The sequence below is a fragment of the Oreochromis aureus genome, linkage group 5, assembly GCF_013358895.1.
Source record: "Oreochromis aureus strain Israel breed Guangdong linkage group 5, ZZ_aureus, whole genome shotgun sequence".
In the NCBI taxonomy this organism is placed as follows: domain Eukaryota; kingdom Metazoa; phylum Chordata; class Actinopteri; order Cichliformes; family Cichlidae; genus Oreochromis; species Oreochromis aureus.
In genome coordinates, this window is record NC_052946.1 from 32505179 (window position 1) to 32568803 (window position 63625).

The 63625-nt window shown below is 36.3% G+C and overlaps 2 protein-coding genes across 4 annotated transcripts; both read left to right on the forward strand.

Moving 5' to 3' along the window:
* Window positions 1-8244: 8244 nt before the first annotated feature.
* On the forward strand, window positions 8245-32842 carry igfn1.1 (immunoglobulin like and fibronectin type III domain containing 1, tandem duplicate 1). 3 transcript variants are annotated; one of them, XM_039612150.1, is made up of 24 exons: window positions 8248-8407; window positions 12313-12403; window positions 17960-18079; window positions 18920-19062; window positions 19173-19272; window positions 19417-19461; window positions 21143-21176; window positions 21264-21447; window positions 21599-21712; window positions 21802-21970; window positions 22232-22504; window positions 22727-23845; window positions 26475-26599; window positions 27060-27201; window positions 27396-27689; window positions 27788-28084; window positions 29000-29179; window positions 29287-29415; window positions 29503-29811; window positions 30307-30392; window positions 30491-30683; window positions 30776-31072; window positions 31553-31879; window positions 32186-32842. In XM_039612150.1, exons 2-24 carry the CDS (start codon window positions 12355-12357, stop codon window positions 32188-32190), a joined length of 4734 nt encoding a protein of 1577 aa, XP_039468084.1. In that variant the 5' UTR covers window positions 8248-8407; window positions 12313-12354; the 3' UTR covers window positions 32191-32842. The 3 variants fall into 3 exon arrangements, with proteins under 3 accessions (XP_039468086.1, XP_039468084.1, XP_039468085.1); XM_039612151.1 differs by lacking the exon at window positions 8248-8407 and adding an exon at window positions 16886-16986; XM_039612152.1 differs by lacking the exon at window positions 32186-32842 and having other exon boundaries at window positions 8245-8407; window positions 30776-31071; window positions 31551-31788.
* An 8483-nt stretch (window positions 32843-41325) lies between these two features.
* On the forward strand, window positions 41326-56004 carry igfn1.4 (immunoglobulin like and fibronectin type III domain containing 1, tandem duplicate 4). Its single transcript, XM_039612153.1, has 25 exons — window positions 41326-41471; window positions 45022-45084; window positions 46137-46259; window positions 46620-46759; window positions 47037-47136; window positions 47348-47429; window positions 47505-47697; window positions 47878-47991; window positions 48362-48530; window positions 48623-48895; window positions 49059-49280; window positions 49480-49542; window positions 49856-49906; window positions 49991-50050; window positions 51194-51309; window positions 51527-51668; window positions 51760-52053; window positions 52170-52472; window positions 52730-52909; window positions 53010-53138; window positions 53248-53327; window positions 53513-53705; window positions 53878-54174; window positions 55303-55629; window positions 55720-56004. Exons 2-25 carry the CDS (start codon window positions 45039-45041, stop codon window positions 55722-55724), a joined length of 3702 nt encoding a protein of 1233 aa, XP_039468087.1. The 5' UTR covers window positions 41326-41471; window positions 45022-45038; the 3' UTR covers window positions 55725-56004.
* The last annotated feature ends 7621 nt before the right edge of the window (window positions 56005-63625 follow it).

Sequence of the window (63625 nt, forward strand, 5' to 3'; positions counted from 1 at the left end):
AAGAGAATCGATAAAGAATCAAATCGTTAAACAGAATCGAAAATGGAATCGGAATCGTTAAAATCTTATCAATACCCATCCCTATGGAGGATGAATGCTAACTTTTTTCCACTTGATAAAAGTTAATGTGAGTGCTCTTGAGGGCTAGGGACAAATGCAATCGCATGATAGGATGCTGTAAACAGACCAAACTTCAGTCAGGAGAACAACTGAGATAATCCATCCACAATACGAGGTTAGTCATTGATATACTGACACATGGGAATAGAGCAGCTGCGAGAGAATCCAACATTAATGAATCAATGGTACGGAAGTGGAGGAAGCAAGAAGAATGGGTTGAGTAAAGTTTGACTTATTTGTTTTGTTTCACTTAATGCGCCTCATAATTCGGTCCGCCTTATGGTTCGAAAAATACGGTACTTCCCAGCGATGTAATATACTTCCCATTGGTGTAATATAATATAATGCTATTTTTTTGGTCCTAGGTTTTCAAGTGTTGGAAATATTACTATGAAATGTAGCAAAAATGTGTAATTTTGGTAATTTTGCTAAAACTATCACAGGTGTTTACAGGTAATCATGACAATTAAACAAGTTATATTTTTACTTCCAAACAAAGAAGAATGGGAAATAAGGTTTATTTAACAAAAAGTGAGTTGTTTATTTAGGCTGAGAGAAAAAAAAAAAAACAATACAACAAAACAAAAGGCAAAAGTAGACTCAGACTTTACTAAACTGGGAAGCACTAAAAGCATGGAGATGAACGGAAGTGATATTCTGGCGAGGGTCAAAGGGGAACAGACACAATTTATACACATGAGGGTGATTAGGGAAAGTGGAGACACCTGGGAACACAGGGGGGACAAATCAGGCATACCGAGACAGCGGAAGCGAAACTGAACACAATGCACAAGAGTTGAGGGACTGTCTAAATAAAACAGGAAGTAACACACACACCAAGACTAAGACAAGGACATGCAGACTTGACACTAAGACGGGGGTAAACAAACATGGAAACAATTGACAGACTAGGGGAGACAAAGGAAACACAGGGAGAAGAACATGGAGACAGAGCAGAGATGGAACAGGGACGAGCGACAGAGAGGGCGAGAGACATGACAGTCAGGGAACAAATTCAGAGACCAGAAAAGAGAGTTGGACTATAAACTGATAACCATGAAGTAACTTAAAACTAAACTAGAGACCTCTAATAATATAGCAGGGAAATTATCAGGGATTACAAAACTCAAAACAATTTCAGTAGTTTGGTAAAGCTCCAAAACACAAAAGGTCCAAAACACAGAACACTGGGTCAACAACCCAACCCCCCTACCATGACATGAGGTATGATTAAGCAGCATCAGTCTGAGGCTACTACCACAAGTCAGTATATAAACACTGTAATGTGCAGATATTGTCATTTTATTGCTAACAGGTTATCACATTGTTTTGCTTTATAGACCTACATTTCTTTCTACATTATCCCCCAGTTTCTGGCACATTGTTACACCATTAGATTAAATGCCAATGTAATATTACTCAACTATAGCCATTGTTGATAGAGGAAGGTTACTTGGGCATTATTTGGATATTACTTTGGTAATCCAGTGGTAATAACTTGCTGTTCCATGTTATTACCTTCTTGCTTCAACATTATTACCCCTTTAAAAAGTGCTACCAATGGGCTTTTTGGTCTGTCCCTTCTTCTGTTCTCCACTTGTTCTGTTTCCTCAAACTTTTTATAGCTCTGCTTCACACCATGCTGTGATATGCCAACTTTTCAGCTAATTGCTCTTTGCTAACCCCTTTGTTGTTGCAAAATTACTATTTTATGACTGTCAAACTGTGTTATCTTTGGCATTTTTCATAGATTAAACAAAAGAAATTGGAACAAATTATGCATTTTTGGGACACCCTGCCAGTAAGAATGTGCCTAACAATACAATTCAAAACTGGTTCTTTCCCAAGTTGTCTGTTATGTTTGCTGTGAAAGACCTTCAGAAAGCCCAGAGAATTACTGCTCAAGGCGATTTTGAAAAAAATTACAAGAACATCTGGCTTTGGAAACAAAATACAGAGAAATGAGGGATAGTTACATACTTGTGCACTGTAGTTGCAGTAAAAACGCTTCTTATGTAATAAGTTATTCAACTGTTAGAGGTTCTTATAAAGCCAACATAAAGATAGGCCATATTAAGAATTGTAGCACACAGGAAATCCTTTCATGTTTCTTGTCTTCTGTTTGTGCAAAATTCTACATTTCACAGTATCTTCTTCAATGTGGAATGAATGTGTTACAAAAATGAAAGACAATGCCCTATTTAGGGACATTTAACCTTTGACTACAATCTGTAACATGAAGCACATAATGTAAAGTGCATTGGTATCAAACTGCTGATCAATATCCTTACTATTTTTCAGAGTTAGTATCTGCACAGTGGAGTGTTTGCATCACTGACTCAACTAATGCTACCCTAAAAGGATACTGGGTGGGGGCAGTAAATGAGTATCGCCAAGTTTGCAGTATCCTAACTAGTATCATCAAGTGTCCTGGTATGCACTAGCAACAGGTGGCACCTTTATGAGTGCCAAAAGTGTTGCATGACAGAAACGGCTATGGGTTTATTACCACGACCAAAAGGGAGAGACGGGCAAGGATAGAGGGAACAGGATTTGAAAGTTGGTGGATGAGATAGTGACCAAGCAAATAAATAAATGTTTTTAATGTTGTAAAGAACAGATTGTTCCTTGACTGCAAATAGAGACATGTCAGTTATCCCAAACCTTTCTTCAGCAGCCAAGACACATGATGAACAGAGAATTCCAGAGAGGTCACACTAACCTCGACCCCTACCTAACTCTGTCATGCTAAAGGAGCCTCTGATCATGCCAGATGACCTCAAAGAATTTTAGTTCTAAGAGGCTGTGGCTTACTCAGTCCAAATCAATGAGCATGACATCCATCCAAGTTGCATAAAGAAGGACATATATGAATAAATTAAATAACTACATATAACTACACTCCAAGAGGTTTGGTTTTATGTTTTCTGATTAACAAGGTCATACTGACTTGATTACAAATACAAATATGGTATGCAATCCTGATATCACAGACCAATGCCAGATCAATCTATACTCTCACTGAGACTAGATACACTTTGCTATTACTGGGTTGTAACCAAACCAATTCCATTCTTGTAGTAGAAATCAAGCATCATCAGACAAGGAAACATAATTCCAATCTTCTATTGTATAGTTATATTGAGTGATGTAAAATGTTCTCATGTTTCTCCTGACAGCGATGGTACCCAGTGTGGTCTTACACAGCGGTAGCCCATCCCCATCAAGGTTCAGCGTGTCTATTCAGAGATGCTCTTCTCTTCTTCTTGGTTGTAAAGAGTGTTTACAAGAAATTTTTACCTATAAAACTGCCGCTGACTGGATATTTTCTATTTTGTGCAGAAAAATCAGAAGATCAGCAGTTTCTCAAATACTCAGACTGCCCTGTCTGGAACCATCATCAATGACACATTCAGAGTCACTTAAATCATCTTTCATCCCCATTCTGCTGAACTTCAGCAGGTAGTCTTGAATACGTCTGGCTGATTTGATATTTGTGTTAATTAGGAGTATAATACACTGGGATCTAATACAAGATCAAAAATTACATTAGCTTTAAACACAATGTACAAGCTGTGTCAATAATGTATTCCTTTAAGAAACATGTAATACATAATTGCCACAGCCCGACTTACGCACACCTAATTCATATCTAATTGGATTACATTAAACTTTATGTTTAATCACACATCCTTGTGAAAACTACTTGAACTCACTGTGCTTTCCTGACAGATTGACATCAGCTCGCAACTCGAAACGGTGACATGCCATATGTGCCCATTTCCCATTCATGCTAAATTGTCAATTAACATGTATGAAAACAGAATCATCTCTCTATGTCTATGTCTGCTCAACCATCTGTTAACTGGACTATACTAGAGCCATACAACTGCACCTACCTCTGTCCTCATAGATTTAACAATTTACACAGTTACAAGGATGATACAAAAATTTACAGCTCTAATAACAGAACCAGATTACAGTGATTAAACAATACAAGGCTGAGTACTCAGGTATCAAAATTGCATACAAAACCTTTACCACTAATTTACTGAGTGTACGCATCTCACTGGCAGTCAAGTAGAGGTAATGCTATGTACTGTGCAGACCTCAAGTTCTCTGGATGCGATGAGGAGTTTGCTGAGAGCAGATGCCTGGTCAATGTCTCTTAGTATATTTTCAGTAAAGTAACCCTTTGAAAGTATACTTCAACCAAAATTGAGTTTTCCATGCTGTTGAGTCTGTGACGGGGACAAGATGAGCACCACTTTAGGGTTGGGAAAGTGTAAAAGGCAAGATTTCAATTATTTTGGATTTAAAGTAAGACGTTTAGCTTCTTCTTCCTCTTCTCTGGTTGAACGTGTAAGTGGTTTGAAGTGAGGCTAAATCTTAATACATTTCTCAACACAAACTTGTGTGATCATTTGATTTAAAGTTGTAAATACATACATCTCACTTTTTCAATGTATTCAACTGTGCCAAAAATTGAGAATCAAAATGACATATACAAAGTTATATTCACACAGTAAGAGCACAAAACTGGACAAAACCAGAAAAGCCTTTCATGTTTACAAGTGCTCTCACAACAAAAGGTATTAATGTTTTTTGATTCATACACTACATGCTGCTGTGGCCACAGTCCTAAGCTTGGTGTATCCACACAGCAAAGCTGGCAGGGCATTGAATCTGACACAGGGAGAGACCTCATCAGCCACTTACCTCTTTCAAGAATTGGGGCCATCACCTTTCCCGATCGCACCTTTTCCTGGTGCACTCCCTGTAGTTCCAAAACATTCCGTCGCTATTAAAATTATCCACATAAAACTAGCCACATGAAGGATAGTTGTTGACCCACACTGCTTACTGCACTGCTTACTGGGAAAAACCTTTGAAGTCTGTCTATTGCAATTCACAAAAACATGCAAGCTAACAAACCAATGAATGATTCAAAAGACAAATCAACGACAAAAAATGGATCAACACTGATTTATTTGTTTACAGGATAAAATGTAAAAAATTAAAAGGAGGATAAAATGTTGCATGCAAGAAGAGATTCAAAGGAAGGACAGGAATATCAAAGAATAGGTAGATATGTTTGGTAAGTACGGAGTGTGAATTATCAGACAGACCGTTAGAAACAGATGCACACTGCTGTAAAGCACTAGTTTGCAGGCACATCACCAATACCAATAATAAAATCATACTGCAGCTCTGAGTTTCTTATTCTTTCTTTCATTTTTTCTGATGTAAAATTCCCCCTTTGTGGCACCATCCATTCCATTGCAGTTTAGCACAGAGACACCTTCAGTTGTCTAAATCACACTGCTGCATCATAATGGCTTGTGATAGATTTATACAATGGATTATTTGACACGTGAATCAGCACAGTTAATTTTATTCTTCATCTCTTTGACTGAAAGCATTTTTGTAATTCTTTCATTTAAAGTGTCAAGATGAGAAATGTTCATATTAAAAGAAGCTGATTCAAGTTTCTTATTGATGCCTGACTATTGTTTAAAAACAGGCTTTAATGGGAAAATGTAAATATATCCTTTAACACAGAAACATGATGATGTTGTTGATGCATTTATGAAATATAGACATTTCAGCCATTATTCATATGAACTGACCTGAATGAATGAATTAATTAAAAGATTTCTACATTTATGTTATGCCTGCAATGGAATTCATAGGTCACTTGCAAAGCATGGCCTATACAACACTGGGAAAAACTAAATACATTTATTTATTTATGTCCCCCTTGCTTTCTTTTTGACACTTTTGAGAAAAAAAAAAACACTGTAAACACAATTTATATAATCATATATTCTCCTTCTGAATATTTTCAAAAGCTACTGAAGTTTTATATAATGTAGAATAATTTAAATCTAATATATGACCTGGGGGGCATCCTTTCATTTAATATGGATTCAATAAAAAGTTTTGGTAGGCACTGTATAGCGATGTGTTTTACTTGGAGTTAAAAAAAAAGTTGTTAAAAAAGTCCAATTTAATTAACTAAAACCAATCCAGTACGTTTGATCTCTATACCAACCAGCCACAACATTAAAACCAGCAGCCTCACACTGTGTAGCTCCCCTTTGTGCTGACAAAACAGCTCTGAACCACTGAGGCATGAACTCCAAAAGACCTCTTAAGGTGTCCTTGTGCCACAAAAGCTAGCACTGGCACTGAAACAGAGTCATAAAACTGCAGGGCCCAAAGTTGGAATCACTGATATTAATACATATGAGAAGATGCACTCCGAGAAATTCCCAGGTGATTCAAAGTCGCAGCAGGCTGCTAATGTCTGATGTTCTTTTGTCGTGACTTTCTTTCTCAGGGAATTATCCTATCCGGTGTAATATAACAGTAAATAATTTTTTGTTCTCTAACTTGTCAAAATAGTTTCAAAGGAACAGAAGGCAAAAGTGGCTCCATAACAGCATTGACACCACATCTGTTGAATGTCATAGTGTCATATTCCTCAAATCAATTCAGAACATTTTTTGCAATGTTGCACGGTGCATAATTTGTTTTCTGAAAGAGCCTACTGCTATCAACTAATACTGTTTTTGCTGGCTGACAGCATCCAAAAACAGCATGAGGCAGCTTTTGTGGTCTTCATCAGACCTTTCCAATCTCGACCTGACCCAGTGACATGTCTAACCTCAGCCAATAAATTATGCCGGGGGTATCATTTTTCCATGTGAGTGAATGCATAAACCTCTTAAGTATCTGATGCAAATGTATGTATGTTTATGATTGTATGTAGAATATGTAGAAACAAGTAAGGTGCTGCTCGCTCTCTCTATGACAAATTAAATCCTCATGCAGGATTATTCTGTAGTGGAATTATTTTCTGGAATAAGTTTTCACTTATTTTTACAATGAACTATATATTTTCTTAAGCATTAAGAAAAAAAAAAAAGCAGTTAAATAGTGGTGGGCCTATATATTAGGATATTTTGCCTGGAGACCTTTAGTTATTTTTAGGTAAAGTTTACTGTCAAGACAGGAAGCTTAAGGAAATATTGTCATGTGTTACATTTTTTTGGCGTAACTACTTTTGACAATTAGAATTTTTTTAATCATTAAATTCATTATGGTATTAGTATGTATGTATTTCCAGTAAGGATGTTTTTGTTGCGGTTACTAACACTCGTCAACACCCATGAGCAAGTTTCCGATGCTCATGAGGAAAGACTTTCAACAGCTGCCTGGTGATTGGCAGAACACCCAATGGGAGGGGACAATATGACACACCTACAATACACATCATCTCTTTATTTAATCCTCTGTGGACAGTGTCTGGCAACTTCTAGAGCAAATCTTAAAATAATACCACAACTCTAAACATGACATACAGTCTGCAATATCCTAGTGTGTATTAAAAGACATGATACAAAAGCATTTATAGCTGCAGCCTTTAAACTTGGCCTAAATAGGAAAGATAAAAAACAACAACACATTAATGGCAAACCTGTTGTTAGATATTACATGATGATGCTTATCAACTCTAATATGCCAATCTGCTATGAAGATTTTGAAAACAACCCTCTCTGGATATCATACTTTACCCATTTAAGATGATCATCAATACATATTTCTACTCCAGTTGTCACATCAATATTAGCCATTTAGCTACTCCCTATTTTGTTAATAAAAGTTGACAGGGTGATAATTATTATGTCCCAGCAGTCAAAAATGGATTGCTTCTGATGAATGTCAAAGTTAGGTAATGAAGTTATAATGCACTGGATGACAGGACATCATCTCTGCACTGAAAATGTGTAGTTTTGTTTAATGTTTTGCAATGTCCCTTTCCAGGTGATATTTGGGTTTAGTTTATAATTAAATTGTGTTGAATGGTATGACGATTCATTTTATGTCCATCATTTTATATGCTGGTTGTATAAACACACATTTTAGAGAGAGACAGAAAGAGAGGGAAAGATCCAGGCTTCAAAACAAAACAAAACAAAACAAAACTGGATTAACAAAAAAAATGTTCTTTAATAGGAGTTCAACCTGCTGCCACCCCCCCACCCCTTCACATTACCTCCCTGCTTCACCACCCACTCAACCTCCAATGTCTTTGGGGTCACGACTAATACAAAAAAGCCTAAACAGCTTTTGGCAGTCACTGGGTCCGGGCAGTAGAGGAGCATTGAGCTCAGACTTGCACACTGCTGGAAGGATCTATTACACTGAAAAAATTAGGAGAAGGCACAGTGTGACCAGACTGCTGTCTGAAAGGGAAGAGTGCTAAGAGGACTGAGAGCAGGTAGGTGGCCCTCAAAAATGAAGGCTGGATAAGTAAATGTAGAAATGAATTGCAAAAGCCTATTCTCTGTGAGTCTGCAGCTGGGAGCGCAATCTGAATAAATACAATGTCTACCATCACTGTTTATATCAGAAAGATGTCAGTACTTTGTGAACAGGTGCTTAAGGTTGCAATAAAAAAGCTAAAGTGTAAATGCATGAGACATGAAGAGATGTTTCTATTTTCCTATCCAAAGACTGAGCTTGAAGTTTAAAAGTGCACATAAGTCACGAATGTGGTATCTGATTTCAGTTTCTAAAATTACAGTGCATGCAGGGTTTGCTACCATATTAATAATTCAGATATACATTAAAACTTACAGGACAGGATTTAATTACAAAGAGGGCAGAATTGGTGTTGCTGCATGAAATCGCTTAAGCAAGGCATGTAGGCTTCTCAGTTTGAATTTCACAGCTTTAAATCTGGGAAGCTCATCATAGCAGTATGGTCAGAGCTGTGAGGTTGTTGGGTGATGACTAACTTTAGAAGGAGGTATCAAATCAATATATGACCTAAGATTCAAGAAGCTGCATGGAGGGAGTGGGTTGTATTTTGGCAGAGAACTGGATTTCTTTTTACATTAAGTGAATTCACAGGGCTACAGTTCACAATGTACAAATCTTCCTAACACTGAGCACATACAGTGCATCTCTCTTGCATTTAAAGATTGAAAAAACACAACAAAATGCTGTATTCAGTGCAGTTAGTAGCTTAAATAGACAAAGACCAGCACACTCATTACAACATACACATTACATGTAGGCTAAGTATTTCTTACATGTTTTGAATAGCATTTATCAACCGAACATATAAACAAATCCACTGGGAGGCTCAAATAGCACCATTAACACTAGGACACTAAAAGACGTGTCATCAGACTCAGTTTTGTGTTAGAAAGTGACTTCAGCTGTGCATCTTGTGCACTCAGCTGCAATCAGTGACGTGTAGAAAAATGCAGTGAAGGACATTTGAGAAGCTACCAGATGCCATTTCAAGAATATGTAGTCAGCGGTGCAGTCATCTGCAGTAGGTGTCACATGCGCTCCTACGTATTGGGTGTAGTCTAGTTGTCTGCTGTTTCTCAAGTTTCTCAAGAGTCTTCTTTACAAATTTCTATATGTTTAAGACTCCATTTCATGTTGGTAACATAGAAAGAGATCATTTCAGTATTGTAAGCAAAAGAAATACATCGATTTCATTACATAATAAAAAAACAATCATCATAAATATATCAGTGCTATTTTTTCCACTTTTAATTAAAATGAGGAACATAATAATGAATAAGTATAGTAGTGAAGTGTACAGGAAAACATATGCGGCAACAACAACCAATACTTTTCTGTAGCAGTGGCCCAGCATTTCAGATAGTCCATCTCTAATTTCAGCCATGGCGGCTTGTTATCTTGCCTGCAGTGACAGCCAGCCTGCCTACATACTGGTTATATGTAATGATTTTTTGAAGCATGTTTTTTTTCTTTTGTTTATTTTTTTTAAGTAACAACATTTAATGAAATGCAGCCTGCAGCACAAATCCGTGAATCTCTGGGACAGTGACTAAGACAGATTTATTCTGGAATGCATTGAGAATAAAAAAATGTCTAGAATATCCCCTCCCCCACAAGTCAAAATAAAAAAAAAAACAGATGTAAGCAGCAGCCAAACAGTAAATGATAAGAGCTAGCACAGCAACAACTATTCAGTGGAAGAGAAGATGAGAGCGTTGCCTTTTAATGAAAAGAACCTTTTGCCAAGATGTCTCCTTTTGCATGCTGTTTTCCCTTTACCATATGTGTTGTGCAGTTCAATCTCAAGACAGACCAAGTGCCAAGATCACTGCTGGAGCCCAGAACCTTTTTAACATATGCTAGAGCATGTGCACAACTATAAATAAAACAGTTATTTGCGGAGATGTTAATGTGGAGATTATTTGACATCCAAATTGTCCCCCAAAAAAAAAAAAAAAAATATATATATATATATATATATATATATATATATATATATATATATATATATATATATATAAATACATTTCAGCATTAATTTCAATATTTATTACTCATTCTTAGCTACTTGAATGAGTGCATGAGCACAGATTAGCTGAGTGTGGACATGTTAATCTCTCAAAAGATCATCTCAATAGATCACCCATATCCACCACACACCAGCTTTCAATTCACCCAGCCTAACAACCTTCAAATGATTAGAGGAGTTCATATAGGTTCAGCACACATGCCTTCTGAATGCCTGAATTTCTGTAAGACCAACATTGAACAAGCAATTTAACAAAGCAAGCACAATTTAAGAATTACATGAGCAACATTTCAAAGTCATGAGCATTTTGGTTATGGCTGTTTCTTCATTAGTAGAGTGTGACACAGGAACTAAACCAAGTTTTAAACACTATACATACATATATATATATATACACATATATATACATATATGTGTGAACAGGACTTACCTCTTCACATCAACGTTATCTTCTAAAAATCCATGTTGAGCTACAAAGTAATGACAATAATATTATTTACCCATAAGTAACCACACCCACTGTAAATCTCTGTCCAATGCGGAAGTTAAGACGTCTTAACATGACTCTTTGGTTCAAATTTTACAAGAACAAAAAATAGTAATGGCATAAATCCATATGCATGACCTTTTATAACTGTGACGAATGTCAATTTGTCAAGTGCTGTGTTGCACCTGATGTTCTTAAAAAAAAAACCCCAAAAACAACAAAGAAACTTTTAACTTTTGAGCATCTGAAACAATATTTCAGTCAAGATGGAAAAACAATTTTCCTTTATAGCTTCATCTCTTCAGCTTTCAAATACTTACGGAGCTAAAAAAGGTGATTTGACACGGTGGTACACATGCACGAGTTTTTTGAAAGTTTTTCCTACATTAAATGTTGGGGGGGGGGGGGGTTTGTTTTTTTTTGAGGGGTTGTTACAAGATTATATGAACTTTAACTGATTTTTTAACTGAAAATATTTGAAAATGATTACAATTTGTTGTAATTGGTATTAACATCTACACAGCTACATAATGTTTTCCTTTGTTTTTATAAAATAGGGTTGTATTGACCACGGTGGTGTGATTCTGAGCCAGTGAAACCCTTGTTGCTCAAGAAATCTCACTAAATGTAGTACTATGGAAAACTTTGATGTATATTTTTACACACATACACACACACACACACCAAATTAATTATCCTCAAATCATTTTGCGACATGTCATAAGCATATATCTTCAGCAATTAAACATAAAGAATTTCCTTTGAATTTCATTTGATCCTTGTCACTGACTTCGTCCAGAATTGTACAGAAGATCCCAGAACTCTTCTAAGTACAGTAAAATGTTTAAAAATGTTTGCAGTATAATGTCTGTAAAATTATAAATTTCAAACTGGCATGTAAGTTATTGTCATTAACTGGGTGATCATATAATTATTGCTGTACATTGTGCAGCATTACCAATCTAATTCCAAATCTTCTCCATGTTTATATGAGGTTTCATTGAGCACCTCGGTTAATTAAGAAATGTCTGCAAAGGAATCCTGAGACACAGAATAATCCCATGTTAAGTCTGACGTTCACTGTCAATGACATTGGCTGAACGGGTGCTGATGATCACTTTGTGCCACTGGAAAAGTAATTAGAGCAGTCTGCTTCAAATGCATTACATTACTCTATGAAAACTTTTAAATGGCGTCTGCTTACATTTTCAAAAAGAGAACAGCAAAATCAATCCCAAAATTAAAAGACTAACACCTCAAACTCTGACACAAATGTCTTATATCAAGGATTTCATTTGAGCCACACTTGTACAATACATTAAATATTTCCTATTCTTTCTTTTAGTGCAGAGCCTTCTGAATCAGCAGAGCTCAAGAGAAAACCAAGATGTCGAAGAAGTCAAAGGTGACCGATCAGACTGCCACTGGGCAGGCGGGTAAGTAAAGAAGCCAGTCAACGGTTGGTATTGCAGCCTTGTCACCCTGTACGTTCTCTTATTGCAGTGACACACAAGAACAGGATCCTTCTCACAGACAGCAAACAACTAAACTTTATTAAAACTAAAGAGCTGTGTGACACTGCATTCAAGAATAATTAAGACAAGAAAGCAACAGGTAAAAATGACATGCCAAATGGTATTTAAAGAATAAAATTACAATAAAATGTGTAATATGAAGGCCATCACCAACAACTTAAAAAGAAGATAAACAATACAGCTGCTTATTTTCTTGAGTGGAAGCAGTCGATACAAGATCCCTGCAAGATATCGAGATTTTGTGTCGCAATGAGAAAACAGATGCTATTTTTCTTCTTTTTTTCTGTCTAAGAAGAGAAGCCGTTTTTCAGCCACAAGCTTCTCCACTCGAATGAAGATGTCGATCAAAGAAATGATCAGCGGCATCACTGACGCCACAAGAGAAGATGCAAACAAGCTCTCATCATGTTTAAAAAAGATTTTTTCATGACCAAAGACAAAAAATACTCAGGATTCATCTGAGAAGCAATACTGGCAATGCAACTGTTGGGGAAATGGAAAATCAAAACAAGATCATCGAAGATTAATTCAACACACACTTGAAGCTGCCACAAATAAAGAGCGAGCTGAAAATGAAATTGTGTCTCTGTTTGATAGAAGACAAAATGAAGGCTTATTTGAAATCATCTTTCTACAAATTGCTTTTCTATTTATACATAATTTCTCTCAAGCACTGCACAGGAAACATCCTGAGATGTCTACCATGAGAAAATGCGTAAGAAAGTGTGAAGCTATGTCTAATCATCAGTTGTACAGTACAGCATTTACATGCTTGCTGTAACAACACATTGCTAACCTCTGTCTTATTTTTTGTCTGTGACTAATGATTTGATGTGCAATGTGTCTCTAAATATTAGGGTCTGCTCAAGTCTGTCTGTTTGTGCTTTCAATTCCCGGGTATATACTGTATATTGTGGTGTTTTATGTCTATTATATGTTATAATCCTGTCGAAGTTCCAAACCAACATGGTGCTTTTGTCAGGATTAATATTTACCTGTCCTATTCCCTCTCCCACTGTCACATTGCGTGTTAAGTCGGCGGTTCTGAGGGAGTTCACCCAGACGACAAAGGTATGCGAGCAAAAGACAAAAAACAAAACAAAAAAATCGAATTATCTGAACGATTCATCTTTGTAAATGCATGATTCCATGATGGGTGAGTTGCATGTATGATATGATCTTCATCATTCATTGAAAGGTGTCATCCAGAACGGATGATATGACTTTCAGTGTCACAACAGATGCATTTCATTGTGACATTTTCAAACCTCTCATATGAATACTGTCTGCAGGCTGTTGCTAGAGGGCACTGCGGTTGATTGCCAACTGTTGACTGTAGCTTGTAATTTCATGAAAAAAATGCCTCTTTTAAAGATGTATTCAAATGCAAAGTAACCTTGTACAATATGCTGGCACAGTTCAGCCTAAATAAGTGAACTTGCTCTACAGGAATGGCATAATGTCTCCTAAAATCTATCTAATGCAACTTGCCACCCTGTCACATTAGATAGATTTTTGCACTTTCTAAGGACCCTTAAAAAGTGCAAATTTCATCAAGCTTTAACATAATTACATTTAAACTGCAAATGGCGTGCATTTGGTATAAGTGGAAAGATTACCAGTAAATTATATCTGAGTACTTTCCTTTAATTTGGACCATTCTGTACCCTCTTAAATATTTTGACCTTTGTATTCCTGCTCAACTGTGAAATGTCAAGGTAACCAGCTAAAATGACAATTCTCAGTTTCATTTAATGTCTTATACACGACAGACAAAAGCACTGGGTAAAAACCTTTAATCTACCTTTGAATTTAAAAGTTTTAATCCCATTGCTAGAGGAATATAAAATCACGCACCTGCAGTCCACCTTTACAAAGAGTGGAAGGGAAAGACCTACTGTAATACTGTATGGTACAACACTGTAACAAAAGAGTTCATGAAATTTCTTCAGCTCTGCTATAGACCATGTAAAGATGCAGATTTACAAACCACCTCTGGTGTTAACGTCAGCACAAAAACTGTGCAACAGGAGATTGACAGCATTGTTTCCTATGGCCAAGTAGCTCCAATAGGTGTAAATATGTAAGTTGCCTGGGACTTTTGGGCCTATAGTGTATCATTTCATTACTCAGTCTAAGGTATCAAATAAATACATAAAAATAAAACTCATATTTTACTGCAAATCTCACAATTTATACACTGTGACTAGTGCAATGGAGTTTAGTGGCCTGTTCTACTCAGCAGACCTGACCAACTCTGACCCTGACTCTTAAGAAACTTTGCGGTATCAAAACAGCTAACAAGTTTTACATCGATAAGCACAATGAGTAACCTATTCTGCTGCTCGGCAGTATTTAGTGATATTTTAGTGATGTCGTGGTGATGTCATTTAAAATATTATAAATGCAACCCTAGTAACAACACCAATTTTAAACAAAATTAAATCCAATTTTCAACGTGTACTCAGTTCAAGGTTCAAGGTTAATCCAATAATAGCACAACAAATCCTTTCTCATAGTTGCGTTTAAAGTTGCACATATTTATTTGTACTTATTTTGCATGTGAAACCAGACATTAATGACTTAATCTTCAGATTACAGGTGCCAGAATCGGCCTGTCAAATCGGCACGCTGGACAGCTTTAGAAAATATGAAGCAGGCCAACATTTTTGGGCCTTTAACTGCATTTTTATAAGTTTTACAGCTTTTCCTGATGATAAAGACCTCCCCCACAGCCAGTCATGCTACACCAAAGTAGTTAAGTAATAAATAAACAATTACATTTCAAAATAGTTACCAGTAAAAAGAAACGCTGAGATGTGCTATTGAAATTGCACTTCTTGATCTTATTTTAAGATATCTAAGAGATTAAATGTGTAGTTAAACATCTTTAAATGTCTCTACACTGCAAATTAAACAAAAATAAACTAAAATGTTTTTTCATCAGAGCTTTTTCACAAGATAAAACTTACGTAAAGCCATTTTCCTGTGAGACACAGGGGGATTTAACAATAAATCAACAAATAATTTGGAGGATTAGAGAGCATTTTCCAGGGTTTTTTTTAATTAGTTGAGGTTTTAAAAAATAAACAGAAACAAGAAACAAAAAAAAACACACTACAGAGTTTAACTACAGTCGGACAGTATCAAATAAAAACAGTTCAGCACTACTTATCTACAAATGAAAAAGAAAATGCATTATTGAGTCCTGTCAGTCTAATCTGACAAAAAGGTTGAAACTGTACTGTTGAGAATACAAACATCTGACAAAAATAAGAACAAACTGGAGAGTGAGCAGGTTTTGACAGTCTACCTGAATAGACTCATTATTCATTCATATCATTCATTCTTTTGTACAGTTGTTTGCTGAGGAAAGCCAAGTGTATGAAACGTCATTCAAATAACAAGAGCCTTATGAGACACAAAGACACAAAAAGGGAAAAATATTTATTTAAAAAAAGAGAAAAAAGAAACAAGATAAAAGGAGAAAGACATTAACAAGATAAATGCATTATCCTCCTGCATTAATTTGCAGAGTGTAAGGGTGGAGGGTATAACTACTTAAGTTTTAAAAGTAGATTTTGTTTAAAAAAAAATGAAGTGGGATATCTTTTCTGAGTTTGTTTGTCAGCTTTTCAGTAAACACTGAGGGACAAAGACACTAAGAACAGATGGTACAGTAATTATCAACTACTAATTCGTTCCAAAAAGAGGTTCACTGCAAGTGATGAACACGCAAAAAACACACAAAAGGAAAATTTCTTCTGTCGCGTCTGTTTGGTAGACAACTCAAACAAAACAGGGACACTTCCACTGCAACGGTAGTGCAAATGTTCAGTGACAGCAATCATTTAAGTCCAAAAAAACAAGACATCAGGGATGTGATGTTGAGAAAAGTAGATGTAAGATAACTCAGATATAATATATATGTTTTACACTGTTTTTAATCAAGAACATAAGTCTTGTTAAATCTACTTCAGAATGACAGAACTGAATTAAACCTTTTCCTACCACATTTATGCTAATTATTTTTAAATGTTATCTGCAAACTGACCCATGATATCAATGCTTGGCTTTCATGTCATTCTAATCACTGTCTTATTTTGAAAAGCTGATCAACATTTTCATGCACATATGTTGTTTTTATTGTTGCATCATCCTAAAAATTCCACAGTGTGAACATTCAGCTTGCTAGCAGCAACACCAGTGTAACGGTATCACCACCATGCAGCATACAAACCATGTGTACTATTCAGTAACTCCTGCTGCAAGCAATTTAACTCCAGTGTGCTTCAGACTGCAAAATGCTGGGTGGGGCATTCTGCTCTCACATCCTTTAATAAAAATATAAATATTCTGTAGCTAATATTCTGCCTATTGCAGGTCTTTCATGCAAGGTGAAAATAATTAAAGACCAGGGATCCCTGGGCCAGCTTTATCCTTGTGAACAGCAATCAGTGATGAAGTCTTCGATATTGCTGAGGGTTAGTTTATATCAATACTCTAATAGTACAGCACATGGATGTAGATCCATGTCTGATTCTGTTGACACATATTTTAAAATACCGAAGCATGAGCTAACCTCGACCTTTTTGTTCAGTTTTATCTTTTCTGGCACTCACAAATTTAGAATGAACTGTGCTGAGAATAATAAAACTAAAGCTGTAAGTGTTTTAGTAAATTACAAATGTGTTTTTTTAAGAGTATGTATGCAATGAATTGAAATAGACTGAGGTTTGTTAAATTGTTATAGGCAACTCTATCTTCTTTTACAAAGTTACTTAAAAAACCTAATTAAATATCTCAGTTATACATTCATTGTAAGTAACAGTTTATGATTGTTCACCCTGCTGTTAATCTCTATGTAAGCAGCTTTTATCCTACTTAAACAGCACTAGGAATTGGATAAACTGTGGGAGCAAGTTCAACAAACCTTCAGCAATATCAAACTATCCCAGCTGATAGCTGACATATTTCATTACCAAATAAGCTGACTGTTAGAGTATTATTCCTTCACCTTAGAATAAGCACTTGCAGTTTGTAAAGAAAAAACTAGTAGATAATCTTATAAAATTCAGCTTCTCTTAGTCATTTTGTCAGCAGTTGAAATTTGTCCGTGTATTGTGGCATTTTAACATCAGAATATGCACTCTCTTCACACATACTTGATTTGTATGTTAGAATGTGACTGTGTTTGCAATTGACCCTGACCTCTCATGTTTTCTGGTCTGGGTTTTAAATTTGTATCTGAATATTAGTATTTGTATTAGCCTTTCTTTAAACGTGCTGTTTTTTTCCTATCAAAATATCATGACTTTTTATAGACTTATAGAGTTGCTTTTTTAATGTTTTATGTGATCTATTATCCTCAGTCTGGATCACACAAATGTGTATATACCTGGTCTGCTTAGAAATATTAGGGTTGCCTAATTGCCTAATATGCCTTGATTTGGTTAGGCATCAGGAAGAAGTCAAAAGTGCCTGGTGTCATGATAACACAGTTTATGGAGGAACTTCCAGAGGGGATGACAACTCCGGATTTCACCCGCAAACCCATTGCTCTAACTATTCAAGAGGGTAAGTCTCATGTCATGTCTCAAATGCTTCACAATACAAAAAAATGTGCTGCACACTGACCTACACCTTAAACATACACAGTTGTTCTGACATACTCACATTGTTCTGGTGAGGTAATTAAACTGAAGTCACTAACAAAAGTATCTATTAAACAGATGACAAAGATAAATTCCAGTGAGTGAAACCATTTAGATGCATGTGATCATGTTTGTGATCAGGTTTTTGAGAAGCTCTTAATCCAGTTTTCAAGAAAACGGGTACTGCATGCTCTTATCTGGGTTACTGAATGCTATTGACCACTGAGGTTTTATGTACTGGGAGGGTTTTTTTTTTTTAGTTGAATAAAAAAACATGACATGCTACACTATGTCACTGTCAGTAACTACAAGATGCCCAGGACCTGTGGTTGCAAAACAAGACCAAATTATCATCCCTACACCACCATGCTTGCCAGTTTGTATGAGGCGTTTATGCTGCAATACCTTGTTTGGTTTTTGTCAGACATGGTGTTGTGCATTATGGCCAAACATCTCCTGTGATATTGGGTTGAAATAAATATCATAAAAATGAAGAAAACTAGGAAAAGCCTCAAACCTTCATTTCTGCACACTCAGTGGCAACAGAAACATTCCCAATCATGGAATATTACAGTCATGAGGTGGTAATGCTTAAATGGAACTTGTACTTGTAAATATGACAGGCCTCTTATCATTTTAGAATTTCTTAATGTAATGTATTGAAATGTTCTGTAACATTTGTATCTGCAACATTTCCATTTATTAAAACATGTTAAGAGTTATTTTTTCAATACTAAACAATCCTCAACTTTTTCTATTATAGGTAAATTTGCATTCTTTAAAGCCAAAATAGTAGGAACCCCAACCCCTACTGTGACATGGAGTAGAGCAAATGGAGAAATACTTTTTCACCCTGCTGTGTGCCAACAAAAATATGATGAGGCAACCGAAGAACACACCCTTGAGGTAAGCTTCACAATAGCACTTACAAGGTACAAGTGATTGTGAGCTGAATTGAGTAACAACACTTAATATGCAGTCAAACATAATAAAATAACAACTCTGTGCTTCATTAGTTCCCTAAAGTTGCTCCAGAAGATGCTGACACCTACAAGTGTTTTGCAACAAATGAATATGGAAGGGCTGTTTGCACTGTTGTTTTAAATGTTATTGAAGGTAAGATTTTTATTCTCTGAAATACTGTCTGTCAGATGTGTTAAAGCTGAATTACATATCTTCATGAGCAACTGGTATCTTCATGATGATATCTTCATGAAAAACAAAACTAATAAATAAATAATTATGTTTTATTGTTCACAGTTGGATTTTCTAAGACCAAAGAACTCCAAAAGGCACAAATCGAAGGTAAGAGCTCATAAACACTTGCTGATGTATGACCTTGAAATGTTTTCTTAGAAGCATTTAGTGTTTCCTTCACTAAAAGCTTCTTCCTATTAATAGGGAGTTTTTTCTTCCCACTGTCGCCAAAGTGCTTGCTCATAGGGGGGGTGTCATATGATTGTTGGGTTTTTCTCTGTATGTATTATTGTAGGGCAGGGGAAGGCAACTCCAGGCTTCGAGTGCCGCTGTCCTGCAGGTTTTAGATATCACCCTGGGTCAACACACCTGAATCAAATGATTAGTTCATTACCAGGCCTCTGGAGGGCCGTTTATCAATGCCAAAATGCGCGAGTGCACGCTCGCGTTCTCGGTGAGTACGCACTCGCCGAGAACGCACGCGAATACGTACCCCGCCGAGAACACTGAGCACAGACTTGCGATATGTACAATTGGAACACCTGCGTACGTGATGATGTCACAGGTCCGGAGGTTTTACTGCCATCCCCTCTTAATTTAACTGTGAGTAACATGTTATGAAGCTTAACTTTAATCACAGCCAAACCGGTTTACTCAGGAACAAATAAAACACTGAAATAAACCAAACATTAACATTTAGAAGTGATCTAAGTGACTTATATATCATTTTTAACCTCAGTAGTGAAACCTCTATTAATAAAAATAGTGTACATGTACATACGTGTACATACCTTAATAAAAACAAGCAAAACCTGAGTAGTGAGAAGTCTGCGAGCGGGGGGGGGTTGAAAACGATGTGCCGGGAGTCCGCTGTTGAGTTTTGGACGAAATGCATTCTGGGATATATAGCTGTCCCAAGTCCACACCGATGCATGCTCGATAAAACGGGCGGATCGAGAACACATCCGGGACTTTTTTTCGCGTTCTCGGCTTGATGCGCATTTCAATTGGAACAGTACTTGGTCTCCGACTGATGACGTATCACGAGTACACGAGAACGCAAGTACGCACAAGTACGCATATTGATAAACGCCCGAGAACTTCAAGACAGAGGAGGTAATTTAACGATTTGAATCAGGTGTGTTGGATCAGGGACACATCTAAAACCTGCAGGACACCAGCACTTGAGGCCTGGAGTTGCCCACCCCTGTTGTAGGGTGTACCTTACTATATAAAGGGCCTTGAGGCAACTGTTGTTGTGATTTGGCACTGTATAAATAAAACTGAATTGAATTGTTATCAGGTCAATTTCCATTGACCACATTTTCCAGAAAATAAGCAAACTGCATCACAACCAAACTATAAATGTAATTCATAAAACATCTATTAGATTTTTACAGAGGACATTTAGGGAACTTGGCAAGATAAGATAAATGGATATTGGTGGGCTTTCTTCAAATCTACCAACATTTAGTATGATAGAGTGGTTCACTTTTTCTCCTACATAATCTGCCCATTAATTTTAATTGCAAGCTGACATTTTATTCAGTGATTTGAATTATTTGGAAAAATCTATCTGTCACATCAGCACAGTTTCACTGTGCACTGACTGAGAAATCAGTGACTCTTTTTCTGAAAATATTAACCTCAGCCCCCAGACGCTTGCCATTATGAAGCTATGCTGTGGTTTAGTTACTAGAGCCTCCTCTGGTCAGAGCCTCCCACCATTTATGATAATTATATATTTACTGACAGACTTGTGTTTTAAGTTTTTTTTATGGTTCCGCAGAAACAATTGACTTCAGAAAACAACTAAAAAAACGGTGAGATTTTTATATCTTGTGAACTACTCTTACTTTTTGTATTCTTTATAGCTGTGAATTCTAACTTAATGCTACTTGTCAATACAGTAATCCAGATGGAACACGTGAGCATAAGACAATGGAGACAGAGGAGAAGGTCTGGGAAATTCTGCTCAGTGCAGACAAGAAAGACTATGAGCGCATCTGTGCTGAGTATGGTATCACAGACTTCCGTGGCATGCTAAAGAAACTTAATGAAATGAAAAAAGAACGAGAAGAGGAGATCGCAGAGGTACAGATCTCTGGCATTGTTTTATTCATTCAAAAGCCTCTCCAACAACACTGCTTTTATTCACAGAGGCCTATTTTGTTTTCTTTAAATTTGCTGTATTGTATACAGTCACTTGACTATTATTATAATTTTCGATATATCTCTGCCATAGTTTGTCACACATATCAGCAGTTTAAAGCCTATTGAGGTCAAAGATGATGATTATGCAACAATTGAGTTGGATATGGACCTCAAGGATCCCAGCAGCAAAATTTACCTGTACAAGGTAAGAAATTAACTGCTCATTACATTTTGTCTTGTGTCTTTCTTTTCAAACTTATTATCAAAATGTTAATACGTCTTTAAATTCTGCAGGATGGTGTCATGGTTCCATTTTCCAAAGAAGAGAGTGATGATCTGAAACACAGTTTGAAACAAGTTGGCAAAAAATACATATTCAAAATCAAAAAACTAGGAACAGAAGATGCTGGACTCTACTCAGTGGATGTTGAGGGTGTCAATGTGTTCTCCACTGATTTTAAAGGTCTGTCTTTAATCCAGGTATTAAGATTAGATAAGGTTTAAGTGTATTTAGCTTCTTTTATTGTTACTTATACAGTTGTTAACCATAAATCGTGTTTTTCCATTTAATTGAAATGTACTTATAGCTTAAATTAATTTAACTCATTAAGATGGGGCAGCTCTGAAGAAACAGTTCTTGAACAGGGTAAGCAGTTTAGAAAATGGATTGAGTGACGTTAAATAAGTTTGTCTCTGATTCTTTTGTGTTTTTAAAACCTTGCAGTACCTCCAGTCGACTTTGCTGTCAAAATACAAGAGATCAAGGCAGAAGAACGAGAGGACGCCCTCTTTCAATGTGTCCTAACTGCACCCATGAATGAGATCAAATGGTATGGCAAAAGTGCTCTGCTGTCAAATAGTGAAAAACATGAAATTACTGTATCTGAGGATAAGCTCATCCACAAATTGATTGTGCGGGACTGCATGCCTTTGGATGCCGGTATCTATGCTGCTGTGGCAGGAATAAAATCTTGCAACGCTTGGCTTATAGTTGAAGGTGAGAATTATGTGTATATATACACACACACACACACACACACACACACACACACACACATATATATATATATATATATATATATATATATATATATATATATATATATATATATATATATATATATTTATCATTTTAAAAAAAAATCACATAATTCACATTAAAAATTTTATATTCCAAAACCAGCTGCAAGTTAAAAATATATTTGACATGTTTTCATAGCTGACAAAGATCCTGCAAGTAAGGGCAAGAAAGCGGCTCGCAAAACCACCATGGCTGGAGGTGGCAACGAAGAGGAGCTGTTGAAAATAGCAAAGGAGCAGCAAGAAAAATATCAGAAAGAATTGGAAGAAAAACTGGAACTTGCAAAGAAAGCCCATGCCGAGAAAGAAGCTGCTGGAGCAGCAACCCAAGAGGATGAAGAAGCAGCTAAAAAGGCAGCTGCTGAAGCCAAAGCTAAAGCTAAGGCTGCTGCAAGAGCTAAAAGGGCAGCAGCTGGTAAAGACGGAGCTCCAAGGAAAAGTAAGAAAAAAGGAGCTGGTGCTGGAAGTGGTGCGGCCTCTGCTGATGGAACTGTTGGTGCCGGGGGTGCTGCTGGTGTTGGTGGGCCTGCCAGTGCTGGTGGTGCTGATGGAGCTGTTGGTGCCGGGGGTGCTGCTGGTGTTGGTGGGGCTGCCGGTGCTGGTGGTGCCGGGGGTGCTGCTGGTGCTGGGGGTGCTGCTGGTGTTGGCGGCGCTGTTGGTGCCGGGGGTGCTGCTGGTGTTGGCGGCGCTGTTGGTGCCGGGGGTGCTGCTGGTGTTGGCGGCGCTGTTGGTGCCGGGGGTGCTGCTGGTGTTGGCAGCGCTTTTGGTCCCGGTGGTGCTGCTGGTGCTGGCGGGACCAGTGGTCCTGGTGGTGCTGGCGGTGCTGCTGGTGCTGCTGGTATTGGTATTGCTGCTGGTGCTACTGCAGTTGCAGGTGCTGGTAGTACCAGTGGTATTGGTGCAGGAGGTGCAGGGGGTGCAGGCATTGGAGTTGATGGTGGTGCCAGTGCTGGTGGACAAGAAGGTGGACATGGAGCTGCAGCCATTGGAAAAGGTGGAGCTCAAGGTGCAGCCGGCGTAGGAGTCGGTGGCGTGGAAGGAGAAGCTTTTGAGGAAGAAGATGAATATGATTCATTTGAAGATTCTGATGAAGAATTTGAGGAGGAGTGGGGAGAAGAAGGATATGTAGGAGGAGGAGGAGAGGAAGGAGGAGGAGGAGAGGGAGGAGAAGGGGGTGAAGGAGGAGAGGGAGGAGGTAAAGGAGGAAAACGCAGAAAACGTGTGAGAGCTGGTCCTCTGGTTCCAGATACAGTAATAGGTAAGTTGTTAATACTGTACTTTACTGCACTACACACAGAATTATATAATAAAAAAAAAAAAAAGAGTTGACCGTTTTTATTCTTTCAATTTATTTAATTTGTATTGTATTAGACAACTTTTCATTTACGCTGTAAATATTACTAGCAGTCTATTCTGTATAAAAGTGTTATAAAATAATTAGAAATATAAATGATGAGGAAACCACAAATCAACGAGGAGACTTGTGGTTTCCTGTGAAAAAGAAAAACGCTGAAAAAAGGTAAATGTGGCATTTGAAGAACCTTTTATTGGTAAGCAACGTAAAGGTTGCATGCTGTAGTTTACTGACAAATAAGTCATTGGGAATGAAAATCGCTTTATCATTACAACTGTAGGGAATTCTAAATACTTCAGTTTAGATGCAGGTGCGTAAGCTGTAGCTGATATCTTACAAAGTTTTTCAGTGCTCTGCTTTGCCAACTGCAAAATTAAGCCCCATGAAGTGGATTAAAAAAGAAATAAAAACAAATTCCAGAAGTGTCTTGTTAAACCTCAGTAAGTAACAGAACACTGGGATGTTAAACAAGCTAAAGGGTTAAGTTTACTGCTTCTTGACAATCCAACATTCAAATATAATGTCATTTAATGAGTCATCTGTAAACGCAACCATGTACTTACAGATTGCATGGTTTTCAGTCCAGAAACAATGAAAACCTCTGGTTAATTAGAAAAAAACTGTTGTATATTATGCCTGCTTTTGTTTTTGTGTCTTGTCTTGAAAACTAGCATATATGTTTTTTACATTTTAAACTCTCTTTTAAAGCTTTCACATATATGGAAAGTCGTCTGTATTTGTGTTTTATGCGTAATGTGCTTTCATGTTTGTTTTTATGCTGTATAAATGTCATGTTTGAATCATTTGAGGTCTTCTATTTAGTAGGCAAATAGGAAAGATTATTAAATCCCAAACAACTTCACATATCTAATCATGAACTGTCCACTTTTTGAAGCACTAGAAAATGGATCAGCACTTTTATCACATGTATTACCGCTTTTGGTTATTTCATCCTTAATTTCATTTTTCACATATACCAAGAAATACTATCCAAGTTAGAGATCACCTTTTCCACCACTCTGTTGTACCGATTGCTGTTTGTTTTTATTATCTATGTAAATATTTTGTTATTATTACTGACTTTATCAATGTTATTTGTAAGGCTTAACCAACAGCAAATGAGAAATACTGGATTGATGGTATTTATGGTGATGTCCCTTAAACTTGAAAAGCAAAAAACTGAGAAGCAAGAGATACCAATGGTGATAATGGCACTGGACCATCAGCAGGCAGTGATGAATCTCCTGAAAATGGTGAGGGAGCAGATGATGATGAGCCAGCAGCAGCTGGCAAACGTTCAGGCCGTGCACAGCAAGGCTGACTGTTCGACGAGACAGTTGGTGGTAAGATTACAGGTGCTATATTAACTGCTGCATGGGAAAGCAATCTCACTGGAAGTCATATGATGAGCTGATGACATTTCCAGTGGCTTGGGACTTAATAGAAGTGTGTGATCATTAAGAAGAAGAGCAGATTTAATATCTAATTGGATAAATTACATCCTACAATGATTACAGGTCACGACAAGTGGATTTAACTTTGAGCATGCATTTAATTAGGAAACATCAATTTAATCTGATACACTAATGTTTTTTAGCTTAATTGTCCCAGAATTGCTAAAACTACTTCACATATTTTTTAGGTAACAGAACACCATTACTTATATAATTTTAATTTAATTTTTTTGATCTACAAGTTGATTAGCTGCCAACAATTTGTTTATTTGCGTCTACATGTGTCTTTGTATGTATTTGAAGGTTGGGCGTGGTGTGTGTATGTGATTTTTATGCATCTGTGCTTTGTGTGCTTTCTGTGTTAACAATCTTGCTTTTCATTTTAAAAGTTAATTCAGGATGAATCAGTGCTTTGGAGTTATTTATTTTTTTAACTGGTCATTTAAATACTTTGTGTAGTTGCACTCTTACGTAACTGGAAGATGGAAGACAACTTGGACTGACCTTGGAGGATGACAATGTCCTAAACCAGATTCATGGGTTTTTTTTTTTTTTTTTTTTCCATATTTCACTTGATGCTGAATTTATGCCAGCAAAAATTATATACTCTTTCACTGACCAAGAAGGCCAAGGCCAATCCCAAGTGGGACATCTTAATAGTAAATCTTTCTTTTTTCCAAGACTAATTAAGTGAACGGAGACAAATGGACGACTCTGTGAAGACATTCCTGAGCTGTGCCAAGAGTTGGCTTGAGCTGACGAAGGCCAATGCCATATGAGACAAGCTACAAATTTAAAAAAATAAATCTTCATCAAGTCAATTTTTTTCCCCCAAAAAACCCACTCTTATTGCATCATTTACCAACTTGGATTAAACAGTTACTACAAATCTGAAATTTCTGTCATACAAACATATTTTTATGAGTAAAAAATAAAATAGGTAAGTATGTCCACAATTGCATTTCTGCATACATGAATGGAAATCTTCAAATCACTAAAATTGTAAATATACAATTACAAAAATGAAATAAAAGAAACTGTATTTGCAATTACTAACTTAATGTTTGATAAATCTTCAGACCCAGGAGTTCACTTTCATGCTGGACTTTCTGACTGCAAAGCCGTTATTGGAGAAGCGGCAGAGCTGGAGTGTAAAGTGAGCAGTGAAGACTGTGTGGGAGTCTGGTACAAAGATGGAGAAGAGGTAAGCTCATGGTCTTAAATCTGTTCATGTTGCATTTAGACTTTACCTGCATGGGTTTCCTCTGGGTACTCTGGCTTCACCCCACTGTCTAAAGACATTGTATCTTGGCCATGGATGACAGGCAGATATTATTATAGAATAAAGCGCTATATCAGGGGTCTCAAACCCGAGGCCCACGACACTGTATATTAATGTGGAGAAATATAATGCAATTTGACCCTTGAAGTTACTTTTTTGTTAGGGTTTGTTTGTTTGTTGCTGAGTGCAGTGTTAAAATAGGTTCTTTAAAAAGCACAAAATAATTTAATATGATGGCAATATGAGCACAGAGTACAAACATGTTGAGGGGTTGGCTGTGTTAGTTCAGTGAGAGTTATTTTTTAAAGAAAACAATTTTCACTAGCAGTCAAAAACTAATGTGTACACTTATGTCTGCATTTTTATTTTGTTATTATTCCAGATTAAGTCATCTGAGGGGTTAACTATTTCAAAGGATGGAACATTTCACAGACTGAAAATTCATAAAGTCACCGAAGAATTTGCAGGGAAATATAAATTTGAAGCAGATGGGCGTAAAACAGAGGCAGAGATTACTGTTGAAGGTAAAAATATTAGTATTGCAATAGCTATTTTCTTGCTCACAAGGTTTGCATCATTCATTAAGCAGTGTGTTTAGTTCATGATGAAATATAATTTTTAAGAGCAGTGCAAAATAAGTTTATTTAGTGTACATACAGTAACTACAAAGCGTAACAGTGCTTGAAATATGCTTTTGTTTTTTTATGACTCATTCTAGATCCACCACGATTTAATGCTGAAGATCTGAAAGCATTCAAAACTCCTGTCACTGTGAAAAAAGGACACAAAGCTACGTTCAACTTGGCTTTTATTGGACGGGAACCTATAAAAATTCAGTGGTACCATGAGGGTGAAGAGCTTTCGGAGGACGCAAACATCAAGATAGAGCATTCAGAGGGGTCTAGCCGTCTACTGCTATTGAAGCTTCAGCGTAAAGATAGTGGTGAAATCAAGTTTAAACTCAAAAATGAGTTTGGCACTGTGGAGGCTCTCAGCCAACTTGTTGTACTGGGTGTGTGTATAGCACTTTTGCATAGGATACTGGATTTAATACACTTAAAAATCTTGGTTCTCCATGAATATTCTGTATGGTACTTTCTCTTCAAACAGATAAACCTACTCCTCCAATGGGACCTCTAGAGATTGTTGAAGCCTCCTCCTCTGCAGTTGAATTCAAGTGGAGACCCCCAAAAGACAGTGGTGGCTCCAAGATATTAAACTATATCCTTGAACGACAACAAGTTGGCCGTAACACCTGGAAGAAGTTGGGGCCAATTGGTCCTGAGGCCAAATACAGGGACACGGATGTAGACCATGGCCGACGGTATTGCTATCGTCTCAGAGTGGAGACTGAAATGGGCATCAGTGAGCTGATGGAAACAGAGGACATTCAAGCTGGTACAAAAGGTGAACTAAGATAACAATTATTTAAATGCCATCTTCTCAAAATACCACTGTATTAACGATCTGGTCATCAACATTCAAAACGCAAATCTTACGGGGAAAAAAAAAACAAGAAAAAAAAAGTTATTGAAAAACTCAGCTACTTGTTTTTTTGTGTTTTTCCTCCTATGCTTCATCATAAAATTGACTTTCCTCATGACATGGCTTCACAAAAATGGGAATGGTCTGCAGACAGCTGTGAGATAGGAGACATATATTTTAAATAAACTATGCAAACTTACTTCTCTGACAATAAATTGAACAACCTTATTTTCATTTTTTCCCATATTCATTTTTTTCTATTTAAGTCTTTGCTGAATTAGGAAAAAAAACCTGACAACTAAAAGTCAGGCAAAAGCTTTCATTAACAACGTAATAAATTTAGCTGTGTACATTTCGAGAGAACGAATGGATACATTTTGCTGTGCTACTTTCTCATGTGGCGAGACTTCTAATTTAAGGTAGCTAAATTAGGGTGACCATATTTTGATTTCCAAAAAAGACGACACTTGTCCCAGTCATGAAGAAGTTTAATAATACTGTTTGCTTAAAGAAAACTTTAACATATTTAAATGATGCCTTCTCTGTGCGGTTAATGAATGGTGAAATAAAAATGTCATGCAGGATTTTGCAAGTCAACAAGTGGAAAAAAAAAAGAGGACAGTTGGTCACCCTAAGCTAAATAACTGAAGAGAATGCAAAGAATATCTTTTAATTCCAGCTGACCACTATGGTTTCTAATACAATAAAGATATGGTTCAGCTTTTGTGTCATTCGCAATGTCAGTTCCTCAAAAGTAGACAACCTTTTTTAATGAACCTTTAGACAAAAAAATAAATAAATGAAAAAAATACTAATCCCACTCTTTTCTGTATACAGCATACCCCGGACCTCCATCAGCACCCAAGGTTGTCAGTGCCTTCAAAGACTGCATCACTCTCTCCTGGTCTCCCCCTGCTGACACCGGAGGAACCGGTATTCTGGGATACAACCTTGAAAAGCGCAAGAAGGGCAGCAACTTATGGGGCCCTGTCAATCCACCCAATGAGATGATTAGAGGTTTCTTATTCACAGCCAGTTTCTGTTTGTTTATGTTAGAATAACTTGACAGCGCAACAGTGCTGTCCTAATGATTTATTGCTGCAATTCAAATTTTTCCCTTACAGGGAAGCAATTTGCTGTGAAAGATGTAGTTGAGGGCATGGAGTATGAATTCCATGTGTCTGCGATCAATAACTCTGGAGCTGGTGAATTCAGTTCCCCTTCAGAATTCGTGTTTGCCAGAGACCCTAAAAGTAGGTGGAAACTGATACGGTTGGCTTTTTTAGACTATATTCAGCTTTGTGTAAAAATAATGTCTGTCTTTGAATCATATTTTACAGAACCTCCTGGTAAAGTCAGTGACTTCAAAGTGACAGATTCCACTTACACAACCATCTCCTTGTCTTGGACAAAACCCAAGGACATTGAGGGGGTTGCAGATGAAGCAAAGGGATATTTTGTGGAGATCAGGCTTGCAGAAAACACAGAGTGGGATCGCTGTAATTTGAATGCAATAACCATGACGTCTTATACAGTAAAAGGCATGAAGTCAATGGGTATGTACTGGGTAAGAGTCATTGCTATCAATGAAGGAGGCCATGGAGACCCACAGGAACTGGATAACTACCATATCTCTATGCCACCTCCTGGTGAGAAAATTCCCAAATGTTATATCCAAAGTCTTATACCCAAATGTTATATTTAATGTCATGATTACAAAGCAACATAATAATGATAAATTCAGTAATTATTCTTTATTTTGTTTCCACTAAGCAATGCTTGACTCAAGTTAGGTATATAGTTTCAATTACTTGTAAATACCAGAATTTTGCATACTTCAGAAATCTAATACCGGCATAAAAGGTACAATCACAACATTTGGCAATACATACCAGATTAAAATTTGAGGTAGTTTCCTTGAGCATCAATACACCCAGTGTCTCCATTGCTCATGGTACATTTGAATTGCTCCATAAAAGACCACTGCAGGTTTGCATTTGCTATTTTATCATGTTCAGTGTGTAAATATCATCTTCTGTGCCAAATTATTACCACCAAAGCCTACTTGTGAGATTTGTCTTCCTGTAACTTTTACCCAATATTAAATTTTGTTCTGACAAACTTTTATCCTGCTGTTTACATAGTGAGGCCACGATTCACTGATGCCAAAATTAAGAGTTTTATGGTAGTGAGAGCAGGAAATTCAGCACGATTCAACATTAACTTTGAGGTAATAACTTGATTACCATATTTGTGACAACAGACATATAGGGATCTTATTTTATCTTCTTACAAACTAAGAAAATTACATCTTTGTATTCTTTGTAGGCCTCTCCTTGGCCAGATGTAATCTGGCTAAAAGATGGCGTGCCAGTGTCTAAAAAAGTGACCATCAGTAATGCAGAGGGTACATCCCAGATTCTCATTCCTTCTGCTGAGCGCTCAGATACTGGAGTCTATACAATCATTGTCAAGAACGTTGTTGGGCAAGAAACAATCAGCATTGAAATTAGAGTCACAGGTGTGTTTGGAATATTCTTGTATTTACTGTAAAACTTCCATTTCATATGCTGTGGACAAAAGAAAAAAACTAAACTTTCTTTTTAACTTTAGATGAGCCCAAGCCTCCAGGTCCTGTGGAGTTAGACGAAAATGTGCATGGTACTGTGACTATTTCATGGACAGAATCTCCAGATGAGAAACGTGATGACAGGCTGCACTACATGGTGACCAAGCGTGATTCAAGCAAAAGAACATGGAACACCATTGCAGATCGAATCTTCAACAACAGATTCACAGCATGTAACATAATGCCAGGCCGAGAATACCAGTTCAGAGTCTATGCAAAGAACGACATGGGCTCCTCCAAACCCTCTGAATCGCCCAAGTGGCTGATTCCTGCCAAAAAAGGTATGTACATGGTTATGGCTTCAAAGCCTGTCTTTTTGGAAGACATGTTAGTTTGAAGAAGAACTGCAATTTTTAAGAGTACAGCTTTAAGAAAATCCAGTATTAAATATTAACAACTAAATGACTCTTCAGCTACAAAATAAAGTTTCACTGTCTGTGACCCTATCTATTTTACTTAATTTGCGCTGACACTGATGTTATAGAGCCATGTATATATATGTAATGTGGACAATGGGTATGCATTGCTGTATATATCTGTATTTGTTTTTATGACTTATCCACTGAAACTTTAGAGTTTTAACATTGTTTCCCTATTGCTTTGCTGTATGATTATGACAAACTCTAGTACATGAACAGGACTAGTATCTACTTGCAATTTCTAATAATACTGTTGTAGCGCCATCATCAAGACAGTATTGAAACATTTTCTAATGTTAGATGAATACAATTAGAATGCATTGCATGTTTGCTTTCTTCCAGAAAAGTTCACTGTGAAAGTGCCAGAATCAAAGGCGTGCAATCTGCTGTGTCCTCCCAAGTTCATTGTCCCACTGAAAATGCACACAGCTCCTGAAGGGTATGAATGCTATATGACTTGTGCTATAAAAGGGGATCCAACACCTCATGTCACATGGCTCCGCGACAATGTCAGTCTGAATACAAACACTAACTACCTAATCTCCAACACATGTGGAGTATGCTCTCTGCTCATATTGAGGGTTGGGTCTAAAGACACCGGGGAGTACAAGGTTGTTGCAGAAAACTCTTTGGGAAGGGCAGAGTCTGCAACTAAACTCACAGTCAGAGGTAAGCCTTTCAAAGAGACATTTTATGCCTTTCCTCATTTGCTGTCATAATGAGTATATATATCAGTATATCAGATGTATATTAGTATAATGTAAGTCATCTCTTCATGTTTTAAATAATAAGAGAAAAATAATTCCTGTGGGCAAAATGCTCACTTCGGGCTGCTCTCACCAGTTTCAAACAGTTTCTTTCCAGAATGTGTTTCTTTTTTTCTGTATGGTTTTTGTTGTGTATAAGTATACATCATATATACAGTGGTGATGTGTGAAGTTTGAACCTAATATCTGCTTTACCTTTTCTTCACAGAATAAATGGACACACTGAAGATGGCAGACTTGCTTTATAATGCCAGCATAAATCAAGCTCGTGATAATGCCATATTGTTTGCAGTTAAGTGAGAACTGTCATGAATGAAACCTTTTTTGTTGTTTTTTAAATTATGCTAGTAATGCCTTCCTTATTTGATTCACAAATTCAAAAAAACATCATCTAAAGTTGAAGTAACAATAAAGCTTTAGGCCTGCAAAAATTGCTTAAATAAAAGTAACCAACATGTGTCTATTTTCATTTCAAGGGTATAACAGTAATGAAATAAAATACTGAAATATAACTGGGAAAACTATATAGAGTATTTAGCTCTGCGCAGCACTGACTGTTATTAGATTAGTTACTATTAGTCTGAAGGTGATGAAACAACTGACTTGTGTCTTGACAGATTTTTAGATGCAAGAATCTTTGGCTTGTATAGTAGGTATTTGTAGAAGACCCCAGAATAAAACTAATATGAGACAACATATGAACTGACAGGATATTTACATTATAATGACACTGCTGTCATAAAATGACATCACTATGAAAATTGTGTGAGTTTGATGTAAATAAATATTTCAAACAGCATCGTGACATTAATTTTTAATGTGACCTGCAAGTCACTTTGACCTGAAAATAATAATAAAAATGTACTGTACATTTGTGCTGACAGATTTTTGTTACTATAGACTATTGTGGCCCTGGGTCAAGCCTCAGCATAGCAGACAAGTATTGAAATTCATGTGCGTTGTTCACATTCATGAAACTTTCTGAATAATAACTCATGTCCAGTCTTTCTTATATTACATTTTTAAGCATATTTTGAAAGGCTCAGCCATCATTCCAAGTTTAGAGTCAATAAGGACTAGAGGCTTAGGTAAACCCTGAGCCATACATAAATTCTGAATGCAGGGTGACACAGCTCAGTTTCAAATACTGAAATTAATATAAATGCTAAATCTGCTCATATTCACGTTCAGCCTAAACCTGCAATAAAATAACTGTCGCTCATTGGTACCTTAATTTTAGAATGAGGTTTATCTTGCTTTATTTTGATGAACAAATAAAAATGTATTCCTTTTCTTATATGTTCAGATATATATCAGATAGCCTAAATGTAAAATCAGATAATGCCAAGGCGGCTCCACCAGTGGCACTACAACCCTCTGTACCAGATCCTATGAGACAGCACAGAAGCACCCTGCTGCCATTCTAAAGTTGATTTTCCAGTTTTGAGGGTGATATTAGTGAGCCTTAATGCTGCAATTTATCTGCTGTCACCTTTTCAAGGACTTACAGGAATCCAGTACCAAGGCTTATGTCAGTAACCTCCAAGAACCATGGTAACAAAAAAAAGTAAAAAGCAGTGGTTAAAGGTTGTTCTGAGGGTTTTTGAAAGGCTTTACTGCATCTCAAAAAGAAAGCCCAGACTCAAAAATCATCTGAAACCTGGCTGACAACAGACAACGGAAATTGAAAATACGGTAAGTAAAATGACCAAGAACACCGTAATGATCATGTCCACAAACACACAATTGAAATACTCTAGTTTTACTAATTATATTTCACAATCACATAGATCAGATACAGAGTAAGGTTTAATGCTGCCAACTTATTTTCACATTTAAGAGTTACTAAATGACTGGTTTAATCAACTAGCTTTTTTTGTTTTAATATATTATGACACTACACTATATTCTAAATGGTGGTATGCACATTTGATTGCACTGTTTTGTCATGAATTTACATAAGTTACAGTAATTGTTTTTTCTGGGGTTTGCCCCTTTTTCACTTAAAATAGTTTACAAGATTAGTATATAGATTGGGCTCCATCTCATTTGGGCAAGTCAGTTTGTTAAGAGATTATTTATTTATTTATTCATTTAATATAGACAAACCACATTGCTGTTATTTATATTCATCATTTAATAAAAGCATAATTGTGAAAATAACAGATGTATTGTTACTCATGCTAATGTCATTATGGAGAGAAATTGACTAAATTTATTGCTAATAGCATTCATGACAGAAAAGAACCAGATAAACTACACAGAACAAGCTCACTCATTTATATGCTTATATTTACCATGTTCCTCTTAAGATTTTTACACTTTTTTTCTGAAACTTTAAATTCTTTCAAACACAAAAGGAAAAATTACATGATATGCATGCCCATGTTATAAATCAATCACCAACTCTCTAATAAATATGGCTTCACAACAGTACACCAAGCATGCAAAACCATTAAATATGTAGGCCCTTCATTAACTGTTGTGAGCCCAGATGATTAATTTTAATTAAAATTAATAGAGAAAGTTTAAGTAGCTATCAAATATACTGTCATTGGACTATTGAACCATATAAATGAAGGAAGACTGAGCATAAATATATTGAGAACAGAAGCTTTCACATTGCTTTTTCCTTGAGATACAGTGTGATGCAGCATATTGTTGACATTACATGAGAACAATCAATTTTAATCTCCTAAATATGCAAACACATTGCCAAAAGTATCTAAAATCTAAATCTTTTTTTCTTTCTACATTCATTTGTAAGTCATGTAAGTATGGTGCTACGTCTTCTGCTACATAACAATACAAATGCCCTCAATTTCAGTTATGCAGAACAGAACCATGCAGGTACAACAGCAGGTGAAACGTTGTTCTGTTTTAGTTTGACAGGTTTATGTTTTTAGATACAATTTTATTTTCTAAGACTTCTGCATTTTTTCCTCTTTTTGGATGGCTGACAATGAAAACAAAGACAAAGCCACAAATCAATGACAAGTTTTGCAAACTGTTGATGAGCCTGGCAAGAAAGATTACACGAGCATCTGTTCTGAACTACTGATTTGTGCTGGATGCTGAGGAAACTACATGAGCAAGAAAAAGCACATTTCAGGTTCATCTAAATAGAAATACAAAGCAAGCACAGTTATATATCATCAATAACAAAATGTTGTCATACAAGAAAAAATATTTTAACTGTGACATTTCTTTCGCCGATTACAACAGAAATAGATTGTTGACAGATTTTGCAAGATAAAATATAGAAGAAATAAATAAACAAATAAAAATAAAGCTGATAGCATTTCAGACTTTGATATTGAAATGTTACCCCAGCACCCTTTTAGCATTCTCTTGTTTGATATTTGATATTTTTTAAGATTTAATTTTTTTTTTTTTTTCATAAATCTAGAACTTATGAAATTAGAATACTTGAAGTCTATCCTACTCACACACTGAAACAGTTTTTCTGGCTGCTTGTGACTGAGCAGGATGAAATAAATAACACAGACCAAATCTCAGTTCCAAAAAGTGGGACAGGAGTTTGTGGTCAGCAACAATAATGTTCATCCTGCATCCTTTGGATGGCTGCATCCAAATTGAAGGCAAAGCTTCAAATAATGGGGAATGTCAGAGATAGGCCATAAACTGAGCATCCCAAGAAGACGACACTACAAGACTGTTTCCTTACCATGTCAGCACTTACGAGCTGTGGGCAGTGTTATACAGATTTACAGTGAAGGCTTGAAGGATGATATGGCATACAGCTCTTTACCCAGGGATTCTGGACATAGTGCACACAGCCAGTCTCTGATGTCAAAGGGATGGCAGGAGACCTGCCAGGCCACAGATGTTTCTGAATACTATGCCGGCCACTTGGTTATGATGTTCTATGTATGCCCTGCCTGCTAGCATCTTGCACCCTGTTGTTATGTGCTGGATTAGCTCAGTGGCATCTTTACACCTGGTGTCTTGCCTGGTGTGATGGACCCCGGTCTCAATGGATCTTGTGCTCAAAGCTTGTTCCTGTGCTGCCATGATTAGTGCCTCTGTGCCATCTTTCAGTCCAGCTTTGTCCAGCCACTGGTAGGATTTGTGGATCTCAGCCACTTCCTCTATCTGCCGGTGGAACATACCATCCAGGGGCTTGCCCTTCCATGATAGTTCCTCCTCTTGTTGCTCTTTCTTGGGTTTCTGCTGCTTGAGGTATTCACTCAGCATGCGGTCAGTCTTTGCCTTCTTCCTGATGTACTCGTGGATGTTCGTTGTCTCATCCTGGACCGTGGTATTGACACTCACCAGTCTCCGGCCTCCTTCCTTCCACTTAGCGTACAGCGTCAGGGTGCTGGACTTTGGGTGAAACCCTGCATGTATGGTCAGGAGCTTCCTTGTCTTGATGTCAGTGGCTTCTATCTCCTCCTTTGGCCAGCTTATTATCCCAGCAGGGTACCTGATCACCGGCAGGGTGTAGGTGTTGATAGCCCGGATCTTGTTCTTACGGTTCAGCTGACTTGTCAGGACTTGCCTGACCCTCTGCAGGTACTTGGTGGTTGCAGCTTTCCTAGCGGCCTCTTCATGGTTCCCATTTGCCTTTGGGATCCACAGGTACTTGTAGTTATCCTCTATGCCTGCAATGTTGCCTTCTGGTAGTTTGATCCCCTCAGTTCTGACTACCTTCCCTCTCTTTGTTACCATCCGACTACACTTCTCCAATCCAAATGACAATGTCGTTGCTGTATACCCTGGTGGTCTGGCTCAGTGAATCGATGTCTCGTTCACTATTAGGATGCAGCTTGATGTCATCCATGTAAAGGAGGTGGCTGACGATTGCTCCTTTGCATAGTCAGAATCCGTAGCCAGTATAAAAAAAATAAATAAATGACCCATTGACCCATTTTTCACACACTGAAATCTAAGGCAATGTCTGAATATCTCAAAAAGTATTAAAGATAATAGCTTGAATTTTTACTGGTTTTTCTAACCATCAATGTGAATCTGTAATTTCAGACAAATGTATCAAAAATGTCTAAATATCGGTTACATCAGCACTACTGAAAGTCCCATATTTGAGGATACACAAACCAAAAATCTGAAATTGCAAAAGTCAACTTCTGAATGATATCTTGTTGAATGACACAATACTGTAAAATAAAGCAAGTAGAATACTTTTTAACATGAAATTCTTAGACACAAAAATGAAATTTTTCATTCAACTGTCACACTACAATGAGTAAATATAAGTTGAACTACAAAACAAGAATATTAGTAGTCATGAAAGTTCTCTGATTATAACTCCGAAAACAATTTAGTTAAATATGTACATTTTATTTATTTATTTTTAGAAAGAGGGGCAATACATATTAATGAACATTTTAATAAATGTAAATATGCCAGATTATAGCCTTGGGCTAATTTCCATCTGCAGACCCTCTGGCAGGTTGGTGTTAAACACAAGTTAGTAAAAACATACAGAGACACTATTTACAGGTCATGTGACAAGGACAAAAACAGTCATCACATTATACTAGAACAAACAAATGACAAGAAGAGTGGACACAGAGGACAGTATAGATAACAATAACGGAAACACATCAAGTATATTGCACAAACCCCAGTATTGCACATGCCCTGACTGTCGTGATATTGCGTTCACCCATTGCACTAACGGTTGTTTCCCTTTTTGTAATACATTAACTCTTTTTCCCGTCCAATATAAAGCATGATTATTAAACATGATCACATGTTTGTGTGTCCCTCAGCCGCCCTTTTAAGTGACTCTTAAAGATGGGTAGACTTGTACTTTCCCTCACTGACAGTGGAAGACTATTCCAGAAGCTCACTCCCTGATATGACAGAGCATTCTGTGAAAAGGTGGTCTGCCTGAATGTCAATTCACAATCACCTCTAACAGTGGCTCAAGTCAGTCGAGACCCGGCAACACTGCTAGACTTTTGTTTAATAAAATCACTCATTGGTGGAGGCGCCAGATCATGTATACATGTTTTCTATTATTTTAAAGACCTGGGTCATTCCATCTCCAATCATGGGCAATCATGAAACTTTTTTTGCAATGTGAAGTTGTTTTTGTTTTTTTGACTTTTTCTTTTCAAATTTTATCTAGTCAATACTTGGACATTTTTCGCTGTATTTGTCCCAAATTAAAGATTCTGATTCATTCTGATGGTAAGACAGATCAGTAAATATTTCAGGCTTTTATCTTTAATAGTTTATATAGTTTAATATTATTTTTTAGATATTCATGTTTAAGTATTGGCTCACTGTGAAAAAAAAAAAAAAAGAGTAAAATGCATTTGTTCAATCCGCAAAAACATTTTCCTTGCAAATATGCCATTTAAGAGGAAATACACAGACTGTATTGAATTTATTGGTAAGAAGCATTGTTACAACAAATAATTAATAACACACAAATTTCCTTGTTTTTTGTGCTACATTTATAATATAAGGATTGTTTTAATACTTGTATTTAATACTCTTGAGAAACTTGAAGTCTATAACATCACAAAATGCTGTATTTGAACAAAAATGGTGTGAAAACCTCCAAAGACAATCTCTAAGGAGCTTGGAAAGAAAAGCGTCTGGACTTCTTTAATTTTCTTGAAGATGTTTCACCTCTCATCCAAAAAGCTTTTTCAGTTCTAAGAGCAGATGGTGGAGAGTCCCAGATTTTTTAAGCCCTATGGGAGTGTCCCCCAAGGGGGTCATGGATCCCCTATTGATCCTCCACCTAATCACATGAGCCAAGGTGTGAAAACGGGTGTAGGTCACAATCAGCCAAGGCTTCGGGTGAACCCACTGTGAAACCTAGCCCCACCCTATCATGTGATTTCCTGAGGTCAAACGGCCCAGCCGGTGAGTGGGCGTTAAGGCATCTGGGAAGCAATTTTCAAACAAAGACAATACAGCTATGCTATTTGAAACCACCAATAATGTTAGATGTGGTTTTTTTTAAACACCGTTTACTGCAAAAACATTCAGTTTTCCTACAAACCTGTGTATACTGTGTGAAAATACATACCTGGCTTTAAATTTATCTTTTACTCTGGTGTTGCAAGTTGCTAGGGAAAGTCATAAGTGATTCAATTTCATGTGGATGACAAAGTACAACCGTGAAAAAACTATACATCTTTTACAAAGTGCTAAGACATGCAAACATTATCAGTAGCCATATGGTATCCTATTATTAGTGGCACACCTCATTAGTAGGAGTGTACTGTATTAGGCTTTGACATTTGGAAGCCTATAACCACATACCAATGGTATATAGAAATTCCCTGTAGTAATGCAGTAAGGAACAAAAGCATTCCTTTAATTTAACAACCTAAAATAAGCACTCATTTGAGAACATAAAAATATATGCCATAAATGATTTTTCTTTCAGTCATTTAACTGTAGTTCTATTATACTAAGTATACTAACGTATTATGCATTTAAACGAAAAAGGGAGAAAAAACCTTTTGAAAAGTGATGGTAACACACAGAACTACCTTTGTTCAGACTATACTGCTTTGAGCAATTTTAGCTTGTTTCATCATTGTTTTGGAGGGTAGAATTTAAAGCTTCTGACTTTTGTGACCTTTTGCAATAAATGCCGTCAAGACCATCAAGCCTCTCATATCAGCTTTCACTGTCTGAGAACCTCATAGTTCTTGTGTCACACATCCGACTTTTATTAAACATCTTGAACACACACACACACACGCCCACGCCAATGCTCAGACTGAGCATAGCTCTGTTATTATGGTACCACAATAACTGGGCAGTGGTCTAAAGTGCTAACAACCGTGACTCCATGATAAGTCTGAATGACTCCTAACATGTAAGTAAACAGCCCCAAGGTGGTAAGTGTGTTAAACAGAAAAGATATTTCTACTAATTAAAAAAAAGTTAATTTTCTGTGATGTGTTAAAAGTAGCTTTACAATTCTTCTTCAATACAAAATTACCCTATTAAACATTCTTTTTGATTTATAAAGCAGTGTAAAGCAGTGTAGTTCAACTTCGTAGAATTGCATTGTTACTAAATACAGAAACAATGGAAATAATACAGTCTTAATTAGTGGGAATGATTGCTGTCCTGGGCTCAAGAAAAGTTGCTTTGGAAAGAGCAGTACTTTAATTCCTCAGAGGATTTCCCACCCTCTCAAAGCTGATTCATTAAAAAAAAAAAAAAAAAAAAATTAATGACAGCAGATCAACAGAAAAGCTGTCCTTGTAGGTTAATACACTGCTCAATTAAAAGGAATCACCTTCATCGCAGGAATCTCTCCCCCCCCCCCATCAGTAGGGGGAAAGAAAATCAAACATATTGATATGGAATGGGTAATGTATGAGGGATGAAAAGATCCTACATCATTTACTGCACTGAAAATTATCAATCTATGGGGGGCTGAAATCAAAGACACCCCAAAAATCCAAATCTGTAGAGGTCTGTGTGTCCCTGAAAGGATACAGTATGACTCCCCAGACCATGACTGACCCACTCCCAAACAGGTCATGCTGAATGATGTTACAAGCAGCATGTTCTCAACAGCTTCTCCATACCCTTTTATGTCTGTAAACAGTATGAGGTGGCAGTGGTGGACCTGCCAGTTCTGGTATTCTATGGCAAATGCCAATCGGGCTCCATGGTGCCAGACAGTGAGCACAGGGCCCACTAGAAGACATCAGACTCTCGGGGCAAAAGATGAGGAAGAAAAAAATCTGTCAGTGGCCTGCACCCTTCCTGTGCAGCAACGTATATAAAGAATATAGTTTGGTATATATTATTGTTTTTCCATACAGATTTGTTATCATTTGACCATTTTAGTTCAACCATCCCAGAAGAAAGCTCACCTATAGTCCTCTCAGAGCACGACTACCAAGTCATGTGGCTAATTAAGCCCGTTCAAATACTAAAGAATAAATACTAGAGGGTGTGAGGCTGTCAGCTGCAAGTAAGAAGGATGTAGTGGTCACAGTTGTATTTCCCATTTTTTAAGCTAAGTATATAGTAATGGGGGTGGCTGAAGACTTTAACACTAGTGTACACACTTGCTTAGTTGAGTATTTCTAAATGATCTGTAACAATGTGTGAAAGGGACAGAATAAAGGAACTGAAACAGGGAGAATGTAAAATGTAAAGCCTTGTAAAAGTGGTATGTGTGATCATAACAAGATTCATTTTTAGGTGTGTCATTCACAGTAGATGTCCTGAGGAAGCTTATGCATTTGTCAACAAGAAGTCCCAGTTATGGTCATCTCAGCACAAGGCTTGCAGACAGCCTTGGCTTTCCTTCTTCGTTTCTAGAGGTTGTGATTTATGCCAAAAACAAAAAAGCAATCCCCTTTCTTGGCAGGCACCGTGTCTGACAACGTGGGAGCTTGTCGCAGAGTCATTGGCATTCCTGTAAGGATTTAATAGCTTGTAGACCAGGGAGGCAACACTCGAATATCAGCCAGTGAAGCAGCACCACTGAACAGGATCACAGGAGTACTGTGGTGAGTTCATCATTCATCTTATATACATCACCAGTCTTAGATGGAGGTGTTAAGTATTAAGACATGGCTCTAGTTTTTAACACTCAGTTCTGGGCCATATTAAATCTTAAAGATAACAGTAAGTCCATGTGATAAACTGTGTAAAGTGTTTGCCTATAAACACAACTGAGCTGACTTAATAAAAGTTCTTTTATGTGCACATGAAAGTGGTTTAATTTTCCATCATTCACATTAAGTACAGTGAAGTTGTTTTCTAATTACTCAGCCCCTATGTTTCATTAAATATGCATTTCAAAAGGTTTTTCAAAAATTTTGAAAATGCAACAATAATGCACGTCACTATACAAAAGTAACTGCTTACATGAGTTCAAATAAAATGAGCTTTCTGTGATTTCCAGATCTTGTATATAATTGTAGCCAGTTGGCAAAAAATCCTCACTACTCATAACTTTCCCCTATGTTCTTGCACATAGAAAACTTTGAAAATTTCACAGCTATACCTAAAACCAAGAATCATCCTTTTGAGAGCATGTTATTTTTTAAAAAACTCCTAGCTTGAATTTTTCTTCATGAATAGTTACTCTAATCTGCTCTATTATTTTTTCATCGATCAGCTTATCAATTAATGGCTCCTCAAAGTTTTAAATGAAGATTTAAATAGATAAATGAGCTGCATGAAAATACAAAACAGCTTATGATGAAATTCTGGAAAAATCCAATTTAAGCAAACCTGGCACTCAATTTAAGCTACTGGCATCAGTGTCATCTCCGTAGATAGCCACATGGTTTCTGAACATGCCCCTCACAGTGTCTCGCTTTTAATCATCTTTATGATGCTCTCAGTCTCTGAGTATACTGTCTCGTACTGTATTTCATCTCCAGTCAGAGAAGCAGCTGGTGGCATTAACATCGACAAGTTAACATCAGCAAAGGCGATATATATCCTATAAAAACAACTCACACAGCAAGGAGTCCTAAACTTGTTGTGTAACGAGTGTGTTGGAAGCCAAGTACACACACACAAAAAAAAGAATTTCTAGAGCAAAGAAATAAATAAATCTAAATCTCAAAGGCTTTTCTGACCATAGTAAATAACTTTGCAGAACAACCATAAAGGGGGCTCAAGTTATGATCTAAATCTCATCACATTTATCCTAAGAATACAAGAATACAACAATGTGCTTAGCAATAACCATTTTCTGTTATATTTACTGAATACTTTAAAATATTTAAAGGCTTTTCACCATTTAGTTGCTGCTATAATCATAAGTAAATGCACCAAAAGTTAAAAAGGACTGATTATCAAGGTTATCTGTTTTGTGCCGTTAGATAGAAAATGTGGTAATCTATAGTGATTTAATTTGCTAGACTGAAAAAGTTTCACCTCAGTTTGACATTATCCTGTCAAAAGTGATTTACAAGCATATTAAGATGTGCAAGATGGGATGTTCACAGTTTTATGTGGCATGTGACCTATCATATGACAGTCCAGTTTTCTCATCTTCCAACAGCCATGAAGCACTGAAACCCTAGAATATCACGTGTCTATACCGGGATGTTCTAGGTTTGTGCAAATACTATACATGAGAATTAAAGATGTCGCACATATCTGAAATATAAAGTCAGTGTATCTAATTAATCAGCAACAATGTAGAGCAATAAAGACTGAAAAAGTATGATGATTAGTCAAGTTACTCAGGCATTCAGAAACAGTTTATTTTGTTGTTCACACCTACGTGAAAGAGCTTTACACAGTTCGGTGAGTTTTTGCCATAACAGCTATAGACGTCTTACACCCTTCCCTGCTGTTAGATCAATGATTCAGAACATTAGCTCTGTACTGTATTGTGCACTGACACATCAAACAGGTTATTCCATTTGGACAAAGTTCAACACAGCCCACAGTGTCAAACAGCTGTTAGTTGAACTTGGGTCCTGGGACACAGGAAATGAGTCGAACTAAAGTGCTCTGGAAACATTGAGTTTTGGGAAACAAATTTTCACCGACTGTGACTCACATCCACTCAAAGCAACTCATTTCATACTCTAGCAATAGGAATGACTGATTTACAATTTCTGTAAAAATTCCATCTCCACGGATTAAAAAAAAAATTTAATCAAACTAAAAACTACAGTACATGTAGGTGTGATGATGGAACTATTGAAGTGTAAGAGGGAACATTTAACGTTTGGGAACATTAGTATTTCTCTATCAAATGACATTTTTAGCAGTATATGGAATTAGAGATCCAAGCAATCTTTCCATGTTTAAACCTACAGTCGTGTACAGCTTTTTTTCCTTTTTTCTCTTATATTTTTTTTCACTGTCAGACTTTGTTTTGACTGACAGCTTTGACAGTCTCAGCATACTATACTAAACAGTATACAATCCCAGATCTGTTCCTGTCATTATAAAATATATCAAGCTCATGTTTCTCAACATATGGAAACAAAAAAAAAATCCAAAACAACAAAAAACAAGAAAAAACCCCCATAAAAGTAATAAATAAATACATCAGCTTATCATTTCTTTCAACCAGAGTGATGGTTATAAAAGGATTTATTGACAGAATTTATTAGTTTCATATCATTTCATACAGTCTCATCTTTCTTAAAACCAGCACTGATAAAAATATCTAATTCCTGCAATTATGTATTAATGTTCTAACAAAATATTAACATTTCTGCAAATCCCCTTAAGCCCCAGCAACACTGAATCCATTAAAATTAATGTTCAGTCTATTTTCGTCAAGTGACATTTGTCATTCTAAGTATAGAAATCATGTGGGTAATGAAAGCCATGTAGAGATCCCTGCTGCGAACGGATCTTTAAGATCATAAAAATGTGAATTTGATAAGCATGTAATCATTTAAACAACACGTCAGCTTGCTGTATCTTAACGTCACAAGAAGAAAACTCCAAATTAATAATAGTTTACACAATAATGTCATAAAGTGAGTAAGAAATCTTGGCTTTTCCTCAGCTATTCTTAAAAAGTTGCTTTCCTTACTGTAATTACTCTCGGCATAGGGCAAGAGTTAGATGACATGCAGAAACAGATGTCCATGTTCTGTGTCTTTTGCCGTGTTAACAGTCTGAATTTGTCTCCAGTCACAGTATTTCCCTTAAGAACTCTAATAACAGGTTCTACATTTTTAATGCTTCTTTGTTTTGAATTTGTCTTCAACTAATCAGTCCCCCAGAAAAAAACAAAAACCAAAAACTCACAATTTGTACATTTTGTAGTTTCTAAAGAAGAACATTTTCAAACATGGCCAAACTTTCCTGCACATAATGATTTAATGAAAGGTGGGCCACATCTCGCAACGCCTCTTTTAAGCCGTTCGGTGCCAAATAACTTTTGAGTCTCAGTCTGAACTGAATCTTTAAACAATTTCTTTCAATAATACTTAATAATACTCAATAATACAATAATAAAAAACTAAAAAATGCTCCTGCTATTTTAATAAATTAGTACACTGAAAATATTGTGTTATGTTTCCTAAATAAATTAACTTTTTTCCCCCAATTCTTGCTGAATCCATTCAGGAATCAAAAGACCCGAGATGATTAGAAAATCAAAACTGACAGATGGGACAGCCGCTGGCCAAGGTGAGCACTACATATAACTGTCTATTAGTGGCACTACAGAATAATCGACTAGCAAAACACTCTCTGTACAAATTTCAACAAATGATTTTTGCTTTATTATTCGAATTTCAATATCAATCTGCAATATGCAAGTGGTAACCAAATTAAATAAGTACTATGAATCTAGAGGGAAAATTCTTAAATTAGGTATATTTGCATAATTCTGAATTCTGCTAGTCATGAATATACATTGTCTATTAAATTCCTCCTATTACTAAGACTATACCATACATCAGGCAGACAATATTACAGGTTTAAGCAAGCACACGTTCATTGATAAGCAGTAGCAATATAGAATAGGAAATGTGTACTGTAACCGTTACAGTGCAGATTATATATTGCTACTACTTTCTAAATAGTTATATAGCATAACTATTCATTAAATATGCTGCAGGTCAATTTATTTATTTATTTTTTTGTTTGCTTGTTTGTTTGTTTGTTTGTTTGTTTGTTTGTTTGTTTGTTGGTCAGTTAAATGTTTAAGTCGAATCCAATGTTACTACTATGCTGATACATGCAGTACATTCTTCTTAACATATGCCTTATGAGCTCCTGCTGCAGAGAACTACAGTGGTAAAGAAGGTAAAGAAAGCAACAGAAAAAAAATGTTAGCCATTTATCTACCTACTGCTCATGAAGGCATCAAGAACTCACATGCAATGAATTTCTTGATATGCATGTAATTTGTGTGAATATGTAGATGCATTACTAAATATCTGTTCTCAGGCTGAATTTTAAATATGGATTCATACAGAAGATGTAAAAGAGGTAAATCTGACTGAAACGCAAAAGCTACTACATTTAGCATATAACTCAGAGTGGTGATAAGCTGAACATTAACATTTTAAAATGTCAAGTAATAGAATGTGTTTTCAGCAATGGTTTAAGGGGGCTTGCTTACAAAACAACAAATTTTGATGGTGAATACAATTACGGCTATGATTTTCATCCTTTTCCTTGCTCCGAGTGTCACATGTATTGTCACTGACATTTCATTTTCCAATGCTTGACAGTTGGGATCAAGAAAAAATCTAAGGTCCCTGGAGTGATGATTACACAGTTTATCGAGACGCTGCCAGAGGGAAAGAGCCATCCAGACTTCACCCGCAAGCCAATTGCTTTGACCATCCAAGAGGGTATATTTCATAGCAAAAAAATAATAATTTTAAACATTAATATTCAGGGGAAAAAACATTCCCAAGGTAATATGTGATTCTGCTAAATGGATTAGATCAATTCAATTTGCCCAAAGAAAAAGAAAGAAGCCTGTATCAGTAGAATTGCATAAACCATGACTAAACATCTGCAGAAGTGACAATGTTACCAAATCTATTCTGCATAACACAAATGATCTTTTTGCCTCTGTAATGTGAATCCATTACCAGGTACTGTTCACCCATTTCAATTTAATATCCATACTAAATGTCACAGTATATATTTGGATCTCTTCACTGTCTCCAGGGAGTGACCAGTCTTCTTTTTTTCCTTTTTTACAGGGAAATTTGCTTTCTTTAAAGCTATTGTCATTGGAGACCCAACGCCAACTGTAACATGGAGCAGAAATAACGGAGATGTGTCTGATACTTCCCGGTACCAGAGTAAATACGATCCCACTTCCAATGAGCACACATTTGAGGCAAGTGATACAGTAAAACTAAAGCAACATGTTCACATAAAGGAGAAGCAGATAATGTAGACAAGCTAGAAGACAAAGATATTTGATATTTGATTACATCAAAGGTAAATAATCTTTGTTGTCCCATACAAAAAGTACAGTTATACAAATCTCAATAATAACCACATTATCGACTTTCACACCATGAACTGTGATAAATTAGATCAAAATAAAATTTAACACATTTGGTTGTTAATTATCTAGTTCCATTACACTCAGTATATCTTTTACTGTCCAGATGCCAAATGTTGCCCCAGATCAAGCAGATACCTACAAATGCTTTGCCACAAATGAATATGGACAAGCCATGGTCACAGTTGTTTTAAATGTGATTGAAGGTAAGGACTAATTGCTTTGTATAGATATGGCAATATAGTGTGATGAAAGCAATCATAGAGTTATTAAATCTGCATGTATTTGAGTCTGCACGCAGATTCTGCCAAATTTGCTACTTTGCTACTTCCACGCTTAAGGCTATTTCTGTCATTCCATTACTATATGTCTTTTTCCTACATAGTTGATAATGTATCATCTTTTTTTACTTTCCAGTGGGTTATAAAAAGAACAAAGCCCAACAGCAAGCAGCTGATGCAATAGCAGGGGATTTTAAGACTGTTCTAAAAAGGAAAAGGTAAGATTGAGGTAGTCTACTGATCACCATGCGTCATCTATAGATTTACAAATTGTTTACTATATCCATTTCCAGCAAGGTTCGTCCCAAATTTGAGCAACCTGAGAAAAAAGACGGAGAAATAGATCCAAAATTTTGGGAGCTTTTACTTAGTGCTGACAAGAAAGATTATGAGAGAATCTGTGCAGAGTTTGGAGTAACTGACTATCGTTGGATGCTCAAGAAATTAAACGAAATGAAGAAAGAAAGGGAGGAAGAACAAGCACAGGTCTGTGATTTGGTTCATAATGCTTTTTTACTTCCTTTATGAGGCTTGACGTTAACTATACAAACTCAAATTAGTTTATAAGTTTATTCTTGAAAAAAATAAATAAAGCTATTTAGTTGCAAAAAAAAAAAAAAATGTCTGTTTGCTTTCCTTTTATTGCTTCCTCTGTTTTTGTCCCAGTTCGTCAAAAGCCTCTCTAATCTGAGACCTATTCAGGTCAATGCAGATGGCACTGCATCCTTTGAGATAGACATGGACCTCATTGACCAAAGCAGCTCTATATACCTGTACAAGGTAAGTGATAGAATGAACCCTAACTTTACTAAACCATAATAGAACAAAACAAGGAATAGAGCCATTATCTAGGACCACCCCAAAATACCACAGCTATAATATGACCAGTGCTTGCAAAGATACATCAAGATGATTAGATGATATGTACCAGTCAACCACGTTTGAATTAATTTTTTATGTTTAAACATTAGATATGCAGCTATGGTATTGAGTTTTTACTTTTTTTTATGAAATCCTGTTATAATGCTATCAATATTTAATCAAATAAGACTTTTTTTGTTTTGTTTTGCTATTGTCTTGCAGCTACATTGTGCTATGAAAGTACAAAAATATATGAAAATAACAATCTATGTATATACACACTCCACAGGATGGTGAAATGATCCCTTACACAAAAGAACTGGGTGATAAGCTCAAGCACAGCCTTAAGCAAATTGGAAAAAGGTACATTTTTAGCATGAGAGACCTAATGCCAGAGGATGCCGGGCTGTACCAGTTGGATGTTGAGGATGTCAATATGTTTTCCACTGATTTTAAAAGTAAGCATTTTTACAATTGCACATGACACAACAAAATGAAGGATGTTGAAATAAATTCATGTAGTATAATAAACAAATCTCTTATTTTTCAGTCCCCATGGTGGATTTCTTGGTGAAGATTCAGGAAGTAAAGGCAAAAGAGAGAGAAGATGCCATATTTGAGTGTGTCTTGTCAAACCCCTTTTCCAAGATTTTGTGGTTTGGCAAAAATATGCCACTGGAACAGGGAGATAAATATGACATTGAGGTTTCAGAAGACAAGCTCATTCACAGGCTGGTGGTTAAAGACTGCATGGTGGCAGATAAAGGAATTTATTGTGCCTGTGCAGGGATAAAATCTTGCAGTGCTTGGCTTGTCATTGAAGGTATATTATCTCCCACCAAAAGGCTATCTAATAGTATATGATATAATTAACTGACAATTTTTTTGAAAGATTAGATTAATTAAATCTATTATTGAGTTCATGACATAAAATACATTTTTTTAAGTGCACACTGTCACAAATCTAATTGTCTTTCCCAATTCAGCTGATAAAGATGCACAAAAGGGTAAAAAGACAGCAAGGAAAACAACAAGGGCAGGGGGATCTGGGCAGGATTTACAGAAAATTGCCAAAGAGCAACAAGCAAAACTAGAAAAGGAGAAAGAGGAAAGAAAAGAGCAAATTAAAGCTTCTGAAGAGGCTGCACCTCCACCTGCTGCACCCACTAACACTCCAGTTGTGGCTGGATCTACAGTTTCCAAACCAAGTAAGAATGCCCAGAAGTGGTTTTAAATTAACATTAACCACATTAACCAAGAGAGAGAAAATGTCATTTTAGATAAGTGTGATGTATCTTTTCATATGAATATTATGTTGTTTATGTGGTTAGTCAACTTTTGTTATTATATGGGTAATTATAATGTGTTAATGTATCAACCTCTGACTTGTTTTTTACGGTTGATGAGGAGTGGTAAATGAACCAACAATTACAGGTTCACATCCACCAGTTGTGGAGGCAACAACCACTGGTAAGATCCTTCTTACATCTAAATATTTAAAAGTATTATTTATGTAAACATTTGCCACAATATAAATATAAACTGCTAGTGAGGTCACAGTAATATTTTGGCTGTACTTCATAATGTAATCACTTCATTAAGTGATTAACTACCTCTTAAAGGATAGATTTTAGCTGACTTTACTGTTTTTTGGATGTTGTAAAATCATTACTCTTATAATGACAAAATGAAAGCACTGAAACTGAGTTGCAAGTAATTGAATTCATCCATAAACAAAGAATAATAATAATAGCATTGTCATACTGTCTGTGATCACACATAGGTTCTTCAGATGAAACATCAAAACGAGAAGCTGCCACAGACGTCAGGAGTGGTAAGATAAAAAAATGAAAACAGTCAGGATAATAAGCAGAAGAAAAAACAAGTTTAAATCACTTGTTGTTGTTATTGCCATCAGGCCACTCACCTGAGGAAACCAGTGGTGGTGAAATGCTAAATCAACCACTTGCACATGCAGGTATGCCAGATATTTAAAACTGAAAAAGCACTACAGTACTAAAAATATAGAAAGACTAATAAAATATCTATATAGTAGGTTACACAACTTTAACAGAAGTGTAAAAAATAACACATTAACATCAATGTACGTTTACTTACTTAGAACACAGTGGGGGAAATATTTATTTGAACCCCTGCTTACTTTTTTAATGCAGATAGATTTTAATGAGACAGAATATCAACCAAAAAACCAGAGGAGGAGAAATAACACACACACACAAAAAACATGACATAAAAGTTATAAACTGATTTTCATGTCATTGAGCGAAATAATATTTGGTCCCTTACAACTCAATCAGTGAATCAATAAAACCTGCTAAAGGCTAGAATGTGCCATGACACCATCAACAAGAAGCTTGGTGAGAATGTGACAACTGTTGGTGCAATTATTAGGAAATGGAAGAAAAATGGTCTGGTACTCATTGAGTGAAATAAGTATTTGATACCCAGGCAAAAAAAAAATGACTTAGTACTTGGTGGAGGAACCCTTGCTGACAAGCGCACTGGTCATATATTTCTTATAGTTTGTGTTGCACTTTTTCAAGTTTTTCAGTACCGCTTGCTGATTATTTAGCATTAGTGTTTGCAGACAGTTCCTATAAACAACAGGCAACAGTAGAAATCTGTTAGCAACCAAAGTATTTCCAAAAAGGTATCTGGTACAGCAGCCCTTCTGTCAATGATTTCATCTAGCAGCAACTATTCACAAGCTGGTCGGGGAATACACATTTTCCCTCACAACTGGTGGTTACCAGGGGTTCGCTGATGATTTTCAGTCTGTGTTATACTGACTTATACAAACTCAGGCCTAAAGTGGATTTTAAGTTGGGAGTCTATAGGGACTTTCTTGTTTTTGGAGCCAGTAACTGCAGCCATCCCCAGATATGGCCACTTGTTTGTTTCACAAACTTGTCAAACTATTGAAGAATTCCAGAAAAACCTTCCAAAACATCTAGAAAGTTCTCACCTTCATTTAAACATAGCTATTTACTGAAATCAATAAAAATGTTTTCTGTTTTTATTTAATATGCATGCAGTTTTAAAGACAAAGCTTCATCACAAAGTATGCCAAGAGGAGTTTAACTGCATTTATGTTTCCTAGAGCCTGGAATTACCTCTGGACTTTCTAATATTTATGCCCTTCGAGGAAAATCAGCTGAATTGCAAGTGAAGATGAACATTGACAGTGATGCCACCTGGTTCAAAGATGGAAAGCAGGTAAAGCCAATGAATAAGTATTATTAAATCTATATTTTTTAATTTTAGATAGCATTTGGAATAAGTCAGTATTATGAAAAACAAGAAAACTCTACCTACAGTATGTTTCTATCATTAACTAATTTTATATAACAAATTTAAAGTGTTGTGTTAACAAAATTGCCATATCAGGTACTTTCTCTTTGCTTTCTTTTTGCTTTTTTAATTTCCTTTTTAGTTAAACTCAGGTGCTGGGATCACCATAACCAAAGATGGAAATTCTCATGAGCTAAGAATTCAAAGCTGCAGTGATGACAGCTCTGGAGTTTATCAGTTTACATCAGGGGAACACAGCACACAAGGGAAGGTTACGGTTGGAGGTATAATATACTTTCTCTCGCTGTTACACTTCTATTAAATGGCAAAACAGTTACAGAGCTTTAAAATGGACTTGTGCTTTGTGTTTCATAGATGTACCTGAATTTGATCCAGATGACCTTCACAAGTTCTCCAAACCTGTGATAGTAAGAGCGGGACAAAATGCTGCTTTCAAGATGCCCTTTCCTCCTCAGGAGTCTTTGGAGGTCAACTGGTTCAAGGATGGCACTGAGCTCAAAGATGGAGGAGGAGTTAACATTGTGAGGGAGCGCAATCACAGCCGCCTGTTGTTCAGAGACTGCCTGCGGATAGACACAGGGGAAATAAAGATCCAGCTGAAAAACCCATTTGGAGCCATAGAGGCCACATCTGAGCTTATTGTGCTTGGTATGGAAACAAAGATAAATATATGAGAAAATTAGACTTTCTAAAGGGTAAATCAATAAACTTTCTAATATTTGTTAACTCCCATACGTATGTTTAAAATTTAACATGATATCTAGATCGACCCGGTCCACCAGAGGGTCCAGTGAAGACGGTTGAAACTACCTCATCAATAATTGAGATTAAATGGAACCCTCCCAAAGACGATGGCGGATCTGCTGTAACCAACTACATTATAGAACGGCAGCAGACAGGACAGAGTCTGTGGACAAAACTTGGAGACGTCTCAGCGGACAAGACCTCCTTCAGAGACAGGAATGTGACACATGGAAAGAAATACAACTATCGCATCTGTGCAGAAAACCCTGAGGGTATTAGTGATGCCCTGGAGACAGCTGAAAGCATAATGGCTGGCATAATGAGTGAGTGTAGAAAAATGAAGTCGTGTTTAGTGTTTCTCAGCAAATCCAAATGAAAATGCCTTCATGTAGCTTTTGTGATTGCTTTAAACACTTTATCATTGGAACAGCTGCTATACAAATCCAACCTTTTATCATGGCTGGAATTAATGCTATATCTTTAAGAGAAACTGCTTGCATATGTCTTTGATTGATTTAAGTATGCCCTAAATATTAATGATGAGAGTATTTAATTAATTAGACTTCTTACTATTTTTTAGTACTCGCAGGTCCTCCTGGTGCTCCTAAAGTGGTAAGTGCCTCAAAAACCTGTATCAACTTGACCTGGACCCCTCCAGAGGATGACAAAGGAGTGCCGATCATTGGGTACCAAGTAGAGAAACGAAAGAAGGACACAAATCAGTGGATTCCCCTAAATGCAGTTAATGAACCTATTGAAGGTTTGTAAAACAAAAATAATTTCTACTCCTAAAGAACAATTAGCACCTTTCTTTAAAAAAAATTGACTCTTTTATCTTGACATTAATCATATTTTTCCAGACATAAAGTACGCAGTCAAATACATCTCTGAGGGTTCAGAGTACGAGTTCAGGGTTACAGCAATCAATGAGTCAGGATCTGGAGATCCAAGCCCTCCATCTGCGATGGTGTGTGCAAAGAATCCCAACAGTAAGTCTTGACATGCTTCAGTGTGAATATAAATGATTACCTTAGTTATCCAGAGCAGTGATTTTTTTTCCCTGCATGAATTTGAATGTTTTATGCGTTTTCTATCCAGTGAGACCTTGTTTTAAGGATCCAGAGGACTTCATTGTTGTCAGAGCAGGAAATTCTGCTCGTGTCAAAATTTGCTTTGAGGTATGAATGAACCTAAAATCAGGTTTCTAAGTATTTTTTCATCCCTAATATTTCAAATCTGTCATGCCAGTATTTTCTGCATTTACTTCCCTTGTCATATTTTTTGAGTTGTAAGTTCACCACAGCATGACAAGGGAGGATTTGCCTCACATTTTAGGTAATTTATCCGATATCGATATCTTCAGGCTGAACCTCCACCTCAGATCACTTGGCTGAAGGATGACGAGCAAATATCTGCGTGGATTAATATCATAAATACAGAGGGAACATCTCAACTTGTTATTCCCAATTCAAAGCGCTCAGATTCAGCAATCTACACTATTAAAGCCAAAAACTCTGTGGGTGAGGCTTCATTTGACATTGACCTTAGAGTCACAGGTAAGGACATGGACATCAGCCTATGATTAATGTAAAACAGGTTGTGTCACTACTAGTTTCTGTACTTTGTGAAATATATAATAGACTATATTGTTATTCAATTTGCCGAACTGACCAGAATATTAGCAAAATAATTATCCCACTTTCTGTAACTTATTCTTTTTTTTGCTAGATGAACCCAAGGCTCCAGGGCCTGTGGAACTAGAGCAAACAGTACATGGAAAGCTAGTGATATCATGGGCTCCCTCACCAGACCAGGAGCTTGATGACCGCCTGTGCTACATGGTTTCTCAACATGACTCCCTCAATAGAGTTTGGAAAACTATAGCAGACCGTCTATTCACTAACACATACACAGCTAGCAACATCCTTCCTGGGATAGAGTACCATTTTCGAATCTATGCCAAGAATGATATGGGACTGTCAGATCCATCTCCATCACCTACATGGGGCATCAACATCAATAAAGGTGGGTTAGTTATTTTGATTATGCCATAACGGTGAACTAAACTATAGTGTGCATTAGTTTGATAATTTAGGTGCTTTCCAGTGTCCATAACAACTAATTTGTCAGAAACAAACATTTTCATGAAATACATTTTCTGTCATTTAAAATCTATTGTCATCACTGTAGGCACACCCTACATTAATAATAATACTGTAAGAGGTACCATAATTTGAACACTCAAGAACGATCAAACTATTAGAATGATTCTGAGGTTCTCCTTGTGTATTTAAAATCTGCCTGGCTAACCCAGGCCAGCATATTATAAAAGACTGCAAGTTAAAAGTGGACAATACACTGTATTAAGAACTAAAAGTACAGTATATACATTTTTAAAACAGAAATCATCTCATCATTCTCTTTATTGCTATGTCTTGTTTAATGATTGCATTATTCTAATTTGTTTGTGTGATGTGTTTTGTCAGTCTTCTTAAGAGAATGGGATACATTTTATTAATTATGCCAATGTATACTTATGCTTCCTGAGCCTAATAGATAAAGGAGTTAAATTTAATTAAACACATTCTTCTAAACTAGAACGAAAGTCCTGGATCTTTAAAAAGAAAAAAAAAATAAACCTAAGCAAAACATATGTTCACCTGGTGGGACAAGAGAGAAAAATAGCTACCATGCACTTTAAAACAATTAGCCAACAGTTGTGCTCCTGCTCAGAAACTACCTTACCTCACACACAGCAGGCAGACTGGGCAGGGCCATCACAGTTATGAAGTTGTCCTTTCTCAAATTTAGCACACAATATAAAGGCTTTGTTTAGTTGTTTAGCTGCATCGTGTGGGACGCCATACTATGACAACTTCTTCAGCGTCACTGTAAATTCTCCAGATGATTATTATTCTTACATAAGCTCACTCTGACATTTCCCAGACAAACAGGCACAGACTGCATTAGGGAGCTGACAGGAGCTCTACCACATATCAAGAAAAGGGTTGCACTGGATATGTAAAACTGTTATAATGCTGCTATTTGAAATCTGATTAGTACGAAGGAATTTTGCAAATATTCTTGGACCTTTATTGACATTATTATAATCTGACTTTAAATAGTAACTTTGAACACTCCTTTCTCTTTAAGTTCCAGTAACTTCAAATGGAGTTATTTCTGCAGAGGTCTCCTTCGAGAGACCTCCATCTATCTTGGTCCCTTTGAAAGTCCACACACCACCTAAAGGTTACCAACTCTTTATGACATGTGCCGTTAGAGGATATCCCACCCCAACTGTATCCTGGTACCTGAACGACATCTGCATCAACTCAGACAATAACTACTACATCACCAACTCTTTTGGTGTCTGCTCCCTGTATATTCTCCGTGTTCGGCCGAAGGACAGTGGGGAATATAAGGTAGTCGCAGTTAACTCTTTTGGCAAGGCAGAGTGTTCCGCTAAAATTTTTGTCAGAGGTAAGCTTTATTTAAGAGTATTATTATATTTTTGTTGTTTGTGATGAAGGGTTTATTCTTATGATTGTTTTGCTTTTTTTTTTTTAACAGATTAATTGGCAACAAACCTTTGTGGAGCTTTTCTTCTTACTGGGGTCCTGTGGAAAATACAGAAATAAAATGAATGGATGTTTTGGTTTGCTATATAACAGAAATAATATACTTTCAATACAAAGTGTGAGAAGAAAAAAAAGAGCTTTTAGTGCAAACTCATTTGATGTGTCTGAAGTGCAATATTTACAATTGTTACCCTGTCACTGGTAATAATAACTATTAAAATGAGTGAAGTGGCAATCTTCAGTATAAAAACATCTGTCAAATTGTAACCGCAATAAATCAACAAACTGATGTGTACTCAGCGTTCTGCCTTCTCACTTATTCTTGTTTTATTGAAAACCTTTTCTATTTTTCACTGCTACAAAGCATTACATGGGTTTCATGCACCACATGGCTCCAATTTACGAGCCCATGACAACATGTACGTCAAAGTTCTTAAGCACTTATGATCCAAGTGTACATTTTATTAAATTCCCACATATATCAATTTCCTTTACATACTTATTCATGTAGATCTAAATAAAAAGACATCGATTTGCATTTTATCTAGTGTTGTAAAGCTACTATGAAAGAAGTCCATGTTGACAATCAGAATGGTTACTGTACTAGATCTAACCTGTTCATTTAGCAGTTTATAGTTGCTGAATAGAGTAAAATAATGCAGCAATGATCTTATATTAACACAGCTTCATGTCTCAGAATCAGAATACTTTATTAATCCCTAAGGAAATTGTGTAAATGTCTACTAGATTATGTAAAAGTCCTTACCGCATTTCCTTCCATTGTCAGGTCAGTGGTGATATTCCTGTGCATCTCCACTCATGTCATCAGTTTTCTTGCAGTTGAGTCATTTACTTTAAAAAGGTCAGAGTAACTATTCTAACTGCGCTGATATGCCATGCTTGTTTAACCTCTGACTGCTAACCTCTGCTCAGTACACAGAGTCCAACATACCACCAACACCACGAGCAACCACCTTTTTATAATGCCAAAGCAGATACAGTGTGACCTCCCAAATACCAAAGGCATGCTGTGAGAATTTCTGCTGATACATTTAGCGGCCTATTGGAACAGTCAATCCGTTCATATCAATTAGAGATTATTTTACCAAATAAAATGTCTCATGTTAATGTTTATTGACCAATAAAGTCCATAGTACAGTGATCATATTACTATAGACCTTGTGAAGCTGCCAGTCAAAACCTTCAAGTTAGACGGTTTGCCTATAAAATGAAATTATAGGCATTATAAGTCTGAACTTTGAACCATGGAGTATGGTAATAACCATCCCTAATGTAATTATAATTAAGTAGAATATGCTGGAATGCATCTTAGTTTTATTTGAATATAATGCAATTTAAATCTTCATATTAATATACAGTGCTGATGGGATTTTTATGTTCTCAACAGTAATGTTTGAAAAGTGTTGACTCAGTATCTTCAATGCCAGATTGAATGAACAGTCATAATGTATTTCCAGTGACAACTGCAAAGTGATCGCTTTCATAGAGATGGGTAAGATGAGCCTCGAGTCTTTACCAGTGTTGTAATATGGGTTTTTACCAACTACCCATGTAAGGGTTTCTATGTGCGCCAAACGTTTATCACCGAACAAAAAGGGGTGTCACCTTTGAAATATTGGGTAGTGAGAAGAGTACAAGTTGAAGGCGGATAACTGATCAGAGACGACAAAGAATCAAGAGTGAGTACAACTTATATATGTTATTAGAAAAATGTGTGTTAGTAATTTTAATCACTGTCCCAAAACAACTACTAAACTAACATTTTAAATGTGACGCTTGACTTATGTAGTGCTTTTGACAAGCAAGTAAATTCAGCTTTTAGTACTATTTTATAACTATGGCACAACAAAAAGGTATTATTTGATAAGACCTATATTAGGACTGAAAGCCTACTCTAGTTCTAGTAAATGATTATCCTGTAAATTTAGACCTATAATAATGTCCCAAACATCATTTTGCAAAAAAGGAAATCATCAAGATATTTTCAGCTGCTATAGATGTCAAAAAATACTGAACACAGAAAAACAGAAGACAAAGATCCTGGAGATTTGGTGACTTGGTTGTATATTACCATTTGCATATCAGTGCAAAATTGCTATATCAAAGTGATGTTTTCCTGCAATTCTATCTTCTTGTGTGGTAGTACAACCTTTAATGCAATACAGTCAAAAATCCACTTCTACAACAATTCTACGAAAAGGAGAAACATTAATTGACCTTTTGAGATCAGTCCTAACAAACATTTAAGATCTCAACAATGAATGACATTTAACTGAGGAATGTAACTTTCCCAGTTGGCTTCCCATGACTTACAAAGGACTGAACCTAAACTAGGTCTGAAGTACAGACACTGTGACACATCAAAGCTTAAACTTTTTTTCTGGGTTGTAGATGAAGGTCAGATATGCTTTTTCATATTTTCAGTGTCTCGTTTATGGTTCTAAAAATGAAACACTGTATAAAAAAAGCCTTATGGCCATAATCTTGATATAAGGTCCATTTTGTTCTAATTAAAAGTTTCTCAGCTCTATAGCCATTAAAATAATTACTGAACTAACTTAAAGATTACAAATAACCTATATGAAACATTTCTTTGGTTTACTATCCACTGTTATTTAAGGTTCCACTTTTCACTTAAGAAAATGTGTACTGAACTTGAAGTTTATTTTTAAATTAGACTTAAAGAAGTGCAGCCATCTTCTTTTCAAGCTATTATGACCTGGATGACTAAGAGCCTACATAGAGATATCCCTAAGGAGTATTATAAAGCAAAAGAGCAGTTTTAAGCATTGATGGCATAAAAAAAAAGATATACAGGTTACTTCATCATCTTATCACTTTGATATAAACACACTGAGCTCTCTTCTATGTTTGGATCCTGAGCAGTTAAATTGTTGGCACAGCCACCTGACTCCACAGGCAGTTGGGTGGAGTGAGTCACTAGGTGGGATTTCACATTCCCCATTTACAGTGTCCCAGCATGTCTCCAACTGTCTGCACAAGTCACGCGTCAAGGAAGTCAAGGAATTCCCAGTTTAATGATACATGAGAAGATGCTTGAAGGCAGGATTTCTTAAACTCTAGTTGCCCATGGCTCTGTTTCGAGGTGCCCTTGATTCTTGCCACACTAGCAGCTACTAGAAAAGAATGGTTAAGTGAGACTGACTATAACTGTGACTGCAAAAGAAAAAAAATATTAAGACTTCTCATAATTTTTGCTGCAGTAAAGATATTAATATTTTCTTCTAGATGTTTCCTTTATGAAATGTATTTAATAATCTCAGCTAAACAAATTACTTACCTGCAATAAATTAAAAAATACCTGATAAACAAAACTTTGTTCGAGTTTCCTTCAAACTACTGATTATGTAGATATAAGGGAAACATAATAAAATTAATAAAGGATGAATTTGGTCATATATGGACAATATGAAGTATGAGTACTGAAAATGGTACCTTTTTTATCATGTCAACATGCAGCAATTTTCTTTCATTATTATTCAAGGCTAAATTTGTATAAAATGTATAAAACATAATATCCACTCACCCACTACATCATTAATTACATCTTGCAAGGACCGAGTTTGCCTCATGTTGACACGAGACTATCACAGAGTGCAAATCCATGCAAATCTCCTATTCCACCACATCCTAAACCTGCTCTGTTGGATTGAGATATGGTGACTGTGGAGGCTATTTAAGTACAGTGAGCTCATTGTCATGTTTAAGAAACAAGTTTGAAATAATTTAAGCTTTGTGACACGACACCTGGCTAGAAGCAGCTTCCAAAAGATGTGTACACAGTGGCCATAAATGGCTGGATATGCTCAGTGACAATACTCAGCTAGGATGTGGTGTTTTTATACAATGTTCAATTGTTTGAAACACTCTGGCCATCCTCCTCTGACCTCTAGCATCAAAAAGTATTTTCACCTAGAAAATTGAAGCTCACTTTTCTCTTTTTTGAACCATTCTCTGTAAATAATTTCTGAAATACTCAGACCAGCGTGTCTGCTACCAACAATAAGATAAGATAAGATAAGATAACCTTTATTAGTCCCACACGTGGGAAATTTGTTTTGTCACAGCAGGAAGTGGACAGTGCAAAAGTTATGAAGCAAAAATTAGAATAAAATAAAATAAGAATAAATACAGTCATGCCAATCATGCCATATTCAAAGTCACTTCAATCACCCTTTTTCCCCATTCTGATGCTTAGTTTGAACTTCACTTGGTTGTCTTGACCATTTCAACATGCCTTAATACACTGGCTTCCTGCTATGTGATTGGCTGATTAGACATTTCCATTAACAAGCATTTGAACAGGTGTAACTAATGAACTGGCTGGTGAGTAGATGTAAGGCTTTTTAATACTAATGAAATCAGCTTTGATTACAATGACAGCATGAAAAGGCATAAAAATTAGGAACACAACAGTGACAGTCTTTCTTTGTATTTTAGCCACACAAGGATCGCACCTCTGATCTGATAATCAACAATCAAACATTGCCATGAGTTCAAAAACAAACCAGGACCCAAAAGCCTTCGGTAAGTATGAAAAATGTAATATTATATATTGTATTATATATATTATATATTTCTAGCTTATATAAAAACAGCAACAGCTGCTGAGTCTAGCAAGTCTACCATGGGAAGTAAAGGGATGGAGGTTTAGGTGCCTTTATTTGTACCCATAAGTAGGATTAACTATCATTCAGGATCAGACTACTTAACTCTCATTGACTTGCTAATGTGAAACATACAAATGCAAACTATGAACAGCTATTCCCTAATAAAACAGAGCCAGAGGAGACTGAAATCATTAATGGTCCAGCTTTGTAGTATACCAGTGTTTCACAGTAGACAAGCTCACTGTTCTTACAACATTTTGCAGGCTGCACATCCATCTGACCTACATCACACCTTGGGTGATCAGCTAATTCAGTTTAGATCATTCATCAAGCCTGGAGATAATAAAACCCCAGCTGGATTACTCAAGATAATTCTGAACTACAGACTGCAATAAATGTTTTCAAATATTACTGTTGTGCTGTGGTTGTTGCGGATTCTGCCTGTGGGTAGCTGTAACAGAGAGCAGGCACTTCTGCTTCTATCCAGGATAAAAATGAACTGAGAAAACAAATGTTGCAAAAAAAGACTCAGAGTACACTTTCTCTCATGGCAACTGCAGGCAAATCCACTAAAAAACTGGAGATTGAGAATAGTGTAAATAATGTCTATCATAAGGTCTTTTATGATTTTTATTTTATGCATATATTTATCTCTTTTGATGTTTGACACATCGGCGTAACTTTGTGCTCAACATTGGGGGGACAAGATCTCTGTCTAAATAAATAAATAAATCCGGATAAATTCACAGATGATTAAACATGCAACTACTTTGCTGGTAATAACTGAAATGAGTAAAGAAAATCAACAGCCTATTTATGCAAGATAATTCATAATTTTATTGGGGGGGTTATATTGGTTGAGTCTGATTATTGGGGGGAGTCATAACCCCCCAACCCCCCTGGAAATTACGCCCCTGGTTTAACATGGTGTCATTCTTCATAGTCACCTGTATCTGAACTGACCATTTTTGTCTTCGCTCCTGGCATTGCCTTACTTTACTGTTTATTGCAGAATTCCCTGTGGTTATGACACAAATTTAATTTTGGAAAAATTATATGAATAACAATTAGGAATAATAATTCTTTCTGCACTGCCGTACAGTCCCCTACTCTCGCACTGAATAATTTGGGGGGGTTCACTGCCCAGGGCCTATGGCTGCATAATAATCCGTTTATATCACAGCTGGACTCCCATCTAGTTCTAAAGATATTTCTGGGATTATTAAATCAAAAAGGATGCCTCTTACTAAAATTTTAAGTGCCACAGCACAGGGTCTGAATTATTACTTTGTAAATGAGATATTTTAGTTTTCTTCTTCATAAGAAGGATAATCTGCAGAGTCTACAGTATTGAAACAAACTGACATACACGTTCAGTGTGATTTTACTTGTAAAGGTGAAAATAAAAAAAAGAAATGAATGGACATAATAAAAAGTAAGCATATGGTTTAGCTGGGTTTACAGCAGGAATATGTACTTGTGAAAAGATTTTGTTTATTATTCAAATATGCTTTGCTTGTAACTGTGTAAAACTCTGAATGACGATTCACCCTGATAAACATGAAGCATTGCCTATGCTTATCATATGCCTGTGAAGACAAGTTTCTGTGTAAAGAGGAACGGAAAGTTCCACTTAAGCAGATGTTTAGTATAGTATGAACAGAACGTTTTAGCAAGATATGCATTTGTCTGTTAAGCAATCTATATTCTTTAGCAAGATATGCATTTGCAATCTATATTCTGAGAACAGGCGGAGACTGCCTCCGCCCTGTTGAGTAACCTACGTGCCTATATAACCTGCAATAAAGAAGAGTACTGTGTGACTCTCTCGAGACGTTCACCCATGTACATGTGATTGATTATATTGTCTCACTGTGTCTCTGTTTTACTTTGGCAGCCTTCTATTTGGGAGATTTCCCCCAACAGTACTTTATACAGTCAACAAATTCTTACTGAATGTGTTCCTGCCAAGGTTCCTGCTGCCAAAAATCCAAAAATTCTTCATGTAGTAATTGCCATGGAGAAAAAAAGCAAAAATGCTCTCCTGCTAGATTATGTCTGAATCAATGCTTCAGGAACAAGGTCATAGGAATCTTGCCTGTATCCAGATGATATAAGCATGTGCATCAACCCCTTGACAGAAAAAAAAAAAAAAAACATATGCAGAGTAGACAATTTCAAAGTGACTCACAGAAGGCATGAACAAAGAAGTTATCCCTGCTTACTCCATGTCTGATCAGATTTGTTTTTTGGGTGTTTTTTAATTTCCTCCTCACTGAATAAATCTGAATATGATTGGTATCTCCATATTTAACTCTGGCATAGTTTGGTAACAAAAGTATGGTTTAATATAATATATTTAAAAAAAATATTACAATGATGCTCAGACAGTTTTGATTATATATGCTGAATTATGTTACTAGAAATGTAATAGTAAGCGCATACTAAATGTACAAGTTTACAAATGTAAACTTAGTGCTCTATAACATGTCTATATGTTTGGAATTTTGGATGAGAGCAAAAAAACAAACAAAAAACCCTGAATAATGTGCTGTGTGTCTTTTTTGTTCTCACAAATAATACAGTTAGTGTTTAATACAGTAACAGATCCTAAAACTTAGTTTCGATCTACTAACTTTACAACTCTATAATGACTTCTTAAATAGACACACTTACAACTTGTCCAAGACACAATTTTTATTGCAATTTTTTACAATAATAATTTCTCAGCATTTATGTTTTTCCATGCATTCCTGCTGGTTTATGTCACTTTTTGGTTAAAATAAAAAGAAATAAAAAGAAATGAAAAAGCATCATACTGACAGGTTAAAACAGTCTAATTTAAAAATAAGTCCTTCAAAAATCTGCACATAAATTAAGCATTTAACCAAAAATTTACACTAAAATAATACATTAAATTAATTAAACAACACAAAAATGTGTAGAATTTAATCCAAACTTCAGCTTAGTCAGTAGAGTTTAACATATTTCAAGATCTTGCCATGACCTAGCTGTAATGTTAAGAAAAATAAGGAAATGGTGACCTCTTGTGAAATTCCAGTGTGAAACTGCAACCAAATGAAAAAGCAGTGATGAAGCTGCCTCAACTATTGTTTGGAGAGAAGTAAAAAAAAATACTGGGTCTTATATATACTGCAGGACAGATTAACACCTCAACTTTAAATACTTTGACCATGTACAATCAATTTTTTTTTCAACTTTTCATGTACTGAGCATAGACTGACT

What these genes read in the sequence shown, in the direction of transcription:
- igfn1.1 (XM_039612150.1), top strand. Translation starts at nt 12,355, where the DNA reads ATGTCGAAGAAGTCAAAGGTGACCGATCAGACTGCCACTGGGCAGGCG. An exon ending in TGCTCTAACTATTCAAGAGG is followed by an intron (nt 18,080 to 18,919) that starts GTAAGTCTCATG and finishes TTTCTATTATAG; the next exon opens with GTAAATTTGCATTCTTTAAA. An exon ending in AGAAAACAACTAAAAAAACG is followed by an intron (nt 21,177 to 21,263) that starts GTGAGATTTTTA and finishes TTGTCAATACAG; the next exon opens with TAATCCAGATGGAACACGTG.
- igfn1.4 (XM_039612153.1), top strand. Translation starts at nt 45,039, where the DNA reads ATGATTAGAAAATCAAAACTGACAGATGGGACAGCCGCTGGCCAAG. An exon ending in TGGGACAGCCGCTGGCCAAG is followed by an intron (nt 45,085 to 46,136) that starts GTGAGCACTACA and finishes AATGCTTGACAG; the next exon opens with TTGGGATCAAGAAAAAATCT. An exon ending in TGTGGAGGCAACAACCACTG is followed by an intron (nt 49,543 to 49,855) that starts GTAAGATCCTTC and finishes GATCACACATAG; the next exon opens with GTTCTTCAGATGAAACATCA.